The sequence below is a fragment of the Notechis scutatus genome, chromosome 2 (genome assembly GCF_049901735.1).
Source record: "Notechis scutatus isolate UNSWTSFEM ecotype Mainland chromosome 2, rNotScu1.2, whole genome shotgun sequence".
Classification (NCBI taxonomy): Eukaryota; Metazoa; Chordata; class Lepidosauria; order Squamata; family Elapidae; genus Notechis; species Notechis scutatus.
The window spans coordinates 129,684,572-129,742,754 of NC_142010.1; the positions used below are offsets into that span (position 1 = coordinate 129,684,572).

Below are 58,183 nucleotides of genomic sequence, written 5' to 3' on the forward strand. Positions count from 1 at the left end.
AAGGCCTTGTCCAACCAGAAAGAGAAAGAGAAATTGGCAAGATTAACAGTGCATGGCAGATCCTAGGCAGCTCTGGACCACAGGGGCGATTGCACTGTTCCCAAGGCTCACATTCCGTGGAAAATGGCATGAGTCAGCCTTTTTGAGTGGCTGTAGTAGCGCTAGGGATGAAGTCAAGACCTAGGCCTTTATTTCAAGTCTAGCCTCAGAATTGCCATCAAGTGCTGCAGTTCAGGGTGGCCTAGATGGGAATGGTTGGGAGGGAGGGAAAGAATTGTTTTCTTTTGTTTGGGGGTGCAACACACCACCAGAGTCAAGTTAACATTTTTAGAATTTTTAAACTGCTGAGTCTAAAGATTCGCCATCACTGGTTTAAGGAGTAGAGATGATGTAGGGGAGAGCTGACCTCCACTCTCTTTTTCTATAAGTACTCCTTTTTTTAAAGAAAAGGCAGAGCAAATGCCACATATAATGGGCCCTGGATTGCTTCATATTTTAGTTTTTCTTTTATTTCACAGGTTGGGATGTTTTTAGTACTATGTTAAGTAACATATGGCTGTAGAAATCTATTTGGAACAATTTGATGGATGAAAATGTGCTGTGTTAGCACTGCCTTCTATTTTGTGTTAACAATCCCAAGCAATTTTCTGCCCATTAGCCTTTTTCTATATAATGTCTGATTTGCACAAAATACTGATGAGTTGTGCAGAGTTCTACTGTTATGTGCCTGCACAAAACCAGAGCCTTAATTTCTACTCACTCCTTTGACAAATGATGAGGGCATCACTCTTTTCTCGCCTTTTCCATTGAGAGCATTCTAATCTTAGATCTTCCTGTCCTTAGCATGGTTTTTGGGCATCCTATTTGAAATAAAGCTTTTCTCACTTGCTAAAGCAACACAATCCTTGAACAGTGTCTATGTATCTGTTGCAGATTCTCTGCAGGAGGCTGATGATCTGGGGATAAGCTGTAAAACACACAGGAATATTTATACAGATATGCACTTGGTCATAGGAACTCCCCTGTGCCTTTGGTTTAGGAAGTCTCCTTCAGCTGGCCTTCCTCACAGTATGGTTGTTGTAGGGATAAAATCAAGGGAGATTCTCATATAAGCCACCCATTTTCAGGAGAGCCAGATGTAAAGCAAATCATTTTCACTTATCAGCTGTGTGAACAAAAAAAAGCATCCCAGGCCGGCTGATAGACACAGAGAGCACTTGTTGACAAGGTGACCCTTACAGACCCATCAAGGTGACCCTTACAGACCCCCTCTGAAAAAGAAAAACTCAAGGTTTCCACAATCTATACCCCCACCCTAACCCATTAATCAACCCCAACCCAGATTGAAGCTAAAGACAGATTGTCTAGATATAACATTTCTGCTCTCAGTGTAGCAGAAAAGGTTAGGAAACCCAAGTTGCCATATCTAGAATCAGAAAGAATATTAGGATTGACTCCATACCTGCATCTCTAGCCAAAAAAAAAAGGGGGGGGAAGCATTTTTTAAAAAATCACAAATAAAAGTAAGCCATTTTCATGTGGGTTTTCCCCCACTTTGGCCATTCAGAATCAACTCTAAATCCCCCAACTCCAATGTTTCTCTGAAACTGAAAGCTGAGTTTTCTCTTTTGCAATGCTGCAGGTCTGCAAGACTTGTGTATAGTTCATTTTCCTATATTGGCAACCATTTGCCTCACCTTGCCCTCCAGGTGCAGCTCTTTCGTGCCTGGTTTCCCCTTCTCTCCAGCTCATTCTAGCCATCCTACCAGCTAGTGCTAAACCTTCTCAGTATTTTGAGGTCAGCAGAAATGAAGATGAAGGCAGCAGTGGTGGGTTTCCAAATTTTTTCCTACTGGTTTTATCATGAGAGCAAGCTTCGCACGTGGGCAGCACTAAAAAAAAACCACCAGCGTGTCAGCGCTACTGAAGTGAGCTGTTTTTTAGGTCAGCTGAGGCACGGCAATCTGCTCTGCCATGTGAATCAGCTGATCTAAAAAACAAGGGAATATAGGATAGGAAAGGGTAGGGGTGGGTCGACGTGCCCAGCCAGAGGTGGTATTTGCCGATTCTCCAAACCAGTCCAAACCGGTTGAATGCCACCTCTGGAAGGCAAGTTGTTCAGATTGCTTTAATTACCAACTGAGCAGGAACAAACAATGCTGATGTAGGAGTGCCCTTAATTGGAAAGTATAAGAAAGAACTCTTTTTCTCCCCTATCTTTTGCCAAACAGGAGGTCAAAGCTTTCTGATTATAAGAGTGGGCATCCATTGATTTAAAAAAAAAATACCACCAGACAGTTTACATTAAAAGAAAGAAAGAAATATGCTGAAGAAGACACCTCAAATGTTTTCCTTCTGACATATGTTTCTCCTCTCCACCCCAATTTTCATTTTTACTAGCTCTGATGAAAAATTTGTTTTGCAGCCTCATAAATATTCTATCTTATACAAATCTAAGGAATCCAGCTTTAGAAACATTATTGTACTGCCCTCTGGTGTCAAAAATATTTATGGGGAAAATGCTTTGAAATATTTTGTCCCTCCTTATTCTGTTAGATAGTAATTGCTATGGCTTGATCTACCTAGCAGACCCTGAACTTGTAGACATCTGAACAATAAATATTAGTGGGACAGATTTAAGGCTAGAGTTATCTCTTTTATCAGATGCTAATTAAGGGTTAGAAATATGTCACCTTTGCAAAGTAGCTTTAATTCATATTTATATATATATTTTTAAATGTAGTACATTGATGCCATTAGCTAATAAAACATTTCCAAATGTACTATTAATGCCAGGAGAACAATGGACTATAGATCAGAGACCAAATGAACAGGAAACATAATGAAAAACAAGGTGTTTTTATATGTTTAATCTGAATGTAGGTATCAGCAGAGGAAAAATCTCCAATCCTGATAGTATTAACAGATCAATAAAGCAACTTCAATATTACAAAAAAGAGGAAATTATTCTCTTCAAAAATCTGTGCCTCAGATATTCATGTGCATATTTAGAAATAAATATAATCATAGAAACAGAAATATGATGCCCCATCATTGGACTGTGACTAAACTCATGTGGCTTTGCATGTCATAATAGAATTCTTTATCTTTAAAAGCAAACATGGAATTAGCAGGCAAAAGCTTATTGCTCTTAGTTTACACTCCAAAATCTGAGACAGAGGGAATAAGACACAGATGAGATAGATGTAGGAGCAAATAAGATGAGAATATGTACTGAGCATAGGACACTCCTTTGTGGACTTACATTTACTTACATAATCATCATCTACTCGGGGTATACAAAGCTATAACAAATCTGGGAGTACTGTAGTCAAGGAATTTTGGGGAACAGCAACAAGTGGTATTTACCTATGGCAGCTGCAGTTACTTCTCTGACTACAGCCTTACTACCTATAGGTTATCTACTGTACTGATGTGAATTGTTTGGCATCCCCAAATACATGGCCTCCAACACTTGATATGAGTCAAATACTTCTCTTGAATACAAAGCATAGAGCAAAAGTCTTGTATGAAGATGAAACCAGTGGAAGGCTAACCATTACAAAAGGAGAATTGCTCTGGTTCCATATATATCTACATCTGCTGTCCTGCAGGGAGGCAATAAATTGTTAGAGAAGAGATCAGTGGCCATGCTGCCAGCACCATATCACTTGCCAACCACAACTGGCCAGCCATCAAATCACTTGCCAGCCACAACTCTACTTTTGAGTAGAATTGTGGCTGGCAAGTGATTTGGTGGCTGGCCAGTTGTGGCTGGCCAGTACTGGTAATATGGTGCTGGCAGTAGAGTTGTGGATAATTATCTGAAGAAGCTGAAGAAAGAGCCAGTTACCACTGGTTTCTAGTTTTGAAGGAGGATTGAAAACTGTATCTTTTAATTTTTCTTCCTCTATTTGTCAATATTGGCAATATTGAATGTATGTAAAATTGTCAATGTTGAATGTAGGTGGAGGCTTGGATTCTGCTGCTGCAACTGCCTTTAAAAAAAAATAGTGACACCCCCCCCCTCCCCTCCATTCTCTGATAGTGTTGCACACACTGCTGATTCAGTATCCTCTTATTTGTTCTTCCTGGGTTTTGTATCTGAGAAGACTGATATTAAAGGAGGTTTTCAAAAGCTGCCTTTCTTGCCTATCCATCCACAAGACATAACAAGCACAAACAAGAGTGCCTAAAATGTAAGATGTAAAATAGTATCTCCCTTCAACTCCCCCAGGCTGCATTTTAAAAAAGACCTAATACTTAATACCTAAAAAGGCACATCAACCACCAGATCAGGTTTGGCTATAGGAAGGGGTGTATGTGTGTGTCCTGCTATGATGTCCATTGGTCCTACTATGACATCCCTTTAAAAAAAAAAAAAACACTTCCCTTCAGCAGCTTTGAAATCTGACCCAAAAATAGAAAACATCTTTTTCTTATTAAAAAGAACAAAGAAAAAAAAAAGGAGGGGGAGTAAAAGCTCTTCATGAAAAAGGATAGATGTTGCTGGTGTTCTTGGCAATAAATGTATAAATAAAACCTGTATACGTTTCTTGACCAGATCCAGTGATGGAAACAGATTCAAGAGGCAACTCTGCACTGTAGTCTAAAGAACTTCTCTCCCCTGCTGCTCCTGGCTTTTTCTATTCTATTCCAGATTTCAATGGGCTGGCAGTGGGACCAGGTGGGTGCTCTGTCCAGCCTGCAGCCACTGTAAGACCTGATGAGTTATTCGCCTCCATCTTGTCCTTCTCATCCAAGCAGGGAAGGCAAACCTCACTAATTGGCTCTTGCATGGATCAGTCTCTGCATTTCCTTTTAAGGATAATTCCCTCCTCACTAGTCTCTTGTACCTTTGCTTTGCTTTCTAGATATTTGCACATTATGTTCTTCTACTTTCCTTCTCTCCCTCTCTCTGTCTTTCGTACATCCACAAACACACACACATTAGTGTCCCTAATGCAGATCCTCCCCCACCTTTTTGAGTCCATTGTTGCTCTGATGCTTCAATAACCAAAGCAAAAGGAACAGTTTGTTCTTTCTTCCCTACCTTTCTGGGCAGGTCCGTGAGTATTTTGAAAGAAAGAAAAACTGATATTTCAGCTTCACAGAATCAAACTAGTGATGTTCCTACCTTGCCAGTTAAATATGTTTAAAAGGGAAGCTTTACAGTACTGTAAAAAGAGAGCAGGAAAGCAAAGTGAGTATGTTGCCCCCAGCTTTGGCACTGGGAGATGTAAGCTTTGAATGGAGCATTCCAGCATTGACTTAACTGCTTGATTGCTTGATCAGATGCAAGTTTATGCAAAATAGAAATTGCCAAGCAACAGAGCACATTGCTGTGCTTCAAGCCAGGACAAAATGGGTGCCTAGGGCAAGACTAGTCATGGGGGTGGGGGGTGTTATATTTGCCACTTCAGCCAATCAGAGCTGGGCTGTTACCAGAATGGAACAATGTGCTGGAGAACATCCACTGTGAAGGACTTAAGACGGTTTGGGTTGGACAAAACAGTAGTTTTGAATCAAAGCTGAAAAATACAGACATGAACGGGTCCATTTGCAATAGGCCAGAAATAGGACAAACGTGCTATCATCTGAGTGGGCAATAGGCAAAGGTCCAAGCAGATCTGCCCAGGAGCCCCCTGAATCTTTGTTCCCCAGTACCCATCGTAATTAATTACAGAAGGGAAAGTAGGAATCTCTATCCCGTATTCATGCTTATTTAAGTCAAGGGAAGATAGGTTTTTTGGTCCTAAGGGCCAAAATGCCCAGGAAACCTGTGAAGATAAGGGGGAAGGGCAGGGACAAGAGGTCAGCTTGGCAGCAGTACTTCTGCATTATATCTTGCTATTATTATTATTATTATTATTATTATTATTATTATTATTATTATTATTACCTTTATTGTCAGAGTACAACATGTGTACAATGAGATTGGCTGAGCCTGCCTTCGTGCACACACACCCCAACACAACTCACAGTGAGACTAACCCAGTCCCAATCTTATTACACTATGTGACCTTGTTGCACAACGCACCGGCCCCGCAAGTGTATCATACTATGTTGACATGAAGTTATTTTCTATGTTGACATGAAGTCTGACAGCCCACGGGTAGGAACTATCTTTCAGCCTCTTGGTGTGGCTGGCTATGCTCCCCTACTTTTTAAAATATATCTGAGGCCACTCGAGAGGCTATCTCTTTATTTGTGTAGCTAATTTTGGGTGTCAAAAAAAAATACCCTACTGTAGGAGAAAGTCACAGCATGCCCCAAAGCACTTTTTAGTAATATGGAATTCTTCCAATGTATTCATGTATAAATTTTGTTAGCCACAACCATTGTGGATGAGGTGCAGTTGGTCCAATTCATTTGGGGAACAAGTTTTCAAAGGTTACCAACTGTTTCAAATGATTCCGTACTTTTTCTTGAAAACTTATTCTCCAAATAATTAAGTTTTAAAATAGAAGATTAATTTGCTGAGAATATGGAGATGGTGGTGGGTGGGGGAATTCCCGTGCTTATTATTGGGCCAGATGGTGGTGGAGTACAACCATGTTTCCTTTAAATTCAGAGTTTTCTTTCTTCCAGTATCTAAGATCTCAGATTTTTAGACTCAGTGAGCACTAGGTGGCAATAGCATATTACAGCCTATATCATGCTATTCACCATCACTAAAAAATTCACCATCTCTTACCATTTTTAAGAAGCCAATTCTGAAAGGCAATGTGAAATTGTTGTCTGATATATTTGTCATGCTTCTACTGATAGAAATCGATATATTTGTCATGCTTCTATCTTTTAGGGCAAGGAAAAGAGAAATGGATTCTTTTTGGGGAAAACAAGGTACCGTATTTATCGGCGTATAACACGCACAGGCGTATAACACGCATCTTCATTTTAAGAGGAAATTTCAGGAAAAAAAAATTAAATTTCTAAATAAAAACTTTGAAGCAAAATAAGGGTAGCTCAGAACTTTTTTTTTTATTAATATTATTACCACTTATAAGGTAAATCAGTGGTCCCCAACCTTTTTGTACCAGGGACCGGTTTCAAGCAGAAAATTTTTGCAAGGACGGGGGGGAAGAGAAGAGAAGGAGGCTTCGCTCTCTCGCTGCTCCACCATCCAAGGAAGAAACTGCTTCAAAGAAGCGGGGGCTTTCCTGTCGCCGCAGCTATTCCGAGCGCCCGTTCACCCCCACTCCCACCCCGCGCGCGCTTCAATCCACAGTGTCCCATTCTGCCTGCCTGCCTGCCTGCCTTAGTTTCTGGTTGTTTGGGAGCAGCTTCGGCTGAGAATAATAACTATTCGCCTCTTTTACTCAGCCGAAGCTGTTCCGATTCAACCATTAACGAAGGCAGGCAGGCAGGCTAAACGGAGCACTGCAGGCGGGTGGCGGGGCGGACGGGGTGGGGTGGGGGAGAAACGGGCGCTCGGGAAGCTGCGGTGCAGGAAAAGGCCCCCGCTTCTTTGAAGCAGTTTCTTCCTGTGCTGGTGGAGGAGCGAGAGAGCGACTGAGAGAGCTGACCAGAGAGAAGGACAGGCTTCGGTTGCTTCCTCCCTCCCCTTCTTTCATTTGTGTCCTTGATCCCCGATCCCAGCAGCATTCACGAAGGTGAAGAAAGCCGCCATTTTTTTAAAAATTCTTTGCGGCCCGGTAGAGAGTGCTCACGGCCCGGCACCGGTCCGCGGCCCGGTGGTTGAGGACCCTGAGGTAAATAATGCAAAATAATGCCCTCTGCTCGCACCGCCCGGCCTCCGCTCGCACCGCCCGGCCTCCGCCGCTCCCGCCCGGCCTCCGCTCGCACCGCCCGGCCTCCGCTGGCTTCTCTAACATTATATCGGCGTATAACACGCATACATCATTTGCCCCTATTTTCAGGGGGAAAAAAGTGCGTGTTATACGCCGATAACTACTGGTAACTATAGCTCATTATGAGAAAATGCACGAATTGATCAGAATTATAGTTCTGATCAATGAAAGAAAAGGGAAGCCCTCCCTCTGCACAAATTATATCTCATTCATTGGTTATGTGGGATCCAGATTTCTATAGGATCCTCCAATTAGGATTCCCACCACAAATTGTATATATACATAAATATATAGAGAAAAAGTAAGGTGTTTGAACAATAATAATCACTAGAAAGTAGGAATCTTTCCATCCTTACACTTTCAGTGTGCATAAATATCCAGTTCTCTTTTCCTAGTTTTCAAGTCATTGTTGCATAATTCATATGACTATGAACAGTTTTAAAAATGAGCCTTTGAGGTTTTAGAATGAGATGGATAGGTTATCGATGAAATTGAAAGAGAGAGAAGAATCAGAGTACTATGAGATTTGGAACTTATGGTATAACTGGTTGGAAGTGGACACAAAACAGATGGATGAAAGATATGTAGGAGTTAGGGTGAGATTAAATAATATTGTTTATAACCATGTAAATAACTATGTAAAGAATTATGTAAATATATCCTTAAATTGAATGTAGGAATAACTGTAAAAATACTTAGTAGTAACCTACAAATTTAGAAATATGTCAATGAGAGTGAACACCGTTACAAACATGCTGTAATGAGTGGAAATGTGTTTTTAATTGTGAAAATATGTTCAATAAAGATTATTTTTTTAAAAAATGAGCCTTTGAGAGCAAAATTTATGAAAACTTAACCATGCTAGTCAAAGACCTCGTGTAAATCAACTGCAACTTTGAGGATCAATATTATTTTATTTTCCTCCTGTTCTGTTTATTTCATTACTTCATTCAATATACTTAATGAATAAAAAGAGGTTTTCAAGGTCTTTACAATAAATGCAAACTGCATTTGATATAAAACCTTGACACTGACAGGCTGACAGCATTTCTCCTCGACTCCCTCTTATGCCAAAGAGAGTCAAGGTCAGGCAATCTTGATTTCCCCCCCCTCACACCTTTCTTTTTGTCTGGACTGAGCTCACATTCTGCTAATGGTCTCTGCATATCTTCTCCAAGGACATCTCTGTACTTTTCTACACTTGAGGACAAGGGGCCTTTATGGTGAAATTTCCCTGACAAGGGGGTGGGGAAGCGTCAGGGAACAGATAACCTTATTTTTATCACTATCCCCACCTCAACCACAGGATTTATACAGCATTGTTCAAATTTTCAGAAAGGTCGATATAAAACAAATTATCAGGGTCTCAAAGAGAAGGGCCTGCAACATAGTGGATGGACTTGTTGGAAGAAATATCCTTCTGGGTTCAATTCCAAGTGGGGAAAGAGACACTGGAAACATGGAGGCTGTTTGGAAATATGGTTTAATGGTGGATAGGACCACATGGCTTGGAGCTCCAAAGTGAGAAGGGAAAAAGGAAGGACTGATATATTGAGAGTGCCTGGGTTTTATACACTCTGTTGGGATTTGTCTTTGAGCTTATATTCTGATTGATTGTCAGGCTCCTATGGGGCCATGCAGGGGCAACTCTGTAGGCTGCCCTGAGTCCCAGGCTTGGCTGTGCCTTGCTGGATGACAATGTAATGAAAGGGCTTTGGGCAATTCCTGTTATAGCTCTACCTGGAGTAGATCTTTGTTATGTAAAATAGACTGGCTCAGGCCAGAGTAATGGTCCATTAGCAAAGGTAGTGGTGGGGGCTGAGTTTCTGCCTCTTTGAGTTTCTACTTTTTTTAGGGGAAATATTCTGCCTTTTTAATATTTCCTATGATAGTTCATTTTTCTAGGAGAGGGGTGGCTGCTAACTTCCTACAGACTCAATTACTAAGGTGATAGCTACACTATTGGAAGATCTGAAGGACCAGATTCACCATACAGCAAGTCCATGTATATGGTCACTAACAGTTAATACCAATTTGATGGCAAGTAATCAAATCCAGTCATTAGGTCTCAAGAAGCCAGATGTCATCTCTCACAAATAAAGACATAGCTGAAGATCCAGATTTGAGCTTATGCTCCACTAGAGTTTAGTGATTTTAAGCCTATGTCCCAGCTTAATGTAGCTCAGCCCGCAGGCTGGGGTTAGACCCTCGCATGCCTTGAATTCACAGGTGTACAAAATAATCAATAAAATAAAAAGGGACTACAGTCCTATTTAGGTGTGCTACTGCTGTTTGCTCTCATAGTCACTGTTAAATGGCTTGGAGCAGGGTGATAGAAACAGTTTCTCCATCTCCATAAAACTTTTGATGCAGCCCTGGCTCTGGCTTATCTGAGCATGTGTGCAAACCGAGTACAAATCAGGCTGAAGTGTTCAAATAGTCTTGTAATTTACACAGATGCAAACTGGTTTGTTTATATTACTACTATTAAGCTAACATGCAAATTAACAGTTTAAAAAACCATTTCTTTGCAAAAAATATATATTTGCCCTGGCTCTGCCATACTTTGCAACTGACCTTCTTGCTAACAGTACACTTTATATGTTTCATAAATGTTCATTTATATTAAAGTAGTTTTATGATCCTACTAACATTTAGAAATCAGCATATCTCCAACCTTTATTGATGTAAAAAAATAAGCATGATCAGGCCAAAGTAATATTTTTCTGAGACATAGCCAGGAAATTCCAAGACTGACTCCTAGGCTGAAAATTATAATAAGCAAATAATAAATCACCAAATCAGGCAATGTTTACCATTTCTTTCATTGCAAATGAACATGCACCTCTTCAAATATCTGGTCCTACAGCCCATCTTTGTGCAATGATGGATCCAGATCTCCTTCATGTTGCCAAGGTACCACAATTCAGAAGGAAGGAGTCTAGCTATCACTAATAGAAATTCCCCATGCCTCTGGTCACCCAAGACTTTCCAAGATTATTTTAGAGGGGTTAATAATTGATCAACTGGTACCTTTGACAACAAATGGACGTATGTCTTCAGTTCTATTTTTCCCACAGGCTACCTGAACCCCTTAGAGTTCTCAGGGACACTTGCCGATCATTTGTGAATTACTATCCCAAGGATTTGAAGAGCACCAAGTTGAGGGTGGATGCTTCAGAGTGTCTGATTCCTAGTTGGCAATAGAACTTTTTTTGAAGTCTTACCTGCCTCCAGATATTACTGTCTTTTTTATTGCAACTATGGAAAACAATGAGTACTAAAAACAAGCCATTGGTAGCTCTGGTTTTAATTGTCCTTTAGGGGACTATAATTTTTACAATTTCCTCCCACACCCACTGCAAAGAATTCTCAAAGCAACTCCAAAATGTCAGACAGATAAGATTCACATTTCTCAAAATCCTCACCATATTGTTGCACTTTATCAATGGCCTTCAGCAGCCAGCCCAAATGTCTTGTAAGACATTAAAATAGGAGAGGATTCTTTATGACATCAGGTTTATTGCCTGCCATCTGCAACCCGCACAAATGGCAGCCTACAGATGCTTCTGACACTTTAGTCCTGCCAACACAACTGGGAGATATAGCTGCAGTTACTGGCTTTCAGATCCCAAGCGGTGGGATTCTCTCTCTCTCCCTCTCCCTCCTTCCCTTCTCTCCCTCCTTTCTCTCTCTCTCTCTCTCTCTGTCTCTCTGTGTCTCTCTCTGACAGCAAAGGGGAGGGTATATTGTGGTATGGTATATTGTTTTGTATCACGGAGTCCATTCTAGATTTTAATTACATAATTCATGTTTATTTGAGTGCCTTCTATGCTTATACTGTATATTATTCCACTCTGTCAAGAAGACATAGAATGCATTTTGTTCACAATATACATGTTTAATCTGAGACATATCTAGCCCATATGGGATTTTTATTGATTTAAAATTCTTGTATGCCCATGCAGCTTAAAATCAGTTCTCTAGCTGACTGACAACTATAATATAAAAACAGTATCATATACAAAAGTTACAAACAATGAGAACAGAAAAGAAAACCCTGGCTTTACTAACCAAACTCCCTTGACGCAATCTACAACACCCTCTTCCAACACTATCCTGGCCCTTGGATTAAAAGTCAGCTCTTCATAACTTTCCAAAAGGGTCAGAGCCTACTAGATCTCAAGGCGAAGGGTGTTTTATAGGACAATAGCTGCCTTGGAAAACCATGATTCCCAGGACCCACCAAATAGCAACATTTAAGGGAAAAGACTTGAAGCCTGCCTACTCTATTCAATTTAATGAGATGGGCAAAGACCCTGCAAGTAACCAGGCTCTTGGGCAAAGACCCTGCAAGTAACCAGGCTCTGTGCCATGCAAAGGTGATAACTAGTACCTTGAATTGTAGATTTACTTATTCTTTTAATGTATCGCTATGTATTTATTTTCTATGCAACACATCATAAGGGCATTTTATTTTGCTGGATCTAAACCCTAATAGTACATCCCTTTGTGTACCATTAGAAAGGGTCTCGGGGCATTTCTTAGAAAACTTTTAGATTACAGGCCAAGGCATAATAAATGTATTAGTCCTTAATGTAACCCAGGACTGTTTGCTTTGGTTGCAAAAGACTGACTAGGTAATCTTTCCGGAAGCAATTTTTTACATATCTTAAAGATAAGCTGATAATTACTTCATGTTCCTGCAACATATGGAATGGATTGCATTAATTGCTGCCCTCCATGTCTTGATAAAGTCTGTTTGAGCAGAAAATGGCATTTCATCCTCAAATCCCTGCTAGTGATTTTTATTATTTTACTTGAAGGTAGATTTACCTAACTACATATACGTCTCTACTCTTTACACATAATCTGGATAAGCAGCATATACAGAAATGAATTTGTTCATTACTGTTCTACTTATTTTTCTGATCTTTCCTATCTCTCTTTTCCTTCATTTCACTCTGATTAATTTCACATTTACTTTTTGCTCCTGTGAAAACCTTCAATAAAATTCATAAAATCCATACGCTGCCCAATTCTCAGCATCTCTGAGCAGCTCACAGCAATCAAAGACAGGAATTACAATGCAATTAATAAAGTTAAAAGTTGGCAGGCATGATGAAGTGAGGGGCGTCCTTCTCCCTCCCCAAAGGCCTGGATGAGGAGGACCTTCTAAACAATAGCAATGATCAATGAATTGATTGATGATTCATAATGATTATAACTGAACAATTGGTCATGATCCCAGAGCCCCTGCTTCATACACAAATAACACCCCAGGATGCTGCTTATGCATTCTTGCTCTGACCACCGTATTGTACATTCCTTGATACGAGTGAATGTTATAGAATTCCAATGAACTATCAATCACAACAGTAGCCTGTGAAAATCCCTGGCCCCAATTGATGCCTGATTAAGTTTTGTTTTTAAGTTGCTTCCTTTTCCTCACTTGCCATGAGGTCATCATATGCTCCTATCCCACTGTCCTCTGAACTATAGGAGGGTTCTTTTTTTTTTTTTTTTTCCTCATGATGCCTTTCAGCCTCAGAAGTGAACTGTCTGAAATTATTCACCGGAGTCATTGCCTCACATTTCCTCTTGCCAATTGTCATTTTCTCTATCCATAGAATGAGTTAGCAGAAATGCTGCAACTCAATTTTCAGCTAGATCATCTGCCTTTAAAGAAGCGGGGAGGGGGGAATTGGCTGGGCTTCTTCCATCCCAGGAATAATATCAGGAAAAAGGAAACCCAAATGCTGACGGGACTGCTTAGATAAAAGCCATGTATTGTGCACACACCACTTTCATTTCCCCAGTGGCTTGCCATTTCAGTCAGACAGGGGTGAGTGAACCATGGTGCCCTGGGATCCTACCCTCTACTTCCAAATGTCTCTTTCCTAATGCTTTGATCCTCTTTCCTGGCTTCCTCAATTCCAGTATTCAGCAGCTTCCTCTAGACATTCCTCATTGCTGCAGTGACATTGTCCCAATATTGTTTCCCTTCATTTATTAGTTGCAGGCACTTTCTTTCCAACATGCAATTTAAGTAAGCGACAGCAGTATATTTCAACCTGGGAAGGGGGATTTGAACCCAAAGACAAGCAGCCAAAACTCCCCAGCAGACTCATTAATGGGCCTTTTCAATTTGCGCTCATTTTGTAAGGGAGTGACTCCTTTGTGTTTTTCTGACAGCCCTTTTATGGGCCTTTTAAGGGGAATCCCCCAACTTGAAAAGGCCTTATGACAAAGGGGGCTTTGAGCATATAGAGTGGCCGTTTCTAGAAGCATGTGTGTGAGAGATATGTTGTTGCAGAAGTGTATATTTTTGGAGATTTCCTGGCTTCAGTGACACATCTGCTCTAGGCCTGTTGAAAGGAGGAAGCGTGCGCTACAGATCTTACGATTACCTTTGCTTCAGATGTATTAGGAATCATGTCATGGGCTCATTCACCTTAAACAATTCCCAATATTTTATCAGAAACCAAGTTTGCAAGTCAAACTAAGCCACCATTTCAAACTATGTTTTGTTGAATCATCTAGTTGCTTTTCAAGTTTTAAATTAAGCTATAGATCAAGGTGTGCAAACCATATTTGATTTTACAACTTACCAGGCCTAAAAGAAGCTGACTACATCTAATGACTTAACATTAGAACTGTCACTAAAATCCTGCGTCTACGATCACTAACCACATATGAGCAAATTTTCAGTTTGAGAGCTCTTCCTCTCAAGTCTAGTAAGAATACATCTTTAAAAATAACTTGAACAATGTCCTTACACAGCAAGGGCTGGAAGGGGAAAAAATCTTCTGGAAACAGAAATCAGGCCTATTTATTTGAGAAGTACCTAATTACTGGCAGGGTTCCTCTATTCTGACACATTCTTCAAGTTATCCATAAACTGTGGGAACATTTTAAATTGATATTCCTTGTACAAATTCCTTCTACATATTCCTTTCTTTGGAAAGATTGAGGTATAAATATACAGGTAGTGCTCGACTTATGACCACAATGGAGCCCAAAATTTCCATTGCTAAGAAATAAGTGGTTAAGTGTATTCCGCTCAATGTTACAACCTTTCTTACTAGAGGGAATCACTGCAGTTTTTAAATTAGTAACACGGTTGTTAAGCCAGCAGCTCCCAATCTTTCTGCCTCAGTCAACTGGTGGCGGTGATGGGGGTGGGTTGGGAGAGGGGATGGTTTTGTGCCCACTTGCCCATGAACTTCCATGGACCGGTTGCAAATGGGCAGGAGCCTGGGGTTTGGGGCCCCTGAGTTAAGTGAATCTGGCTTCCCCATTGCTTGTCAGAAGGTCGCAAAAGCTGGCCATATGATCTCAAGACATTGCAGCCATCATAAATATTAGTTGGTTGCCAAGCGTCTGAATTTTAATATGTGACCACAGGGATGCTGCAATGTATGAAAAATGGTCGTGTCGCTTTTTTCAGTGCCATTTTAACTTCAAATGGTCAGTAAATGAATGGTTGTAAGTTGAGGACTATCTGTAACTAAGAATTATGATATACTGTAGAAAGAGTTCTCTGCACTTCTTTCATTGCCACCTTGAAAACCTACATGCATGTGAACGTTATTATGCACACCATATATGTGGGGAAAATCAGGGTGGGGAATATAAAAACTTGTTGCATTTGTATATGCTTGCATGTATGGGGATTGTGGAAAATACAAGGTGAGCTGCCTAAGCTTTATTCTGGGTCACATGATTAGGAGGAAGAAGGGACTTAAAATGGAGGAATAGAGGATCCTAAGCCAATTCTCCCCTATAGGGATATACTGGAGGGAGCTTTTTTTTTTTGTAGCCTCCTCCACCCTGTCATCCCATTTTCAATCTTAATTTTTCTTTTGCCACTTTCTCCTGCCACACCAAATCTGCTTGTGCTCTGTTCAGTCCTTGGAGAATCCCCTGCTGATAAAAATGTAGACAGAAGCATGAATGCCCTTTCCATAATTGCTTTCCAATATTTTGCCAGTTGGAAAAGAATAAAAAGGGTCTTCAAAGCCTTTGCAATCCTTTGTACAGAAATGTTCTCTCAGTCGATGCTAGGGATGCAGAAGTTAGTTTGAATAAATTGTCTGGATTCTTGATTTGACCCCAATTGCTTCCAGGATTTTACATTCTTTGGCAATTTTTCAAAATAGTACAACACAACTAAAATGACCAAGCGATTCGAGCATCTTTTCATTTGCTGTGTGAAGAACAAAGATAATCTTTTTCTCTTTTCCATGAAGATAGAACTTCCCTAAGCCACATCCACATGGGTTCCTCTTCCCATGACGCCTTTGCCACAACCAACTATTTCCAACCACATCTTCATAATTCTGCCTGTATTTCAAGGTCAGTCTGCAGCTGGATTTCCATGAAAATGTGGCCTGGTGCTCGGTTCCAGGTGCAGCGTCTTCCCTATTATCCTTGTTCAAGACTGTTTACCGTATCTAGACAATCAATGGCATTTGGCAGAGGAGACTTAACTTGGAATGGGAATTTGCTCAGCTCCTTCTGGCAGGTACACCATGGGACTTGAGGCTTCGTCCCTGTGCTTGGTACCTATTCTGAGATTCTGGTTTGGCTACAAGGGAAACTACAAGGGAAACATCAGAATAACTAGACACAAGGACAGTTTTTCCCTGAAAACCATCACTCTGCTAAACAAATAATTCCCTCAAAACTGTCAAAACTATTTACAAAGTCTGCATTACTATTACTATTAATCCTCCCATCCTTTCTTTCATTCATCTCCTCCCACTTATGATTATATGACCATAACCTTGTTGCTTGTACCCTAACAAATTTATTGACTGTTTCCTAGTAAGATTTGATTGCTTATTGTACCCTATGACTATTATTAAGTGTTGTACCTGATGATTTTGACTCTTGACGAATGTATCATTTCCTTTATGTACACTGAGAACATATGCACCAAGACAAATTCCTTGTGTGTCCAATCACACTTGGCCAATAAAGAAATCTATTCTATTCTATTTTAACAAATATAATAAATATAAAACCCCAAAATTCAGTAGTCCATCCCTGGCTTCACACATGTGACTGAATGCATAATCAGAAGGAGTTAGCTTTTGCACTTCTGTAGTGTATATGGCATAAAAATCCCCTTCTCAGTGGCTGCTGCCCAGGGAAGCTTTTGGGTTTGGAAAGCCAAGAAGCTTTCTCTTCTTGGATTTTGTTCTTGGGGTAATTTATAGTTTTCCTCTTCCAGCAGCAAAACTCCTTTCTCAAACTTCAGTTCTTTAATCATTTTATTCAGCAGCTATATTTCAGCTATAAAGTTTGGATGACTACTAGATACCAGCCAAGATTTACCGTGTGATAAGATGGGTGGCCAATAAATTTGATAAACAAACAAACAATAGCAGCCCTCTTTAATGGCTAATGGCTGGTCAATCCATAATTACAAGGGTTTTTTCTGTTTAGCGTGAACTGGACTACTGCAAAGGAATAAAAGAAAAGGGAAACAAATGGAGTTCATGGACTAACAGAGCATTGTGCATACTAATTGGAAAAGGCTTTTTACCTACAAATTGATGGATGACATTGGTTGGGTGTGGAATTTCAGTCAAGGGAACTACCAACAGCGGAATTTTGTGCATAGCAGCTGTTTGAACAGTAGCATGGTACAGACCTGTTCTGGGGACACAGAATGACAACAGCAACATTTAAGATTTCCTGCTAGTTCCAGGGAGAGGCAAAAGCATGGCAAAGCAGTTGGGTAGGTATGCGCCTAATGAAGTTCATTGCAAATACATCTAGAATGATCAAAACAAATCGGTTGTTTGACCAACATCAAATTCACTGAACTCACAAATTAAGCAATAATTGATGCTCACTACTTGTTTAGCTGGATTTAAAAAAGGCTTAGATAGATACACTAAGGATGAATTTAGCTGATGGCTAGTAGTCATGGAAATTCATCTGAATACCAGACTCTGGAATAAACAACCAACAGGCAAAGGTCAGAAACTTCACATGTTATAAAGCACCACATTTCTCATGTTCTCTTCATAAGGATTATAAGTTAATTATAAGTTAATGAATTATAACTCAATCTCTGTACCATTGACACAAGGGTAAAGAAAATTCAGAAATTGATTTCAGAAGTCAATGTTATTATGTTTCAAACTCAATCTCCCATGCAATGCATCTCATTGCAATTTTGAAAAACTTAATTGGCATAATTATCTGATTTATTGACTCTTCTGGTTCGGATTGCCACTTAATACACATATGGAAACAGAATCTCTATGAACACAGATGTGGAAGTGACCATCTGAACAAGTAAAGAATCCTGAGAAGAAACAAATATTAGGTCAATATATAGTCCAAACTGTAGAAATTAGAGAGAAGTTCCCTGAAGATGGGCTCCAACACAAATCTGAAAGCTCAGAATACAAAACTTCTGGTCCTGGTGACCAACCCAGATTGGATCCTAGAATATTATCCTGGAACACATATATTCACCTTCATTTGTGTAGAAATTAGCTCACAAATTAATGCATTTTGATTTTTCATTGCATTTAAGTAGAGGTAAAGATGTTTCTGAACTACAACTGCTAGAAGCCTGCCTTGGCCAACAGAGATGTAGGAATATTCATAGTTGGGGTTCTCAAACACCAGAAGAACCAGTTGTGCACTTAGAGAGTGTATTTTCTTCTCCCCATCCCTCTGATGGACTGAAATTTTTTGTACTCTTTCTTGATGCTCATAAAAATCTCATAAGAAATCATAAACAGAAGCAAGGCTGCAAGCTCATCTGAATGCAACCATATAGGATGAGTGAGAGCAGGAGAAACGTATTACACATAGATTCCTCTCATTACTTGTCTTAATTATAAAACCCAGCAAATTAATAGAGGCATCTGTTTTGCAAATGGCCTTATTTATAAATCTGCTGATAATTAAAAACTCTTTAGACCTGTAATTATTTTCATATATTTTTATCCATATTTTCAAACAAATCTTATTTTCAAATTCCCACTATCAATTTTGTGAAATTATAACATTTGAACTCATTATAACTTCGCCTCTTGCAAGATGACATGCAAAGGGGAAACAGAACTCTGTTCCTTGTTCAGGAAACATCTGGCCAACCTTTTAATTCTCACACGGGTCACTGGCCATTTCAAAGCTCATGGAACAGAAAAGGGTGGGAAGACAAAGGTTCATCTCTCTAAGTATCATCACACAGTATACCAGTCTGAATCCAAATAGGTTCTGGAAATGGCTTTTTGCTGATTGAGGGGTCCTTGGTGCTCTCTGAGCTTGGTTGTTTTCTTGCTGAGAAAACAAGTGCCAAAACTAGGTGACATCATCAGTGCATTTTTGCTGATGGCTTTTCTTAGATCAACTTTTAAGCTGTAGCGTATAGATAGAATTGCAAATTTTCAGTGTAAGTACTGAAAATATGCAGTGCCTGTTGAACACTGAATTATTTTGAACACTGAATTAGCTGAACACTGAATTATGAAGCAGATCCAGGCAGAATGGAATGGCTTCCTTTGAGTTTTTAAATAGTCTGTACTTTTCTGGCTGACATAATGATTAGAAAAGAATGCATTTTAAAGTAAGAGCTTGTAGTGTTTGTAGATTTATGACAACCTTATACACCCACACCCACATGTCTGTCCATTCACCCTCACCAGTGCAATATGCGCCAGTGCAATATGCAAGGCCAGAGAAAGAATAATGGATGGAAACTGAACAAGGAGAGATTCAACCTGGAAATAAGGAGAAACTTTCTGACAGTGAGAACAATCAACCAATGGAACAGCTTGCCTTTGGAAGTTGTGGGAGCGCCATCACTCGAGACCTTCAAGAAGAAATTGGACTGCCATTTGTCAGAAATGGTGTAGAGTTTCCCACTTGGGCGGGGAGTTGGACTAGGTGACCTATAAGGTCCCTCCCAACTCTGATTATCTGTTATCTGTTAACCTCTCTTTCCAGTAAATTAGAGTTGCAACCCATTAGACCAAACTCAGCAGATCAGTTGTCTTTGGTGTTCATTGAAACTCAGTTAGCTTCCTGTTTTGGCTGTCTGTCTCAGAAATAGGGTAAGGAGAGCAAAAAATAGAAATGTTAACTCATACCTGGCAAACTGTATTTATTACATCACTGCAGAAAGGGGCATAAAATCCACCATGCATAAGTTAAATATGATTAACCCAAATCCAATTGATTTTTATGGGTCTACTTTAAGTATGACCAACAGACATACAAATGTAACAAATGCATAGTATATGCAACTACTCATGTGTTATATTACAGGAAATATAGAGGAAGTAAGTTTAATTCTCCTTATCAGGAGATTCCCTCCTTTTTTCCATTCATTTGAAAGCAGAGATTCACATCTGGCCAGTGTATCCCAGGTGGCCAATTGGAGTGCTATGACTGTTTTGTATTTCTATTTCCCTAAAGCTGAGCATTACAGACTCTAGCTGCTTTAAAACTATTTGAAGCAGTCATATTGGCACAGCAGCTATATGGTGCAAAACTCTTAGTTCCAGCAGAGAAGATGCAGTCTAAGTTTAAGAACATTTATACAAGTCTCCCAATGTGTGCCCAACATAGCTTTAAGATTAGAACTGGGAATAACAAAAACAGCGGCCAAAATGTGAATTGTGTGGGTTTTTTTAAAATATCCAGCTAGAATTTATGCTTATCCCAAGAGGGCTAACTCCTCTGATAATCAGGGTTGTTTTTTTTCAATTTACAGGGAAAATCTCTTTCAGAAAAAATGGCTTTATATGGTGTCCCTTGGGAGATATTACTCAGGATGGGATATAATAAGACATAAGATGGCACCAAGCCAGCTGACCTTCTGAAATATGCTAGCTAACTCTTGCCAATCTTTAATAATTATGAATATTGAAGAACATAAAAAGTCACTAATGACAGATATTGAAAGATTCTCTCATATGAACACCTCTGCCAGGGGGGCTCTGCAATTTGCCCTTGGTATGACCTTAGATATAGTTGGTATTGCAAGTCCGTGGGATTGACAACCAGGAATGTTTTTTACTGACCTTCGCAAATTTGTGGTAATAGCAAAGTTTAGGTATTAATGGAGTAACAGCACTGTGCAATAGTCTCTGACATTTAGGCCACTGGGCTTTTTAAAAATTATATCTACATCTGAAGGGGATACTGTGAGGTTGAACTACAATGGTAACCTGACACATAATTGGCTAGTGCTGGGAATTTGGGATAGATGGGCAGACTACTTGTGACAGTTGCTGGATTATATCCCCTGCACCATCTTTCACACTGTTAAATTAAGCTGGTGACTTCTTGTCATGTAAAAGAGCTAGGTTATTCAAATCTGCCCACTGTATAACAGCCTCCCCACTTCTGCCATCATCAGGATACCCCTGATGCCACTGTGACAATTAAAGTGACAAGATTTATTTTATCCTTATTAAATGTATTAAATTCATCATCCTTGATCTCAGTTAATGATGGTTTATATACTGTGACCATACAGTTGCTCAGCTCCAGTTATTATTTTTATGTTGTTTATTTCCGATATTGTTATGAACTGAACCTGGATCCCGGCCTTAACAAAAATTATGTTGCCATACTGTCAGTGGGGCCTCTCTGCTACAAGCTGCGTGCTCTGTATTTTAGGTCTTCTCTGAAGATTGCCTCTGAGTCTACACAGGACATCGCAATCATACTTTTGGCACAAGTCCCACAACAGTTCTTCCTTATATGTGGACAAACCCTTGATGTTTACTTAAATAATAGTCATCTGTGATCCTGAAAAGGTCCTTTTTGGGATATACATAGTGTCACAGGTGAAAATGAGCATCTCACTATGCTTTGGATGCTTCCGGATTGAAAGAATTAGGCAGCTATAAGCTGTTGTCCAGGGGACGCCCAAATGTGTTTAACAGCACACATTCTTCAGGGAGGCTCCTTTCATGTCCCCCTCTAATTGAAATGCAAAAGACTTTCAGTTTTAATGAGTCTATATGATTTTTGTTGGAGAGAGGCCAGCTTTTTTAATGGTTAAATATAACAAAATATCTAAGTAAAACTACCATCTGTTTAACTTTCAAGGAGCCGATTAAACCACATTGCTTAGAAAATATAAGATTAAAAACAGATGACATTCCCACAAAGAGAACAAACTAAGGGCATGCATCAGTGTCAGATGTACTGTATCTAAATTCTACCCTTTCCCAATTAATTTCTGTGAATCATGAAAAAGAAAAATGCCCAGACAAATCTGAAATACTGCCAGATATATTTTGGATACTCTTCCTACCAATACACACAGAAAGACATATACATGCATACGTGTGTGTGTGTTAGTTTATTTGATTACCCTAGTATTTGCTTTTTACTAAGCAGTTAATTCATTTTTTTGTACATGATTTTCCTAAATTGCACCACCACCATGTATTAGTTTTAGGCAGGTTTCACAAAACAATATGTGTGTGTATAACTTTCCCAAATATACACTAGTCTATATGATCTTTCTTTGTTGAGGACAATGGATAAAAATGTGCTCTATTTATTCCTGCTGTTCTTCCAGGTACACAGGCTCGGGGGAGAGAGTCAATGGAGGCAATGACAAAAGCAGGATTGAAAGTTGTTATATATAGCTCTGCACCTTTTGTAAGTGTGTTATGAAGTTGCAGAGAAGTAAGAAAGGGGAGCAGCTTGCATAACAATTCCACATTGCTTATATCGCTTTGTTGAAAGCCCTGGATCCTGTGGATGCTTCTGGAAGATGCTCATGTCATGAGGGAATTGGCTTTGAGGGTCAGCAGCTTTTTTGAGTCAAAGAAATATGGAATAGATTTCTCTATTTGAAGCAGATATTGGAAAAAGAAGCAGTGACTTGAATTCAAAGTACTGAGTTGCTCCAACAAGTTTAATTCATGGGATAAGCTCTGCATACTCAACTCTCTAACCCAGCACTGATTCCAGCACCAGTTCAATTTCTCCAGCCTCTGATATCAAGGGAACATGTCACATCAGAGTTTAGCTTAAAGAAGATTGTAAGAAGATTATTAGGTTATGTTGAGAAACACAGATACTTTCATTGTGTTTTCAAGCCACCAAAAGTAAAAGAAAGCATGACTGGAAAATGAATAGTTTAATAAGTTCCATTATCATATGCCTGGAAGCTTCCATGGCTCATGATTATCATCCCCAAAGGCAGCTGTTATTCAGAGATGTCTCATGACTATATCCACATTGATGACCAATTTTGAAAAGTATATCTATCAGTCCTTTAGATTGAATACAAAGAGCCATTTATCTCTTACGATAAGTGTAGCAAGCTTTCTGCATGTCTTTCAAGAAGTTGGGAACTCCAGTCTGGAATAGGAATTGAAAAACAGTTATCCTTCTATATTTAATAGTAAACTAAGTAGCAACTAATTTTCTTTGCATCTCTTTTGCTACTACAAAGGATAAACATTGATTTAAGTCACCCATCTCATACTACAATTTACAGGGAAGCATCACATCAGGACTTAATATTTGTACTAATTCTGGGGACACACTCATTGCATTACTGGTATCTCTTCTACAGTAGCAGCCATCCACTGCCATTCACACTTTTCTAATTAGATATGGGAAAAGGCAACAACAAAACAATATTCCAAATTTCTAAGAGCCCATGAATCAAAATGACTTAATGACTTAACCTACAGCATTATTTCTCCAGAGCTTCAACTGCTCTGCTTACCTTAACTGCCCAGTTGACAACCCATGAAGGAAGCCTTCCACCAGGATCATCAAAATAGGTCATGAAAACTTTTTAACCAAAAAGAAAGAAGAAAAACAAAGTGCCATTTTAAGTGCATCTTTTTCATTTCTCTAGTATATGCTTGTAATTTAGAATTAAGGATGGAACTTATTCCATCAAAGTTATTATTTCATGTGCTGAAACCCCACATGGTTTATAACAGGGGTGGGCCAACTTTTTGGCTCGGGGGCCTCATTGACTTTTAAAATTTGACAGACGGGCCGGGTCAGCACAAGATACGATACATATAAAAAACTGCAAAATCTCCGCAAAATCAAGTCACTGCGCCTAATGCACCACCTGGTGTCGAAATGCCTGTCATTACAAGTCAAAATCAAATGAATGCAATCATTCAATCATTCACATCAAACCTTAATTCTGTACCAATCTTCGGCGGGCCGGATTAAAAAGACCAACGGGCCGGATGTGGCCCGCGGGCCGTAGTTTGCCCACCCCTGGTTTATAAGCACATTTTATTCCTTTTTCTTTCCCGGATATCAGAATATCCTCCCTTATGCATAATGTACTTCTCATGTGGATTATATTCTAGGCAACTGGACAACTTATTGCACATAAACCCAGTCCAGAAACAAAAGCAATAAAGAACAGAGATGAATCTAAAAAAAGTCATTCCCTTCCCAAATCCCATTGCCTCACCTATCCTTTGTAAGAACCCTAAATTTGGCCTTTACCAAATCATTCTTTTTGGGTGGGTGGGTGGAGGAGGGAAGGGAGGAGAGATAGGGAAGGGAAAGGAAAGATTATAGTAGTATTTCAATTTAAGTGTAAAGAATCTTGGTCTTGGAATCATAAAAAAATTACTGGATGACACTAAAAACCTATCTATCCCAAGCCCTATTCAATTTTTCTTCCACAACTGCTGTTCAGAGATAGATAGCATCTGATATTGCAAAAACTAGACTGACATCATGACTGCCAGCTACTGATAATCCTTTCCCTTCATTAGTTTGTCTAATCTCAGTTAAATGTTTCCACCATGCCATTTATCAGAACCTGCACTAAAGGAACAAATTGATAAATTAATATGAATTATATGGCTGCGTATCTTAGAAAACACTACTCGAGGCGGCTCACAATAATAAAACCAGGAAAATTTTAAAAAACCAAGACCTGGCACCTTAATCACCAACCTGCAATACATCTAGTAATAAAGTTCCTGGCACCCTCACCCTATCCCAATGCTTGCCATTAATTGTGTGCCCTCTCTAAAAGAACTCATGGAATATGCCCAAAATCTCATTCCTGCTTAGTCATTTTAGTGTAAATCTCATCAGTATATATGTGACCTGAGGATTTTTCTTCTCAAATGTGCATTTCCAAGGGCTTATTTGAACTTAAATAATTTATGTTGAATTTTTCAAAGAACTGAGATTCCTTTCTGTTTTAAGTATTCTAACTAATTTGCTATTAGCAAACCTTGTTGTTGCTTTTCAATTTGCCCATAATTATTTTCAAACATAGTGAAACAAAATTTTGGTTGCTGTTGCTATTTTAAAGCCATTTGTTTTCTTTGTGCTTTCTGTTCTTTAATAGATTACCAATCTTCCAATTCCATAATAGTGAATTTACTCTGGTGCCTCTGGAAAACCTTGTGACAGTAAAGAAAGAAAAGAAAAGAAAAGAAAATTGTATCCAATGGACATCCCTATCCATAACCTGAATACCTTCAAAGAACTTTAAAGGGTCAGTGAGGCAGAAATTACATTTCCTGAAAGTCTGTTGATATTTCTTCAGCAAGTTTTGATTTTACATAATGTTCAATGTATCACATGGTCAATCCAAGAAGTACTGGGAAAACCTCTATTCTTCATAGAGCATGGTGCTGCTGTGAGTGCACCAAGCATTTTAAAAGTTAAAGAAAAGTAGAAGAGATTTCCTTGGTCACCACACAGTTTTAAAGGTGTGTGCAGTCCTTCACCCAACCGTTGCTAGCCAAATTATTGTTCAGTTGCTAGGCATCCCATGAAAAATCTGAAAGCAGCAAATATTCAAATTCAGTTCACAGAGGGATCTATACTAAATATTTTTAATCCCTAGGTAGGAGACAAACAGAACAGAAAGAAGCAAAAATAGTAGAGATTGGTTAGCTGTGAGAGAGAATTATCTGTATTGGAATTTGTGAAATAAATGAAATTTATGAAATAAATTTGTGAAATAAATCATTGGCTGTAGGCCTACAATACTACTATGTACACATTCTTTCAGCAATCTGTTTATCCTAATCGCTAACAAAAGACATAAATTAATTTTTACAAAGGCATATAGATATTTGCCAAAGTCCTGAATTAGAATTTAAATTTTCTGATCAAATTAACCATTCCTATAAAATTATCTATTAATTTCTTACCTTTGCACCCTTTCTTGCCATCACTTGCAAAGGCCACACCTTGTCTAAAATTCTTTACTCTAACAATCCCAGGCTTTTCTGAGAATTTAACAGTATTCACACTTTTAGCCAATATAACATAGATCTTCTGCCCATCAAGCTCCATATCTTGACGCTCGCGAACAAAAACATACTGTGCTGAAGTTTAAGAAATAATCAGGATTTTAAAATTTAACATACATTATGTGTCCAGACATACCTCAAATTTAGGGAGCACAGATTCAATTGCATTTTGGATTTAAAATTATGTGGTTGTTTTTCCCCCCCCAAAAGTATAAGATGAAACAACAGCATGTATAAAGATTCTACTTTTTTAGTTTCTAATAAGGATTAATTTGTGCACCATTCAAATTTTCAGAAATTGAGAAAAACTGAGATGGTAGCAAGGTTTGTAACTATTAAAGTTAAAATAAAATTACTGTCAAAAATTTGAAAGGATACATCTCTGTTTGCCAAGGGGAAGGGGAACTTCACTTCCCAGTATATAGCTGTTTTGCCATCCTGAGTTTTCTCACGTACATCTACAAATTGGTGGTAAAATGTATAAGAAACATATTTATTTCACTAAACAAACAATAATGATTAGAAAGCATTTAATGAAAATGCTACAAGTCATACATAAATCAAGCTAGGTATGTGTGAAATTTCAATAAATGTCCCTTTTGTTCTAGGCTGTCAGCTTCTAGGGACTTAGGTGGGAGGCAGGATGTGTTTGCTCATCATTCAGAGTTGTTTAAAGTCATACGGCATGCAAGTTTAATAAATCTTCATTATTATATGCATAACAATGTGAAATCACAGCTGCCAGTTCTTTAGCTGGTGTTGGCCTTCATGCACAGCGAGTTCTTTTTTATTTTATTTATTCAATAAATTTATATGCTGCCCATGTCACTAACCAAAGCAATCCCGTGTTCTTTCCAAGAACTTAGGACGTCATAATGTATCAGCATAATATATATATGTGGATTCAAGAAGTTCGGCCTTCTGCAATGTACCTATTTTCTAAATGTTGTCCCAGATTTGGTTTGCTACTCAGTATGTCGATAATCATGTAGGACCACCATGGCAGGCTTATGCCATAATCTTTCAACTTTGATTTGCAAATCTTATACTTTGTGATCTTCTCCAATTCTTTGTCTTTTATTCTACTACCCTGGTATTGCCACATCAATTATCCCCACTTTTTCTTTTCAGCCAATCACTTTCTTGTTATAAGCCAAGGCTTTATCAGTTTGTATTTGGAAATCCTACAGTATTTTAAACATTCCTTCTTGACTATTTGTTTCAACTAAGAAGTTCCATCACGTTTTTTTTTTTTTACTAGCACATGATAATTTTTATAGATTATTATTCAGACTAAATTGCAAGTTAATGAGATCAAGGCCAAAAACCATGGCAGCAATTATGGAATCATTATATCTTAACTGCTTCTCAGTGGATAGCAGCTTTGGCTTGCAAAAGTGACCCCTGAGAAGCTCAGAGCCTAAGGAAAATGAATCCCCCAAACAGTACTGACTTTTTAAAAAGAATACATCAGGAAAAGGAGAAGTTATACAGAAGAAGAATAGGAAATAATATTAAGAGAAGTTATTTATCTATCACCATTTATTTAGCCTCATTAAAGAAAAACAAAAATGTACTTCTGACTCTGTTGCACTGTAGGAACATATCTATTATGAAACAAGAACCATGCTGAGCAACTATGACGAATCAGGATGTGTTAAGTCTCTGACTACAGATTGCTTGAACCTAAAAGGGTGCCAAGTAAGACTCATATACAATAAATTCTTCACCATTTTCTTGCAAAAGTTTCCCTCTTCCTCAGTACTCCATTCACTTGTATTTTTAGTATCTTGTTGCCCCCAAACCCCACCTTCAACATACATACATACATACATACATACATACATACATACATACATACATACATACATTATTGTATACAGTTCAAATTTTAAAAAGAAAGTTACCAAGAAACACAGTGTGTTCTAACAGAAGCTGGACTTTAATATAGAGTAAATCATGTCCCCTCCAACTGTATTTCATCTCCCAGAATTTCCCAGCCAGCATGGTCACTAATGAGAATTCAGCAGATTGACCCATTTGGAGTGCCACCAGATCAGGAAAGACTAGCTTATAAGATCCATAACATATATCAATAAATTGTCTTTCCCACAAGAAAAAGAATAGAACAAACAGATAAATAAATACAGCATAATGTCTCTGGTGCAATGATTAAGATGTGGGCTAGGCCTGGAAAGGCCCAGGTTCCAGTTTAGCTCAGCCCTTTGAGCTAATCTTTCTGTCTTACCTCACATTTTAAAGTAAAAGTAATGGAAGGAATGAAGAAAGGAATGCTATGTACACTGTCTTGAGGAAAGGTAGGCTATAAATATGACGAATAATATACATAAGAATAGTAAGTATCTGCCAAAACCCCTCCGTTTTCCAGCAGAAGATCCACAGCTCTGTAACTTAAGCCCCTAGAACTGTCTCATCCTTATGATGAATCCTCTTCTGGCCATCTCAAAACAGCAAAGTACTAGGAGATACAAAATGGAGAAAGCTTCTTCTTGGATAAGATGAAGAAAAGAAAAAAAGTCAATTCTAGAAGGACAAATCTATTTATTCTCATTATTTGTTCCAGCAATGGCTCTATTATGAAATTCTTAAGGCAGACAGTGAAGCAAAGCAGTTGACATGAAATCTAATTAGTCACCAAACTAGAACTCAATCCAAAAATGCTACTAAATCTTTTTCAATATAGTTTTTCTATTCTGTTGTCAACAACCATAGTTAATTTATGTAGATATGTTTCTTAAATTATGTGACTTATACTTTTAAAGCCTCAATATTCTTTTTTAGTTTTTCAAGCCATCTTGTGTAACCTAGTTCTTAAAATTATCAGTTAGTTAAAGTCAACTACTTTTCCATCAACACAAATTAAAATGTTTGATTGCTTTTTATAATAATTCATTAATTTCTTTTTAAACATTTCAAAACTGTCAAATACTTCTTAACTTCTGTCTAAAAATAACCTGTGGTGGAGGAAAAAATTCAAAGCAATACATTTGGTGCTTTTTCATGTTTTAACAAAAGGTATCTTTTTTTACTAAGTTTAATTTTTGAAAAATGTTCCAAAATTGCTGCACTACTATTGGTCTTATCCACTCTCAAGCTCCCATTGGAGCCACTTGACAAATAGGAAATCTCATGCACCTAATTGAGGCAGTTTATGTGTTGATACTAGAAAATGCTCTTGAATGCATTCTCAGTGTTTTTAGACAACTAAATGAAATGCTTCTTGAAATGCATCATGCTGATCATAAAAGTCAAAAAGGCCATTTTGTGCTTTTCAACTAATACTACTACAGGGGTGGGGAGGAGTGACTTCAGATGCTCATATCAGAAAGAGAATTCTCTTAAATTCTTAACATTTCCCCACAAACGTATGGAAGGGTTAATCACAGGATTTCATATTTAATACCAATTTTCTAATGGAATAGAGTATAATTCCCAAAAAGCAGTAAATCACATGAATATAACATTTTCCACCAGAGGTCACTGCTGTATTAATTTGATATCAGACAAATGTACACCCACATCTTCAGACAGAACATCTCTAATCATACACATATATCCATAAATATATTAAACAATCAATGGAACCGAACATTTCTACTTCTTATTTCCTGCTCAATATTGAACCATTTTCTCAGCTCTTTGTTCTTATGCATGCCTTGTTTTAATTGTATATCACTCTTACAGAATTCAGAAATCATTCTTCAACACCATATTTGTGCAAAACAAGCCTACTCAACTTTACTGCATGCTTTTTTAAAATCATCAAATACAGAATTAATTCTCTTTTCGCTTTCATACAATTAATTTCTAATTCCTGAAGAGTAAAAATCAGGTGATATTACCTTATATGACATAAAACTGCATCACCCTTTCCACATTATAATTCATTTTAACTTCTAGTATTTTTAGTCACAATTCTGCCAATCACAAATTCTCCCATAGTTTCCTTCTGTGCAAGGAACCCTTAGTAACCTTCTTTCGATTATAAGGCCTCCATACAATACTTAAATCAAACAGCTACTTCATAACGAAAAGATATTCATATATTTCTCCAATTACAAAATGTATATCTACAGCCTAACTATCTACATATAGTCAACAAATTGCATGAAAAAAGAAAGAACAGCACATTACATGATAACAGAAGCAGACAATGCAAAAATAGTATACTAATATTGTCTGGGTTGTATTATATTTCCATGTATTAATTTATGTTAATTGCATCTGTGGTTTATAGAAAACACACACACACACACACACACACACACACACACAAACTTTCCATAGGCAGAATAAAATTCTGTTTAGAAGATTTCCTCATATTAATACCAGTAAAGCTAAATGAGAATATCATTGAAGGATCAAAGAGGCTTGATTGAAATAAATGGCTGCCTAGAAACTGGCATATTAGTTTCTCAAATAAATATCTATAATTTTCAAGGTTATTTTATAAACACTGGAAGAGCATTTTAAACAGTATTTGTATTTTAAAAAAAGAAAAGTTCACTCACTGAATTAATCAGGTTTCAATTTAAAACAGTGAAATGAAAGAATCTTAAAAAGGATAGCAATATAGAAGAAACATTAGAATTATTTACTAACTTTTAACATATTGGTCCCATTTTGTTCTGTAGTTTAAGTCCATATAAACTTCAGCACATAGCTCTGGGGAACAATCATTAAGTATGCTGTAGATTTTATATTCATACAGCCCCGATTTCTGGAAAAAGAAATTAAAAACCAGTCAGATAAAAAAGCAATATCTGCTTTGTAGTACCAATTCTGCTAAGCTATTACTTTGTATCACCCTTCTTCTCCCCAGTGTCACTCAGCAAAGCCATTGCTAAGAATCAGGGAGTGCAGTGTTCATAATCAAAGGACACCAAATTAGGGAAGGCTACTTTTACCAATCCAATCTACTTTCATAAAATCAATTTACATTAGCATCTCAAATATAATATTTGTCTTAAAGGACAGATACTACTGACCCTTTGGTGAAAGGCCTAAGGTGTCCCTTTCAAAATATGAAATACGATATTTGCCAGCAGGTTTCTAATCACTCATGTGATGATGCCTACCCTTCTTTTCCTCCTTTTGCAATAATAACCCCCCCCCCCATCTGCTTTGAAGCGATGCAAAAAGATGTAGTACAAGAGAGAATGAGTGTCTGGTTGACTAGGCTGAAAGAAGTAAAAAGGGGGAACAGAATACATGAATGGACAGGAGAAAAAACATTGCTGGAATGTCCTTGGAAAAGCTGTATTATAATTATGGAAGGCAGGTTGAGATGGCAATCATTTATCTAGGAATTCACCAGAAATTGAACTCAATGAATGGCATCTAATTATCTATTCCATTTGTGGAAATACAGTTAGATTTAAGCTAAAAGCTTCCATCGTGTTAGAAAATAGATTTCTTCATATAGTAACCATATCACTCTGCATGGCAGCCTTAAGATGTTTATCTCCCATGCTGATACTGGCTAGATAGAAAACCTGTCTAGTTTTCAATCTTTGACAATGATCTAGGCCAGATGTTTTGTTCAGACAACACTAACCATGACCTCTAGTTAGTAGATTCACCTACTTCTTTACCTTTTCCTCCAGCATTGAGAAAACAAACACTAATCGCTTTTCCTTATGTGGGCAAATCTTTGAAGCCATGCGGTTTTCCTCTGCAAACATTGACACTCAATGAATCATTCAGCTGGGAGGAGGCTTAGACATCTAATTCAACCACGTTTAGGGCCAGATTTGCTTGGTCACAATGAATATATCACCAGATTACCAGTGGATCACTGAATAAAAACACATCAGTTTCACCAGTTCTTATCATTTGAGCTAGAAGGCAAAACTGGAAAACTGCGCTCATTTTCATCCCAGCCCTTACTTGAATCCAGAAATCCTTTCTGCCAGCATTGGCCTTTGCAAGCCCAATTAACATTAATGGGCTCTAGTCTTAAGAGAACTGAGAAGCACATCTATACTAGGAGAAAGGAGGGAGATTCTTTTCTCCTTTTTTTATGATTTGATAATTGGCAATTGGTACCTGACAACAAATCATATAGCCCCTGGCATTTCATGATTTAGTTTGGTTCCTTGGCAAGACTTGGAAGATATTTCAGACATGAATTGGCTGGTAAGATTATTTAGATGAGAATTAAACCATGCAAAACAGAGTCTTGATTTTTAAACCTATGATGGTTTAGAGCCAGTGTTTCTTCATCCCATCCCTTCCATATATCCTTAACACAACATGGAGTGGCCTTAAAGCAACAAGAATATTGTATGTCATTTGTTAACTAAGAACTATCTAAATCCTAACTGAGAAAGAGGTGATGATGCAAAGAGACCCAGAATCAGTTTTTTATCTGAGTTTTCCTGAATTCTTTCATTGCTTTAAAATGACAATAAGACTACTTTAGGGCATTTTAAAGTATTTCCTATCTCTAAAGCAGTAGGAAACATATCATCAGTTTTTGTGTCATGTTCAAAAGCAACTTGAGGGTTTCAAAGGATTAAAGCAGTAAATTGTCTGCTTTTGATATACAGCAGCAAATTGTTGATTCTCCCAAATATAAGCAGCAACAATAATCATATTTCTGTTGCGATGTTTAGCTACGTAATATATTAGAACTCTTGAAGCAAAAATAAATAACTTGCTATTATTACTATTAGTCATTGTAGAAAGTCTAATTCAATGCATTAACAATTTAAATGTTTTCCCTGATGAGAAACATACTCAATATTATATATGGGTAGAATTTAAGTGATTAACTAAAATTACCCTGTCTATGAGTTCTAATGCTTATTAAATCTAATTTTATTTTAATTCTTCTATTAGAATTTTGAATGTAACTATAGTAACCCAATTCAGTAAACATAATTTCATCCTTCAGTAAAATCAGCTAGGGCCTCTATTAAACCATCATTTGAAGAAAAACAGTAATTTAAATAATGGTGTACAATTCAAACAGAATTTTATAGTGGTATTAAACATTTCCCTTATTTATTATTTATTTTCAATACATTTTTACAATATTGCTTTGAACAATCAATCCAGAAGTGGAGATAAACCCACTCTTTATAGATGCATCAAAACTGCTCCTGCAGATAGAGGTAAACAACCATAACTACTTTAGCTTTAAACAAATACTCAATGTTTATATTATACAAAATTATAACAAAAATTATTTCATTGCTTTAAAATCATCTTAAGCTTTCCCACTGCTTCAGAAAAAATCTTTCAATAATGAAATGTCAATAAAATTGGATATAATATATATTAAAATGGCACAATTTTAGCAGCCTACTCCAAGGCTGTTTGCAGGCAGTAGATGGGACTGACAGTATAAAACATTTGGAACCAGCAGCTTGTCTGGAAAATATATAGCAAATAGGAAAGAATGAATGCTTTTCACTAACATCAAGAGATAAATTAATCAAGTTCTTGAATACATAACTCAAACTTGATCTAAAATACTGGCTTAATCTAATGAATACAGATGCAGTCAGATGGAACAGCAATTGAAAATACATTTCATTAAGAACTGCAAATACCAAAACCTTGAAATTCTAATATGATCATCAGATAATAGCCTTTGATTTAATAAACCAGTGGTGTCAAACTCGATTTCATTGAGGGCCACATCGGGGTTGTGTTTGACCTCTGGTGGCCAGGGTGGGTGTGGCCAGGGTGGGTGTGACCAGTTCGACATCACTCATGTCAGGGGTGCCTGTGGTGGCCCGAGCGCTTTGACAGTGAAAATGGGCTCCCGAGCTCTGTTTTCGGCTGCGATAACGTCCTGCAACCCTCTGCCAGTAAAAACAGAGCTTAGTAGAGATGCACATGGCCCTCCTGAGCTCCATTTTCTTTGGCAGAGGCACCGCAGACATCTCCTTTGCTATTTCCAGGGCGTTCCCGCGGGCCAGATCTAAGCACCCCATGGATCCAGCCTCCAGCCCCCAGTCCTTCAGTTTGACACCCCTGCAATAAACTATATGTATACTGGCTTTCTTACTTTTTGTATAACTTATACATAAGGTTATAAATTTATATACGTTATTAAGTTATATTGTATAATTTGAAACCTTAATTATAATCAGGAGTGTGAATCAAAAGTGTTTATGTATTTCTGACATGATTATACAGAGCCCCTCTCTGAAGGAGATTGGGCAGTTAAGAAGCATGAAATATAAATAAAATAAATAAATAAATATATTCCATTAACATGTAAAATGCTTTTCTTTTATTTAAATCAGTAAAGTGAAGTAATAAGAAATAATATGAAAAACTGGCAAAAACTACCCATTCGGAATAATGGGTTCAGTGAACAACTACCATGTTCACTTAATGACCACCATGTTCATTTGACTATGGCATTTGCTTAATGACCACTACAAGAAATGTCTAACCTTGCTTAACAACCCACACAACTTACGACCATAATTCTGGGCTCAATTATAGTTGCAAGGACAAGAATACATGTAATTATTTCCCTTTTCCTATCTCGCTTTCACAAATACACATAATGGCCTTCACTCTTTGCAATCATTAAGATTCCTATAAAATAGTGTCCTAATTAGAGTCTTAGGAGAAGAGAATGAACCTTTTAATATTTTCAGGAAGGCTAAGAAGCATTTACATCAAAGAGACTGAACTCTCCACCACCACCACCATTTCTTAGGAGTATTTTATGTAGGTAGTCTAGGGTGAGGACAATCAATTTTATTTGATAATATATTGGAGGAAATAGTTCTTGGCCTTTCAGATCTCAGGAGCTGACAGTAAAAAAACATATTATATAGGGTTTTTTCTCTTGAAAAACAAATATTCAATAAGAATAATGTTTCTAAAATGTAAGAGAATAATTGGGCTTTTGAGAAACAATTATTTTTAATTTCCAAACCCAAATTATTCTTTATATTCCTTCAAGCAAGCTCTATAGAATGTGAAGAGAGCAAAAACTTTATTTCCAAAGATATTAACTGCGTAGGAAGGGAGGGTAGAAGAAAATTCTGCCTCTACCTATACTCCAAGCATCCTGCTCGCCTCCCTGACCAGCTCAACAATGCTGCAGAAAAGCCAGACTTGCAATAAGAGCTAGATCTGCATCCCACAGCTTCTCTAATTTTGTCTTATAGTAAACATCCCTAAGTGAAAAGGAGTAAGGAAAAAAGAATATTGTTGAATATACCCATGATTAAGTATGATAAATTCAAGCTGTTAGCCCTCATTGTCACCTCATCTCAAGTATGGGAAACAGAAAAATGAAAGAAAATAAAAGTTGAAGGATAGGATGGCAGAATGTTCATGAAAAATAAAGATGTCTTTTCGGGCACTCGCCAATAAATTTTAAAAAATAAACGCCATGTAATCATAGTTGCTCAATCTATAAAAATAAGTACAAGTCTATTCTTTTTATTAATTTTCCTATCTTTTATGTTAGTTCCCTTAATAGGACAAATTTATCGATGATTTATTACTTAGCAGAACTGGTCCTTCACTTTAAAAGCATACTTTTAAATGCTAGGGCTACTTTTATCCAGGCTGCAAACATCTGGACAACTGGATGGCAGAAAAGAAATACAGAAAACTGATTACGATTGTATGCAAGAATTCCCAAAGGGTCCTGGCTAATGACTATTGGAAACAGTATTGGACTTGGAAAAAACTTTGATTTTGCCAATCTTCATAGTTTATGATGGGGACATTTGTTGTCTATGCCCAGACAGTTTACAATTATTTCTTCTTCCCCCTCAAAATGACAAAAATATTGACAGACTGAAACTTTCAGATTACAAAAAAAAAATGTACCATCATATCTGATGGATCATGCCTAACAGTCCTGTTCTCTTTACGATTTTGCTCATGGTTAAAACAGTGGTTAAAATATGGGAGACTGATAAGGGAGCTCCAAGATTCAACCCTCTATAACCACCCCAAACTTTTGACAGGAAGATCTGGGGAGGTCATAATCTGCCTCTTTCCACCTTGCAGGTTTACTGTGAAGGCAACAGGTGGGAAGCCACCCTGCAGGCCTCCTGAACATCTTGGCGGAAAGAGGTGAGGTTAAAAATAATTAAAAGTAAAGGTAAAATAAAGGTGGTTTTTTTTTTTTTTGTAAAATTAGCTCGATTAATGGAGATTATTACACGGACTCATCTATTCTGGCTTCTCTGAGATGGCGACTCTCATTTGTTTTCCATTTCCTTTCCATTTTTTTTTTTTTTTTTTTTAAATGAGCCAAGGTCCACTGACTCAACTAGCTGGGAAATAGTCTAATAAAATCCGAGGCACGGGCTCCGCCGTAACATTTCAGTTTCTATGGTAGCATAACAAGTAAATTAATAAGGCCCTTGCCCTCTCCCATCTGTCTCCCCCGGGCAGCGGACTCGGGGATGGGGGAGACGGACCATGGTGCGACCCCTCGCACCTCGTCATACAGTCGGTAGATGCAGAGACCCTGAATGTTGGTGAGGAGCTGCCAGGAGGCGTCGGGGCGCCCGCTAGGGCTGATCAGCTCCTTGGAAACGGCCAGGAACTGGTCCTCGGCAAAGAGCGGGCGTGACTGCTCCGGCCTGCGGAGGTGGGCGGCCGAGGAGGAAGCTACGTTGCTGACGCTGCTTCGGGACATCCCCACCGAGAAAGGGCAGGCGCAGACCTCGCCTCCCTTTAGCTCGTCCTTGGCCGCCCCCTTCAGCAGGCCACTGGTGCGCCTCCGGACCAAGTTGCTAAAGATTTCCGGCGGGCACATGGCCCGGGCCCAAGCAGCATTGCCGGCGGAGCTCCCGACACGCTCAGCTCGGCCGGGCCCGGCGCGGCGTAACGGTTGCACGAGGGGCGCGCGCGGACCTGGGTTCGAATGCCGCCCCCCTGACGCGATGAGCGAAATCCCTCGGGCGATGCGTCTGGGGGCAAAGAAAGAAGGTGTCCCCAGGGACGGGAGGGCCCCAGAGTCTGACCCTCCTCGCTGCAGCTCGCAGGATCTGGGGAAGGGGTATCCTCTGGGGCAGATCCCCACCGATGACATGACCCTTTCGCCCCTTCCGCCTTCCCCCACTCCCGCCGGGTCATGTTTCTTTAGGACGGCTGCTGTTAGACGACCTAGAAAAAGTTAACGGTTGTTAGAAGCAAAGGCCTCTAAGGGGCTTAAAAGAATTGTCAGCCAGGATTACTCTTGCACGGGCTGTAAACTGGGCTAAAAGCCAACCGTACAACAGGTCTAAGTAGCTCCTTTCATCCAAGAATAATTGCCAAACGGGTCATCGTACTTCAGTCAGACACTTTGCCTAAGAATCACTTTTGACGACTCTGTTCCCATGACACGCTCTGGGTTAATCCAATTCTGAGTCTGTATGACATATGCAACCATAAACTAACCACATGGCTTGAGTTTCCATAAGTGACAAGGCTAAAATGTGATTGGCTTGTTGATATTTCAGGCTGTCATGTTCGTGAAGGGCAATAAGGGTGCAGAGGTTTTTTTTTTAGAAGTCTAAGAAATGCTTAACAGCGGCTGAATCCAAAGAAAATATAACACCAAAACTGAGCAGACTTTTAGGCCACAGCAGGAAAAGCTTTCAAGGTCCTGAAATTGTGAGGGATTGTGAATATCTAGTCCATTTATGTCTTTTCCTATGGAAGAGCTTAACCCAAGAGGTAAGATGGACCCCCATCTGTCTGAATGTTTTGGACGACTGTAAGGATATGGCTTTTCCATGGGGATAGAAAGAGACTGTGATTATCTGCTCCTGAGATGGAAGAAATACCAGAAAATTTTATTATTAATGTGATAATGTGGATGCTTGTTAATGAGGATTTTTAAGAGCTCATTGTACCAATTATATTGTTAGGGTTTATATAAATAAGTTTATTGCTGTGAGGAAAAATTGTAATCTGCTCAGAGTTAATTAGAACAGTGTGGAGATCTAAGCAAGTTCATTTTGTTTATTGTTTCAACCACAACAGAGTATAATAATCAGTATGAAAGTTAAGTAAAAACATAATCAACCAAAATTAAAATACATCAGAATCTGTAAGAGTAACCAAAACATACAGAGCAATATTGCTACATTAACTATAAAAGTAAAAAGTTAATAATTTCAATAAAATAATTAATGGGTTTGTTACTTGAACAAAGCTTGCCAGCTTCCATAATACAGCCCCCCATCTGAATTCATCAAGTATTAAATGTTGACGAATTGGGCCAAAAAGCACCAGTGGTTAAGGCACCAAGCTAAAAACCAGGAGACCGTGAGTTCTAGTCCCACCTTAGCCATGAAAAGCCATCCGGTGACCTTGGGCTGGTCACTCTCCCAGTCCAACTCACCTCACAGGTTGCTGTGGGAAAAACAGAATGAGAAATGTTGAATATGAGTGAGTGATTTGTAAAAAAATAAAGGCATACAAATAAATAAATAAATAGCATAGTTTCCTTAATTTGCCATGGACAGAAGTAGGGCAGTTCAATAAATAATATCAAATAGAATAGAATAGAATTCTTTATTGGCCAAGTGTGATTAGTCACACAAGGAATTTGTCTTGGTGCATATGCTCTCAATGTACATAAAAAAAAGATACGTTAGTCAAGAGTCAAGAATCAGAAATGTGTTCTATAGTTTTATTTGATCACAGAAACACAAACAAGTGGTCATTGTTCAGTGATTGTGTTGGACAGCAACCATTTACAATTACAATAGTGATGAAAAAACAATTTTACGACCAATCCTCATATTTATAACCTTCACAGATCTGTAAATCAAAGGAAAGCTGAAGGAAGATCAAAAGCACAGTTGTGATTTCAGCCTGGAGATTGCTCCACTTAATAACTGAGTTACTGTCCCAATTGCAATTGGTAAATGAAGACTAGCCGTGTTATATGGTACTTTTAAGAAATTTCTCAGTAGCTAAAACTATTCTGGTGAATATCTCTAAGGAATGGCTGTTGCACACCTTAAATAGTAGTCATATTCAGTTGGTTATATTAATTTTATGCCAAAGGGCAATATTGCTATAGTTGTCCTCAATTTCAGACCAGAATTTTGGTCATTGGGCAATGTGGTCATTAAGCGAGATGCCCACATGATTGCTTCACTCAACAAATGCAATCCCAGCTCTTCTAGTTGTGGTCATTGGGCAACCATATGGGTTGTTAAGTGGACAGTGAAAGAGCTGCTTGCCAAAGAACAGTGGGCAACTCCTCGCAGTGCACAGAAGGGAATTGCAGTGGCAGGCTGGGGAAAGGAAATTCAGATCATGAAGAGCAGACCTTCCTTTCTCCAGCCTGCCAGCTTCTCCACTGACTCTGAGGAAGCCAGCAGAGAAAATTGCAAATAATCATATGATCACAGGGTGTTTAGCAATCAATTATAAAAGCAAACAGGTTGCCAAGTGCCTGAAATGTGACTGCAGGGGCAGTAGTCGTAACTTTGAGGACAGGTCATAAGTAGCTTTTAAAAAGTCCATTATAACTTCAATTGTTACATAATTGGCTAGCAAGGATGATCTGTATGCAAAACCTAAGAACAATTCTTCTCAAAACATCCAGAATCTTGTTTTTAAATGGCTGATTATCATAAGCATTATTTGTATTCAGAAAGACTTGGTGAAGTGACAAAAATATGCATATGATTGGTTAAAAACAGAAAGCAACAATTGCAAGATGAAGTGGGAAATTTCATTTGCTTCAAAAGACACAACTTGACAAATTGTGAATCTGCTTAACCCAGTAATTCAAGCTTAATCCTATAATTATACATTATTTTGGCTGTAATTGGGTATGTGCCCGTTTCTGCATTCAAAAAGGAAATATGTGTGCTTTAAGGTACACCTAAAGAGCATGTTTTGGGAAAAGAACATTTCATAAGGGGCAGAAACAGAATCAGTGATGGGATTCAAATTGTTTTACCGCCGCTTTGGTGGGCATGGCTTGGTGGGCGTGCTTTGCCTAGCATGCAGCTTTTCCCACACCAGCTGAGACCTGCAGCGCCTATCAGCTGAGAGGATAAAGAAGAGATCTGCACTTTTCTCTTCTTTCTCTTCTCAGCTGATCGTCAAGAATTTTTTTCCTTCTCTGAAATGGATGCACAAAAAGGAGTGGTAAACCAACCGATACACTGTCTGTAAATTTATGAAGAATGATGATGTTCTTATGTTATGTTTTATGTTTTATGTGTTTTTATTTGTTGTTAAAATCAATAAAACTTTTACCAAAAAAAAAAAAAAAGAATTTTTTTCCTTCTCTCAGCTGATCATCAGAAGCTTTTTTTACTACCAGTTTGATCGAACCAGTAGCATATCAGCACTGAACAGAATCCTTTTGGATATAATCATTTAAAAAAGGATTTGACTGTATACTGATAGGCAGAACACAAAGTAGCTTCCATTTTCTTACTTCACTCAGCCAATGGCATAGGGAATATGAAAGGAATATAACAAGGACATATTCAGAAGGTTAATTTGAAATAACCAGTCATAACTGCAAGTTTCTATTTTCTATATATTCATAAGACTTTCCCCACTTGCATCTAACTGTAATACTGACATAGCTTAGTTTCTTCCTTCCTTTCTCCCTCCCTCCTTTCCTATCCTTATGAAGCTGCCTCAGCTGATCTGAAATTTAAACTAGGACAGATATTACTCCTTCCCTCCTGGTCTCTATTCCAGAGTTATTCTCTTCTGTATAGTAGAAGACTCGACTTCTTTCAGACCAGGCTATCCCCAAGAGCCACCAGGTACAGATACAAGTGCAGGGACAGTTATGCAGGAGGGTCCTGGCTTTCTTTCATGCTTCACCATGCAGCCTGCTCCCACACCCACACCTATCATGGTGGACTAACAGTGGTGACAGGGTGTAGAGAGTAAATGAGAGACTGCCATTTTTCTACCAGCTGCTAGTTGGCAGAGTTCACCTAAAGCAGAGGTGTCAAACTTGATGTCATTGAGGGCCACATCAGGGTTGTGTTTGACCTCCTGGGGCCAGATGTGGGCATGGCCAGGGTGAGCATGGCTAAATTGACATCACTCATGTCAGGAGTGCCTATGGTTTACCTGAGCGCTCTGCAACCCTCTGCCAGCGAAAACAGAGCTTGGGGGGCCCTCATCCCGAGCTCCATTTTCACTGGCAGAGGCACCGCAGGCCAGTCCTTCGCTGTTTCCAGGATGCACTCACGGGTCAGATCTAAGCACCCCATGGGCCAGATCTGGTCCACGGGCCTTGAATTTGATACCCCTGACCTAAAGGGTCATTGTGAGGAATATACTGCACATCTGGTGGACAAAGTTGCTCATAATCACTCTACATTGGATTCCAGTTTTAAAGCAGAATCGATGGAGGTAGTGGCAGCTATGTCTTGCAAAGAAGTTTTAAGCAGCATGGTGTCATAATGTTGAAGATGCTCGCCTCCCACTCAGAAGATTGAGAGTTCAATCCTAGGTAACAGCAGATGTTTCTTTCTCGGAATTCCACATAGGAGTCAGGAAGGGCACCCGAGCAATAAACACTCAGCTCCATTCAATTGCCCCAGCTCTACCCCAAATTAAGGGATTAGAGGTTCATAAAAAAGATGTGGGGGGGTGTTTTAAAGTTTTAGAATTATAAGTTACCCAGAGTCACTTGGCTGAGATGGGTGGTTATAGAAAAGAATGAATGAATGAATGATTTAGAGCAAGTGTAGGGAAGGGTGATAAATGGCTGTTGGCTATAATAACCTGTACTCTATAAGATCAGAATAATTTGCTGCATTGTACCTATGACAATATAGGGATTACCAGTGGAGGAGCAGATTTTTATGTCAATTTAGTTTTCTGCTGGCAAAAGGAGCGGTAAGTAGCATTTTAACTCAAAAATCCTCTATCTTAGCAGCAAGATGTCCTTTGAATCACATTTTGGGATACTTTGTGCAACTGTTTGCTAACCTCTGTTGTGGAGTAAAGGCTTTTTAAGATTTGTAAAGTTTTAATTAAACATCCTTTCAAAAACACAAATCTCTTTACACTGGCATATTTCAAAAACACTAGATCTTCAAAAGGTCTTTTCTTTTGTTGACATTCTTACAAAAGCACATCATAATTACGAACAGTTACACCCTCTCAGAATTGTTCATTCTCCAGGAAAAGAGCCCTTGTTTTCTTAATAAGAAGGAGGTACCAGTTTTATTGCATCTGGCAAATGGCATCTTAAAAAGTTGAAGATTTGCTCCTTATGTTCACATTCAGACCTTTTCATTCTGCCTTCTGGCCCCTCCTGGGAGTATCCCACTCTCAACATCCTATGGTACTTACTGAAGAATAAACATCTCTCTTTCCAATTCTTTTGCAATGAGAATTGCTTGGCAATTTCAGCAGACCAAAGTGACAATGATCCTTTTTGCTCATGTTTCAGTCTAACTCTTGCAAGTTGCAGAATTAAGTCTTTTTTGGATTCATTGCTTTAGTCTGAAAATTGCTTAGATAAATATTTAGTGAAAAGCCTGTTGTTCTAAGAGTGCCACTATTCTTTAATATAATCAATGATCATATAAAGTTTTATGGTTTATGCATGGAAGACCACAGCATGGAAATGCCTAACTGACCTATGGGGTGTTTTCTGTTTAGGTACTGCTCAGCCATTTCTTTTTCAGAAAGCTTTTTCATTACTCCATTCTTGGCTACATCCTCAATCTGGGGAATATTTTGTCTTTTTCCGTAGATAGCCAACCTTTTGTAGATACTGAGAAAGTCGTGTGTTCAAAGAAAACCCACAAAAGCTGTTTCACATCCTTACTGGCTTTATTCTTGTTATCTTTTTCTTTTTGGTGTCTTTGACTCAATAGGAACTCATGGCAAATGCCTGGACTGGTTCCTTCTGTTTTACCAGTAAGATTATTAGAAGTAGTTTGCCCTTGCCTTCTTCTAGAGCTGAGAGGGGTGGAGTGGCCAAAGTCACCCAACTGGCTTTGTGCTCAAGGCAGTACTAGAATATAATTGTTTCCTGGATTCTAGCTGAGTGTCTTAACTACTATACCAGACTAGCTATCTGTCATGAATACTTAGCCATTATTACTTCATGTTTATTCATTTAACCCAATTCCACAACTTGCACATCATATTGAGCCCTCACCAACTACATGAATAGAGCTTGTACAATATGCTAAGCTAGAATATGGTTGAGTAGCCTGGGAGTCAATGTGACATGCACATTTTTGGGGATTTAAGGAACCCAACACGTTTTGATCAGTAGCATATTAAAACATGTACAGCTCTTCATAAGTATATATGCTACTGATCAAAATGTATTGAGTTCCTTAAATCCCAACAAATGCACATGTCACCTTTTTCTTCCAAAGAATTGGAGACATATTGATTCTTCTGCCCCCTTACTTATTTTTTATAACACCCTTTTGAGGGTGGTAATTCCCAAAATATTGACTGGTGCAAAGCTACATAATAAATGAAGAGTGGCCCAAGATATGGATGTTAGTAGAAGGGACAGGAGATGACAAATAATGGAATATCCAGGCAACATATATGATGTGATTGATGCAAATTTTATAATTGAAACATTTACACAGTAACATATACAAACACCACCATTTTAATGTAACTCTGTCTGTAAGTGACACCTATGGCCTAGAAGTAGGAAATGTGTGTATGGCTCCCAATAATCTGTGCCAGTCAATCTGTCAGTCTATTTTTTTCCCCATTATAGCTCCTTGTTTCTATAAGGACATACTTTTGCCCATTACAAAGTCTCCTGGAATCTTTCTCCAAACTAACAATTCTCAGTTTCCCTCCTGTTGTATTCTACCATTAGCAAAAGAGGACTCTGCTTCCCCAGACGCCCCTTTGTGGCGATTTCGCTAAGACCACCCAGAATTAATGAAGTTTATCCCCCAGCAGCTTGTTCCCTCCAAGAACGCTTTTCATTTAGTCTTGTGAAGTTGACTCCGGTCCCTTGGTTTTTCTTCCCCCCCACCTCCCTCCCCAGCTCTGGCTCAGCCGTTTGTTTACGGTCCCTAGGTTCCCCCTCTTCGGAGTTCTCTGGGCAAGCGTATGTTCAGTTCTTCGCTGATCGAGCTGAGGTAAGCTCACACGGCTCATTTTTGGCTCCTGGGTTGGATTTAAAGGGAGAACCGGTGGAAACTTTTCCGGGCATTAGGTTTTTCCTTTTCCTTCCTAAATAAGCTTTATCTTTGAACAGTAACTCCGTTTCTCGGGCATGAGAGGGAACTAGAGGGGGGAACCCTCGAAAAACGACGGTAGAGCACCGGGGAACTTCAAAGGAAAAATATTAAATGCAATCGGGATTTTTAATGTGTGTTTTTTTTCTTTTGTTCCTCAATAGCTGCAGGCGGTTCTTTTTTTAAAAAAGCCTTTAAAAGGATAATAGCTTCCAAGATAGTTTTTACTTTTCCCTCCGAACTCTCTTTAGGTTATATTTCCCCGACTTTTAGAGATATGACACTATAGTAAATCGAAACTCCCCTTTAACTGCGCTGCTTTCTTTCAATCTTAATATTGAAATAAACGGCCCGCATGCATTTATTCGTCTGTTTGACTGCGGACGATGAGCGAAGTTGTTTGATTTACAACTCTGGCTCCACACTTTCCCCACAACTAGATTTCCATACCGCGTTGCCTTACATTGTACGGTCTTAATTTTTACAATGGGGCTTAAAGACGGGCATGTAAAAGTTTGGAGCGCACAACCGGAACTAGCTTTTGGAATCATGCTTATAGTATTTCAACGTGCAGCGAGAACTAAAACTAGATTACACAGATTCCCTTCTCCCCGGGAATACCTAAGGAAGGGCAAGAATAGTAATATGCAAAATGTTATTTTCCTGTGGGTTCTCTCATTCTTGAAAACTCAGGTCTCTATAGCCTTCTGAAATGCAACTGGACTTAGTGATCTAATTTGCATTTGAGTGTTACTTGACCATCTTGAAATTGATGTCTGGACTGTTGGAGGTGATGTGTCACATTCTGTACCTCAGCTAGGTCAAGTGTAGTTGGTAAAAAATTTAAATGCAAAATGCACCTACATGAATGTGGAATTCATGCCGGATTGGGGAATGCTGCAATGGTTCTCAGCACACAAATTGAATTGTATGTTTACACAAGATGAAGGCTATTAAAATTTGATTTCTTTTCTCATAATATTGTTATACCATCACATTTAAACATGCTATTTTGGAAATAAAACTCTTTCAATGAAACAGAATTTACTTCTGAGTAAGGGCATACAGCAGCCCCTATAGCTACTAATAAATGCTATATTCAGCAAGGTTTTTCAGCCTTGATCCATCATTAATATTACTGTGTTCTATTTACTTTAAAGCATCCAGCCTTGAACATTCCTGGAAGCCATAACTTTCTTTTTAATCTTCTTTCCACAAAATGTCACAGTTAATACTTAACAGTTCTTTTACTTTTTTTTCAATTCTTCAAATAATCTGGGGCTATATTTCATTTGGGATTGGGATCTGGTAAAATATTGTTTAAACAACTCTCCACCACAACTTCTGCTAAACATCACTAAAGATGACAAATGATTGATACTAGTAAGGATGTAGAAGTACCTGAAATATTTGCAACTTATTTGCAATAAGTAGCGACAGAGAAAATGTTAGAGGCAGCAAAGTAATGAGTAAAGAGAAGTTTACAAAAACAGACTGGAATTGTTTTCTTTGGCATGAAAGATCAAAGGGGAAAGCTGTTTTTACAAGAAGACAATTCCTCAGTACAGGCTCTGTTCCTAAACTCTTTCATGCTTCAAAAGTTGGAAGCCTTGTTCAACCAAAGATGGGAAGAACATAAACAGTACTACAAGGATATGGACAATCCTGATGTTGTCTCTTTCCATCCTTGGGCAGAGAAATATGTCTTTAAAAAAACAGAAAAAGTTAAGAAATATTGAAATGAGGATCTCATGACAGGAGAGATGAGGAAAAAGATCAAAAGATAATTTCCTAGTGTGATCCTGTCCAAGTTTCTTTGGTTCATAATCAGTGAGACTTTACTTCAGAATAATTATTTGTTTTAAGATTGTTCTGTATAATATGTGATCTTTATAAATGCATACAAGCATATGGATTTGTGAACTGATAACAGTTAGGATAGAATAGGAGATATAGCTACAGAATTAAAAGTATATCTTATTCTCCTCTTGATCAGAATTAGTGACTTTACAAAAAATGATACCGGAGTTGATTAGATGAGCAAGATTTACATTTTTTGCTTGTATGATTTCGATTATTTTTTTAATATTTCATGCAGACACTGGGTCAGGCTCATAGTTTGGGTCAGGCTCTTACAAAATTCTACTTAGTGATGCTGTGAATTAAACTCAGTGTTTTGGGCATTCCAACTATGTGCGGTACCACAGAATAATGACCTTTCTTCGCTTTAGTTTTCAGAATGTGGTAAAAGCTGGCAAACTATTAAATATTTGGCCTAATCTTCTGCATGTTCCATGCTAGTTGTGGGTATGTACTTCAGTACATTATAGATCTATCTGGCTTCCCTCCAATGTACTCCAATGTACTTATGGAGTTTATACTTATGGAGTTTATATTCTGCACTAGTGCTAAATCAGACATCACAAGACAGGGCAGATGTGCTTTTCTTTGCCCTCACCATAGGTTCTATTGACTGGCCCAAGAGTACAGTATTCAAGGAGCTTTGTAGCCAACTGAGGATTGGCTGAATGACTGTCTGGATGACTGTCCAGAAGCTGTTCAGGAGCTCAACTATTTCAGCATTCTATGGGTACATTGTAAATAACATGTACACAAATGCACCTCAGCTACTAAGACGTTTATCCTTGAGAATCAGTTTGTAATAAGTTGTCTTGGAATAAGCTGTAGATATTTCAGTCCTCAGAGTTCTGCTGGATGTAGCTCGTCTCAGAGGTGGTGAAAGCCATATATGAAATGTAAAGAGACAGAAAATTGTGCATCCTTAGCTATCATATCCCATTCTGTGCTTTTGTTTGAGTCAAGTTTGTCTTTGATGATACTTTTATGTAGTTGTAATATTAAGAAATCATTTTAACTGGAATGGCAGGACCATAAAATCAATTTGTTTAATTAAAATATTTGGCAGAATGTTGGGGTATATCTCATAAAATGCATTTAGATAGAAAATAATGTAGGTAATAATGTATATAGCAATACCTAGACAATTAAAAAAAACTGGCATTAGACCCACATTCCCCTTATAGCAGTTGCCACACAGCCACACTTAGCAATCTTCTCAAATAAGAGCAGCCCACAAGTAGGAAATATACATCTTCCTCATTTGACTGATCCAGTCAGCTAACTAGCAGGGACATTATACATATGAAGTGTCATAACTGATACCACAAAAGAGGGAAAGAGATTATCTTTTAGGGAGCTGTGATTTTATCTGCCCTTCAGAAGCATAAATGCTGTACCTTTAAATCTAATCTGTGGAAAAGCTATTCTTTGCTTTGGCAGAACATGCACTGAAATTGGAATTGGTTGAATATGTCTAGTCCTAAATTTCATCTATCTTTCAATTCTGTGAAATATAAGAACTTTATGCCAGGTCAGATAATCTGTCTGTTTAGTTTAGGATTGGTTTTTTAGAAAGTTCTCAAAAGTTTTCGAACTAGAGATCTTTCATATAATGTTCTTGCCTAATCTTGAAATATGAAAGAGAATTTAGGATAGATTATTAGTATGCAAAGCCGCAGTCTATGCATTTAGACCTTTTCCTCAAGGAACCAAGATGTCTAAAAGGTTTTGTAAGTCTGAATCTCCTTTTACTAAACTGAATGTGAATTTTTGTGTGAGAAAGTGAGAGAGGGGGAAAGAGAAAGAGAGCAAGAGAACATGGTAACTTTTAACTGCTTTATAACCCCTAACCCCCCAACAGCCCATAAATTACAGTCTTCAAAATAACACCTGTACATTTCCTTTTCTATACTGCTATTGCAGATGTTTTACTGCCATATAGCAACCATCCATGGGCAAGTGTTGTCTATATGTGGGCACATTTCCCATCACTATAAGCCAAGGGTTACCCTAGCTGCAAATTATAAAGTTATACTCCAATGTATCTGAAAATACCAATTGGAGTCACATTGCCATTGAAAGTTCAGCCGTGTACTCTTATAAACCGTGTTGCAAAAGAAAATATTTCAATGTTACTATTTAAGGCTGTGCTTTTGAATACATCATTGACAATTACAGTGAGGATATCTATCATCAGAAAACAGGATCAGCCCAGCATGATATTTTGATCCAATGCAAGTAGTATGTAGGCAGTTATCCCTCTATCTGTTCCTCACATTTCTCGCTAGTCCTGTTCTGAAGCCTTGGCCTGCAGTGTTGAATTGGCCAAAGTGTCCTCTAGAGCCTTTCAGGCAGAGGGAAAGGAATGTTGAGTAAGCTTAGTAGCAGATCTTTTGCAGGTTCAGAAGGTTAACCTGACTGCCTTGTGGTTTCACAGCTGTTGCTCTAGCTGATGCTGCTTTGGCTCTTCCTTGCTTAGAGAACTCATGGAAAGTGTCAATCTGGGATGTAGTTGTTACAAATGCAGGTGTTCAAGAAAGTTTGTCACTTTAAATGGGATCAGCTTGAAAGATAGCAAAGAGGAGGGTTGTCCTTTTTTCCTCTTCTACATACTGAAACTGACAAGATCTTGCTTTCAAGACTGAGCAGGACAACCATTTGTCTCCATACCTGAAGCACAAATCGATTTAGCAAGCTAAGAATAAACAATGAGGGACACAGATCTTTCTAACCTCACCATAACCTAGGATAGCATGGAAGAACAGGATGACAGGCTGAGAAATTGGCATCCTGCTCCTTGGCTTCTCTCACCTGAAGTAGTTTCTCATTTTCCTTAAGGACAGGGCTGTATATAAGTAGGGTCTACTTCACAGAGAGAAATGCAAGTGTTTTATTTTGAATGCTGTATGAAGAGAAGCTGCTCAAGTGATTTGTGTTTCCTGTTCCCTCTGGATCGCTGTCATATTCGAGGCCTCTCTGGTCAGATGAGCCAGGCTGAAAAAATTCTTTGGAGCAGTTGATGAGGAACAAACAAGGATGAAGTTACCAGATCAAATGGCATAAATAATGGAGCTTCTAGAGCTCTGGTGTCTATTCTGTGGAATTCTAATCTGGTGGGCTGAATGATGTTGAACTCTTCCAAAGAAAGGTAATTCCCCTGAAAAGGGAAATAACTGGTAGTGTTTACTTCCTCATTTTTTAAAAAAATCCTTTAACAGCAGGATTTAATTAACAAAAATTACTCTAAACTGGTTGTATTATTCTTTATATTTTGATTGATGTATGTGCTTGTTTGTCATATATTGCCCTACCTTCAAGAGCTGTTAGCTATATGGTCTGACTAATTTTGCACTGCATACTTTATTTAATAAACAGAAATCCTGATTATATATATATATATATATATATATATATATATATATATATATATATATATATATATATATATATATATATATATATATACACATATACATATACATATATATATATATATATACATATACATATATACATATATATATATATATATATATATATATATATATATATATATATATATATATATATATATATATATATATATTGCTGTTGCTTATATTGAATATTTCTGTCATTTATGTAACTTCACCCTTTTGCAGTTTATCATTCTATCCAATTTCTTTTCTCTAGGTCCCACTATAGTGTGTCTGGTTTTCACAAGAAAAAACACAAACTGTTAAAAGCCCTCATTTTTTACTGTTCATCAACTAATTTGGAAAATAAAAGTCTGATTTTTGGAATAAACCTTTACCGTTGCTTGCCAAAACAAACCATGATAAATGTTTTACAGAAGAGGTAGGTGGAACCTGGCTCTTGCTTGTATGCATGAACAATAATAAATCATTATGATTTTAGATCAGAAATAAAGTGAATGTAACTCAATATCTGAAGAAATAAATACAAATGTATCATTCAATAGGCTTTTTAAAACATGTTTGTTAAGATGAACAATCTCTGCCCTATATTTCTTATCCGTTTATGTTATAGTATATTATTTGATTTATACAACCCTAACTTGTATTCTATTGCAAGGAAGTTTTTGTTCTTTGGATCTGAAGAAATTTTGATATTAGCAGGGTGTTCACACTTGTCCCATGGAAGAGGAAAAATATAGAACCATGCATTTGCATGAGAAAGGAAGAATGCATTATAAGTCATATTTAAAGAATGAAACTGTGATACTCCAATGTGTGAATTATCTTGATTTTCTCACTATCAATTGGTAAACAGTAATCTTTCTGGGTAGAAATAACTTTTGCTTAGAAAACTTTGCAGAACTTGACATACGTTGATGATGCTAAGTTAATAAATATTGAGGGCCCTGTGTTTAAGGATACTTTTAGTTTTCTCAACTGAAGTAGTAGTATCGCCATGGATATGGTACAATAGCTTAACTCATTTTTTTCTATTGTGGTATGCAACAGATACATGACACTTCCACTGCAATTAAATCAGATCTGTCATAAAAGGATATCCAAAAGATTATCCAATTGACAACCAATCCTGTAATCTCTAGGTTTGTTTTTAGGTTAACCTCATAGCCTGTATTACTCACTTTGAGAGTTGACTAGTTTTCTTTTTTCTTCTTTAGAAAGCAAAACATTGTTAATTTTTATTTGCTTTTAAACGTCAAATACACAGAAACTTACTTGCCAAAGATATTGAAGAGCTACTACCAGAATAGATGGATAAACTCGGATAGATGGATAATCTATGAGTCACAGCCCCAACTCACGTAGGAGTTCATGTTTTAGACTTGATGATTGCTTGGAACAAATGTGATATATAAACGTTAACATCTGCCCTTTAATGTGGTCAGATAACATCAGTTCATGAGAACTCCTTGGATTACTGAGAAGCTCCAGGAAGTGAAACAGCAGAAGAGACACCTTTGTCTTTTCCTGATGATGCTTTAGGTGTTTCTTCTGCTATTTCACTTCCTGGAGCACATGTAAGCTCAAGCTACACTCTTTCTGGATCTTACAAGACTGTAGCTTGAGCTTACATGTGCTAATATCAGCGCTAAAATACATATTACTGATCCATAGTTTGCTATTCAGTGGCTTGTTTAAAGTTATCCTTACCATATTACGTAAAAATGAGAAAAACAAAATCACTGAAATCCATTTGGAATTGGGTGCTAAGTAGGCAGATCCTATTGAGGTAACTAAGAGTGTTCTTTGCAAGGTTAATCCGGAGAGTTTGAACCTTGCTCTTTTAAGAGTTGTCATTTTAGATGCTGCAGGAATGAACCTTCTCAATCCCAGATTTCATTTTTGAAGCAGCAGATTCCCAAAATTAGGTTGTCCTCCATTCTGTTAGTTTTGAGAAAGGCCATTAAAGCATGACTTTTCAAGAGCACCTTGAGTTGGAATCAATGGTGGGATTCAATTTTTTTAACTACCAGTTCTGTGGGCAGGGCAGGGGAAGGCTACTGTAAAATCTCCAGTCAGAGGTGGTATTTGCCAGTTCTCCGAACTACACAAAATTTCCTCTACCAGTTCTTCAGAACTGGTCAAAACCTGCTGAATACCACCTCTGGTTGGAATGGATATCAATAGTGAGCCTCTCTTGTTATGATATAATAAGATGTTTTGGCTGGTCCTTGAATATTGAAGTTATTCTACCTATATGATCCCTACTCCTTTCTGTGCTGTTGGAAACACATTTCCATGAGTCCATGCAATGTAATATTTAAACAACTGCATTCATAGGTCTCAGTTCATTATAGCCACATCATGAATATAAAATGCAAAGTGTTTTTACCTTATTAATAAAGAGACTGCAAGATGGATGTTATCAAATACACTGCTGGTTATATAATTATATAATATATAACATGTTAGGAACATTGGGTGTATCTTTTTGAGATACAAATACTATAATTTAATTTTTTTGTCAAATAGGAATTGGGAGATATGTTTGCTGCCTTAAGTTAACTAAATATAAAGATGGGTTAAAAATCTAAGAATAGTAGCAAAATAGACATTCAGCTGTGTATAGCACTACAGTAGCACCACTCCAAAAACGGAAATGAATATTTCATTAAAATATTTTTATGTTGAGATTATTCCTAATTAGGGTATAAAGAAAGATGCTGGTCTAACAGAGTATTTGATTCTGCTATCTTAAATTGGAAATATTTGTCTCCCTCTTCTTACCTCTTTTCCACTGAGTTTTTTAGGCTGGCCAGGGAAAGTCCCATGCTTTTGTAAAAGCCAGAATTAGCAGGTGATTTTCTTCTATCTAGAAGGAAATGGCTGTTTGCAAATGACCAGGAGAAGGTTGCGCATACAAACAGTAGGGGATCAGTTTGCCTTGTGTGAGCTGTGCAGTCTAGTCTGAAAAAATCACAAATAATTTTGTACTTTCACTGATTTATTGCTGGAAACTGCCTTAAGATTTGGAAAGGCACAGAGTAAATGTTTTCAATAAGTAAAAGGTATTTGCAAAGTACATGATAGTTAGTTCTATTGAGGCACTGATCTTAACAAGTTAAAACTTGACAGTTCTACACCAACTCTTTCTCTTTTTCTCCTTGATTTCAGTGTGATCACTAAAAAACCAAAACAAATTTTATGTGATGTTCACAGATCAACACATATTTCTTCAATTGTTTCAAACTCAATCTGAATCAGAAACTTCAGGGTCAACAATTCCACAATAATCACTACAAAAGAACATAATGCTATTATGTTCTTAGTATGTTCTATTAAAAATCCAAAATTGTATAAATAACCTAAAATACATTTATCAGAATTGAAGTCAGTGAAATTTTGTAGACAAGGAACATTCTATATTTGGATCACCACAGCTAATCAAGCCCTTCCCAACAGTCCTACATAATATATAGTATAAGTTATAAAAAAGAGCAATGGTCATCAGAAGAAGTGATCTACTACTGTTCATGGAGAAAAAAAATATCTTTAGCAGAGGTCCTTCCCTTCACCTGCTGTTTGATATATTGTGTAACCAGAGATACCAGAGTTTATACCTGAGATCTTCTTACTCTGCATGCAAAATACTATAGATGTGCTATGGAGCAAGCTGGAACTAACCCTGACCTGTAGAGAAGATATAGAAAAAATTGCTGGTCTTTATTATTGTTGTTTTTTTGTATCTTTCAATATTATGATACCATTTATGCCATAATATTTAGATGAACACCATATATTGAACTATTCCAACGATTATTACGGATAACTATTCCTGTTAACCCTTCAAAAATATTTCCTTATGCTATTGTTGCTACTCAACAAATCATTACAACAAATGAATCACTACAAAATTATACTAACGAAATGTCTGAGTTTTAAGTTAAAAATGTAGAAACACAGAAAACAGGCTCTGAATTGCATTTGAAAGGCTCATTTTCTCCTAATTTTCAACATAGGCAAATGACAGAATTTGCCAATTGCTCCCGGGTTAGGAATAATAGCTGTGGAAAACCATTTATTCCTCTCTCCCAGTGATGATCTGGAAGTGGACTATAGTCTTAACATTATATGGGAAGGAATAAGGGACACCATAGGAAGAATTGTGGCAGATAAGTGGCCCCAGGTTATTTTTGGATTTGCGAGATGGGTTAGGATGCTGCAACTGGTTTCATGTTATTTTAAGACTTTTATGGCTTATATTGCAGTTTGCTTTCTCATTTTAAAATGCCATTGATGTTGAGTTAGAAGGGAGTTAAAAAGATGTGGGGCCGCAGATTGTCCATCCTGCTTCTAGAGATAGTCCAGAAATATCCATGCATTCAAATTCATTTCCTTTTCACAGCTGAAATCTTTCAAACAAGATCCAAGCTCAGCATTGATGCAAGAGAAGCTAGTCAAATATTGCAAGATGACAGATGAGCCGATTAAAGAGATCTTGGGGAGTTCCAAATGTCCTCAGTGTACAACACAGGAGAAAAGCAACAACAATGACCACAGGGTAATAGCTGTACCTTTGGTGAGTGAATGCCAACTGACGGCTGCTACAGGGGGAGCCGAACTCTCCTGTTACCGCTGTACAATCCCATTTGGGGTGGTGATCCTCATTGCTGGGGTGGTGGTCACTGCGGTGGCATATAGCTTCAACTCCCATGGATCCATCATCTCCGTGTTTGGTTTGATTCTCTTGTCATCTGGACTCTTTTTGCTGGTGTCAAGTGCATTATGCTGGAAAATCCGTCAGCACCACAAGAAGACCAAGAGACGTGAAAGCCAGACAGTTCTAGTGGCTAACCAGAGGAACCTGTTTGCTTAAGAACTACATTTTTAAAAAAAAAACTTCTAAAAAAGACTGAGAGAATGCAATGGGTCACAGAGTGCACAAATCTATTTATTTTCATTTGGGCTACTACAGGATGTCTTTTATTAATGACAGTTTGGATTTATCAATGTTAAGTAAACAGTTCTTGCAAAATCAGGAATAATTGGTATCCATTTTATCATAAACATATTTCAAGATGCATCAGGTTTAATAGTTTCTTCCATTTAGTCTCATATCGGCATTTACCCCTCTCTCCATTTATGTTATAAACATAAAAGCAAGACAAGCTAAACGGAGAAAACTTATTATAGTCAAAGATAGCAGTAAGCAATTGAAAATGTATATATGCCCATAAGAACAAGGTAATTCTTTGTTAACAGCTATCTCTTTTCATAGAATTATTTGTTTCAAGTATATATATGTAACAAGAGCTTATCTTGAATTACTTTCCTGAGAAGCAACTTTTGACAGCGATTGGGAAGAGGAGCCTGTGAACAATTCTATTATGGCTAATAGCTGCAAATAAATCTGTGTCACTGTAGTGGTTAATAATTCTATATTTTTCTTTCCTATAAAAGGCAGGGAAGCACCTAAACTTTAGCTGTTCTTCCACTCCAGATTCCCCTTGAAAAATGAGTTTCTACCTGTTGTTTACCTTTGTGTGGAACAAAAAGGTCCTGCCTCAGTACCATCTCCCAAACTGAAAATAACAATTTCATTGCATGCTTCATTGATTAGCATGTTTGCTTGATTTACAAAGGGCTGCAAATAAAGCAGTTCCCTTTTTCTTCTACATCCATTTGGCAAAACCATCTTGAAATGTTATTTGCCTCCCTGTCCTTATGCATTGCCTCTGCTTACTGCCCTCCTCCTCCTCAGCTCCGTCTTCTGCACCGAAGATTTTTGTTGTACTCCAAGCTATTCTGGATGCTTGGATAATATTGGAAACAGGAAATGTCAGGAAAATTGAGAAGACAATCAGAAAACACCTAAAAGTGCCAAAAGCCTGCTCATGGCTTTCTCCTCCAATTTTGTGGCATTATGTTTTCAATAGATGAAAAGTTCATATACATATTTCATCAACTTAATTTTTTAAGGCCTACAGTAGCTGAATTTTCCCAATCACTTCTTTACTCTTGTTTTGTTCCTAAGAAATGTATGGTACTTTTTCAAGAGAAATATTGAACTTTTTAAAATTTTGGGTGCTCAGGGGAGGGGGATTAATACTTAGACACAAGTTAATCTCTATGTTTATTAGCCCAAAGTAAAGAACAAAATATCTGTATAGCTAAAAGTGTCTTTTTTTTTCTATAAATTTCATTATTATAATGCTCTCATACTTAGCACTTTGGGGTGGTTTTGATATTTTTTTAATGAACCGTTCATTTTAAAAATAATAAACAATTTCTGCTGCTAGAGCTTCACAAGGTTTAGTTATTTCCATTCTGATCTGGTACAGGTAATCCTTAACTTACGACCACAATTGAGCACAAAATTTATGTTGCTCAGTGAGAAATTTGTTAAGGGAGTTTTGCCCCATTTTATGACTTTTCTTGCCACATTTGTTAACTGAATCACTGTAGTTGTTAAATTAGTAAACAATTGTTAAGTGAATCTGGCTTCCCCATTGACTTTGCTTGTCAGAAGGTCGCAAAAGGTGATCACATGATCCTGGGACACAGCAACGGTCATAAATGTGAGTCAGGCGTCAAACATCCGAATATCAATCACATGACATTGGGGATGCTACAGTAGTCATAAGTGTGAAAATGGTCGTAAGTCACTTTTTCCAGTGCCATTATTAACTTCAAATGGTCACTAAATGAACTGTTGTAAGTCTAGGACTACCTATACTGATCCATCTCAGAAGACCAGTATGGATACAAGTGATACAAATGCAGAGACAGCTTTGATGTGTTTTGTTCATCCCTGCCCCACTGAAATTCTAAGGAACACGTGCAACTAGAGAGGAAGAATATTGAACAATGCAGATGGAACTTTTATCCAGTCCCTGAAAGCTTGTGCAATTATTGATTATTAAGTGCAGTTGAACCTCTAAAAGTTTGCTAATGTTGAAATGTCTCTTCTGCATCTTTATTTAAGAAATGTATGGGGCAGTGTATGCAAAAAATATGTTAAAAAGTAAAATACAATAAAAGATCCTATGAACCAAGCCTAAAGCAGTAAAATTTCAAAAAGCTGAAATCAAACACAAAATGGTAACATGTATATACAAATTAAATGCATTAAATGCAAATAAAATGTTCTGGCATATTGTTGAATTGAATTCAGAGTACATGCCAGCCATGTTTCACTGGTAAATCAAGTGATGCGGTGGCTGTGCTTTCACAGCACCTAGAGGCTGTAGGGGTCTGGATGGGGGACAACAGGCTTCTACTGAACTCCAAAGGATGGAGTCTTTGGATCCAGAGGTTTATCTTTAGTTCTGGATGGAGTGGCACTTCTCCAAACAGACCTGATGTGCAACTTGGGGACTTTCCTAGACTCATGACTCCTGCTCAGAGAGTAGATGGCCGTCATGGTTAGAAGAACCTTTACACAATTTTGGATTATGCACCAACTGTACCCTTGTCTGGATTGTGAGGCCCTGCGCTCAGTCACACATGTTCTGGTCATCTCCCATTCGGATCATGCATTCTACATGGAGCTACCCTTGAAGAGTATTCAGAAGCTACAATTGTTCCAGAATGCAACAGTACAGACCATTTTGAGGCTCCTAGGATAGCACATATAACATCACGCTGCACTGGCTGCTGATCTGCTTTCAGCTAATTCATGGTGTTGAATTAATTCTCTTTAAAACCCTTTATGGCATAGGCCCATGATATCTGAGGAGCCATCTTTCCTCAATGGGATTGGCCCATTCTCCACAGGCTAGTAAAATATCCTATTGCAGACCCCATCAGCCAAGGAATTCCAGCTGCGGGGTTGGGTCCAGGAGAAGAATCTTTTCTGCCTCTAGCTTTTGAACACCTTGCCACTGGAGGTGAGATCTATCTCCTGGCCTTCAGGAAATGCCTTAAAATTTGGCTATGTCGGTTGGCATAGGAGAAGCTGTTGGCTGGAGGTAACTAGTATAGTAACAGAGAAGCTCATTGCCTAATTTCATATACCCTCAACCTAATTTCAACAGCCTCTTGCAGGAACAAAATTCAGACTTTGGATAAGGGATTTCAACTTTCCCCAGGGGCCTTCTCTCTAGGAGTAAAAGAGCAAAAGGGCAATAGAGAGACTGAAAAAGGACGCCCGAAAAATGATGGCCCTGCTTCATTCGCTGTTGCTTTGCCATTGAGCTTCACTGATGTAATCTGACTCACAACCAGGCTGTGCTTGCAGAGATGTGCTGCTTGATCCAAAAAAATTGTCCCCCAAAATACAAAGGATGAACCTTAGAGACATATAAGTTCTTGTAAGTTGTACCCCAAAACAACACTTGAGGTGAGGGACAAAGTTGGTCTCGGAATTCTGTTTCTTCTATCTCTCTACATGTCAAAGAAGCTGTAATTTGGGGTATGTCCAGGACTTGAGTGAAAGCATCTCAGCCTATTTCCAGTGTTAAGACTCAGTTCTGTGGCATGTTAGCATGTTAAGTAGTAACAACAGAGTCTATCCGATCATGTTCAAAGTGTCATTCCTTCCTCAGTGTGTAAGATGCATCTGGGAATAGACTGAAAGTTTCCAAACCAAAGGATGTGACTTGGGCCGTGACATCCTGCACTTTAAGAATCTAATAGAAAAAAAA

The 58,183-nt window shown here is 38.0% G+C and overlaps 2 protein-coding genes across 5 annotated transcripts; one reads left to right on the top strand and one right to left on the bottom strand.

Annotated features, from left to right (window-relative positions):
• Positions 1 to 22,079: 22,079 nt before the first annotated feature.
• PCTP (phosphatidylcholine transfer protein) lies at positions 22,080 to 36,857 on the bottom strand. The gene is made up of 6 exons (XM_026680811.2): positions 36,537 to 36,857; positions 30,704 to 30,821; positions 26,459 to 26,538; positions 25,979 to 26,150; positions 23,551 to 23,618; positions 22,080 to 23,177 (listed from the first exon to the last, which is right to left on the bottom strand). Exons 1-6 carry the CDS (start codon positions 36,855 to 36,857, stop codon positions 23,115 to 23,117), a joined length of 822 nt encoding a protein of 273 aa, XP_026536596.2. The 3' UTR covers positions 22,080 to 23,114.
• A 7,115-nt stretch (positions 36,858 to 43,972) lies between these two features.
• On the top strand, positions 43,973 to 56,593 carry TMEM100 (transmembrane protein 100). Of its 4 annotated transcripts, XR_015747766.1 has the most exons (4): positions 44,065 to 44,163; positions 49,093 to 49,270; positions 49,795 to 49,959; positions 53,944 to 56,593. XR_015747766.1 is itself a non-coding variant. In XM_087956194.1 (2 exons), the coding sequence occupies exon 2, from the start codon at positions 53,980 to 53,982 to the stop codon at positions 54,412 to 54,414; it is 435 nt and encodes a 144-aa protein (XP_087812320.1). In that variant the 5' UTR covers positions 49,820 to 49,959; positions 53,944 to 53,979; the 3' UTR covers positions 54,415 to 56,593. The 4 variants fall into 4 exon arrangements, 1 of the variants encoding a protein (XP_087812320.1); XR_015747767.1 differs by lacking the exon at positions 49,093 to 49,270 and having other exon boundaries at positions 43,973 to 44,163; XR_015747765.1 differs by lacking the exon at positions 44,065 to 44,163 and having other exon boundaries at positions 48,396 to 49,270.
• The last annotated feature ends 1,590 nt before the right edge of the window (positions 56,594 to 58,183 follow it).

What these genes read in the sequence shown, in the direction of transcription:
- TMEM100 (XM_087956194.1), top strand. Translation starts at nt 53,980, where the DNA reads ATGCAAGAGAAGCTAGTCAAATATTGCAAGATGACAGATGAGCCGATT.
- PCTP (XM_026680811.2), bottom strand. Translation starts at nt 36,857, where the DNA reads ATGTGCCCGCCGGAAATCTTTAGCAACTTGGTCCGGAGGCGCACCAGT. An exon ending in TCTACCGACTGTATGACGAG is followed by an intron (nt 30,822 to 36,536) that starts GTGCGAGGGGTC and finishes TTCTTTTTCCAG; the next exon opens with AAATCGGGGCTGTATGAATA. An exon ending in ATGGGACCAATATGTTAAAA is followed by an intron (nt 26,539 to 30,703) that starts GTTAGTAAATAA and finishes ACCAATTTGTAG; the next exon opens with ATGTACGTGAGAAAACTCAG.